This window comes from Schistocerca gregaria, chromosome 1 (assembly GCF_023897955.1).
Source record: "Schistocerca gregaria isolate iqSchGreg1 chromosome 1, iqSchGreg1.2, whole genome shotgun sequence".
In the NCBI taxonomy this organism is placed as follows: domain Eukaryota; kingdom Metazoa; phylum Arthropoda; class Insecta; order Orthoptera; family Acrididae; genus Schistocerca; species Schistocerca gregaria.
In genome coordinates, this window is record NC_064920.1 from 63,415,061 (window position 1) to 63,487,149 (window position 72,089).

The 72,089-nt window shown below is 40.3% G+C and overlaps 1 long non-coding RNA gene across 1 annotated transcript; it reads right to left on the reverse strand.

Moving 5' to 3' along the window:
* Positions 1 to 9,255: 9,255 nt before the first annotated feature.
* On the reverse strand, positions 9,256 to 57,116 carry LOC126284907 (uncharacterized). Its single transcript, XR_007551569.1, has 3 exons — positions 57,076 to 57,116; positions 22,528 to 22,598; positions 9,256 to 9,327 (listed from the first exon to the last, which is right to left on the reverse strand). It is a non-coding gene; the product is annotated as an uncharacterized LOC126284907 (long non-coding RNA).
* Between the last annotated feature and the right edge of the window lie 14,973 nt (positions 57,117 to 72,089).

The following is a 72,089-nucleotide window of genomic DNA, read 5'->3' on the forward strand; positions in this document are numbered from 1 at the left end:
AATATTTTAGTGTATCAGTAAATGACTGCTGTTAACATCCTTTCACAAAGCTGTATTCCCTTTTGGAGTTTTATAGGTTCAATTGTAGTGATTGTAAGTGCATTTTTCTTTATCTTCCAACACTGCAAATGTGTCAAGATTCTTTTTAGTTCCTGTTTAGAGCGGTGGATCATTCATGAATGCTGTGAAGAGGATCAATAGTGTATCAGTATGCTACAAGAGAATTGGTGAGATGTAAATCTGCTGAAAATACTACAGAGAGAATAATGTAGAAGTGTTTGAAAGAATATTCATCAGATATGAAATGAGAAGTGGTGGCGATGTAACATCTGAAATAAACTGTGTCCCAAGGTTATATTTGGAGGATATATAGAGAGTATAACCTCTAATGCTAATGTTAATGTTAAGAACAGACAAAAGACAAAAAGATGGTATTATATTCAAAATATAAACAAAAAAAGCCAGTGCATGTAACTCTATACTATACACATATCGTGTGTTATTCTTGATAAGAAACTGAAGAATTGATCTTTTAAAAGTATGTATTTAAGAAGATTACATGTAAATGTAGGAGTAGGTGTAGGTGTAATGTCAGGTGTGCCCCATGGAAGTATGCTGGGACCCTTTCTGTTCATGTTATATATTAACAACCTATCAGAGGAGTTGCTAGTGTAATGGTACTTTAACTACGCAACTATTATGGCACCTCACCTGAACCTCTCGATACCAGTAATATTCTACTGTATTTCTATTAACTACTTGACATATTTCTGAGACAACATTCAGATTTGATTTCACTTTTGATAAATCAATATGTTTATATTGCAATGATATTATTCTTATGTGTTTTCTTTCTTTTGTCACTATGACCTTTGACATACTTGTAACTCTGAGTTTTGGGCACGTAAGCGATTGTTAGTTAGTTGTTATGTTGTTAGAGTGTTGGATGTTGAAAAGGTCAAGTGCTGGACATCATGTTGGAAAGACGCTTAACATAGTCTGCTTATAAAATATGAACTTTAACAGTGACTGTGAGAAAGATGTTTTGTGTTTACATGATATTACAATTAAAAGGAAGTGTAACTTGAATTCGGAGTGCAGTTTTTCTTTTTTTTATTTATTTATTTTACATCACTATTGTGCTAATTTTGAAAGGTTTAATCTCCAAGAATGGTTTGTGAAGCGCATCTACAAAACTTTTGAATATAGCAGGATAAAACCTAGGCCTCTTTGCATCTGAGCTTGGGATCATAACCACCTAGATTTTCAATGATTGAGCCATGATTTTACATGACACAAGTGTGGGAAACACGAAAAGATGAGTGCTTAGTATTTTTTATTATTATTACATGAAATGACTTTATTAACTATGCTCTAATGACACCTGCCACATAATATGGCTGTTGTTGCCCAAAAATGCAGTATTTACCAGCGTAAAATTGTGACCTTTGTTGTGGTAGGGTTGTGAGACTAGTCTCCTCCTTAGCGTCTCTGTAGGTGGTGAATAGGAGGATGCTCACCAGGTATTGTGGATATCAGGGAAATTAAATACCAGGGGCAGACCAAAACTAGTACCAAGAGCATGATGTTTCCACACACCAGTGGCAGTATCCAACAGCTGCTGTTCTACATGTCAGTGGTGGCGGATTAATATCCTCAGTGGTTGGCAACCTGATCAAGTACACAAAGCTTGCTCCACTCAAGGTTGATAGCCTCTGACAGTCAAATATTAAATGGTCTTCTACAGAAAAATTTCCACTCTCCAATGCAGTAAGGAAGGAGTAGGCAACAGCAAATTCAGTGGACAGCCAACTGGGAGACTCAAATGAATCTGAGCATTTCATGTCACTCATCCCTCATCAAGTGCACAATGCCAAAATACAACAAACACACTAATTGCATTACAACACATTAATGCACTAATGAAAACTGAAAAGCTCAAAAATGTCACAAATGAACTGGCAGACAAAACATCATAATAGCACTATTCCAAGAAATAAGAAGTATAACAAGAGATCGATTTGAACCTTATGGGTATATAATTTACAATGAAAGAAAAGGGAAAAGAGTTATGAAACAGTGTTCACAATCCAAGACAGGGTTTACAGAACATAATACATTCAACAACTGATTTTGAAGCTATTTCTCCATAAATTGCAATTTTAAGTCTGAAAAACACACACACCAATGAGAAACTTTCCAACAAGAACTATGGTAGAAATAGAAAAATTCTGGGGTGTTTATGATCAGGAAATAAATCAAGTCAGTAAAAACAACAAAGATCATAATAGAGGATTTTAATGCCCAACTGGGAAAGCAAAATTAATTGAGAGATATTATCAGAAAATGAGCTCCACATACAAAAACTAAAGAAACTGACAAAGACACAAATTTGCAGAATACATGGGCTCATCTCTAAATCTACACATTTTAAAAGAAAGGTGCCAGCTGAACCATGTCTACATTGTTAAATTCTTTCATAAATAAATTTGAAATGAAATTACTGAGAGGAACCGACAAAGGTTCGGATCATTATTTGGTCAAAAAGCCAAATTCACCCCATTAGGGAAAAAAGGATAGAGAGCAGTAGGAGATAAAGGAAAGTATTACATAATAATTTAATAAAAAATGAGAGCTATAGAAAAACACACAAAATGTAATAGTAATGTATAATATTGAGGGCCTAATACCAACAAAAAAATCATGCTGAAGAATCGGCCACAAAAACCAACATAAAAATTATGCATGGTGGACTGTGGCATGTGTTGAACTTCAAGCTCGGATGAAATTTCAAACTCATATAATAGAAGAAAATTCAGCTGACCTCAAGACATGAGCAAAAACATGGGAAAAAAATTCTCTCAGATTATCAGAAAAATAAAGTGGTTATATGTAAAGGATCTATTGAGCGACTGTGAACAAAACTACTACAAAACCAAATCCCGAGTGCATTTCAAAGCCTTTGGTAAAGAACTGCATAATTACAACCCTCAACAATAATTCCAAGAAATAAAGATTCAAGAATAGCTTGCAAAAACAAGAAAGTCACAGAAGTCTTGGCAAGTGCATTTGAAAAGCTCTCTAACTGTGATGAACCTGGAAAGCTATTAACAATACGTAAAGACACTCCTTTAGAAACAAGACGAGCAATGTAAAACCGACAACAGTACAAGAAACAGAAACTGCACTTGAAGAAGTGAGAAAATACAAAGCATGTAATGAAAATCAAATTTTTGTGGAAATATGCAGGTAAAACAACTTTGACATCTTTAAATATTACATTCTGATAAGAATGGACCAGAGTTGTAATTAACGCACTTCACATCATAGGAGACAAAAGTAATTCAGAAAACTGTAGACAAATCTCAGTGTTTGACCATACCTAAAAGATTTCTCCAGGATTTAACACAATAGAGTCACAGAACAACTGGATAACGAACTAGGGGACTACCAAGGAGGCTTCAGACCTTGGAGAGGTTGTGCCAAAAAAATAATTACTCTGAAATTAATCATGTCATTACTAAAAGTGAAACAAGCCTGTCTCAATTATGTTTGTAGATGTTAAGAAAGCATATGATTCTATCCATAGACCTTCAATGCTAAAAGTTTTGAAAAATTTCAGACTCCACACAAAATTAATTAAACTCATAGAAATCACCATAACAAATTAAGACTTGAAAATTAAGTTCAGATGAGAAGTTTCTGGATCATTTTTGGAAAAAACTGGTTTAAGGCAGGGAGATGCCTTGTCTCCACTCCTTTTTGATTGTGTCCTCAAATACTTAATGAGGGTACCGTTCGCAGACAACTCGAAGAACATTAGTGTTGGAACACAAATAGATGGCAAATTTTAATGGTCTAGGATTTGCTGACAACTTCTCTGCTCACCAACAACATTAAATAAACCAAACAAGAAATAAAATTATTAGAGGAAATAGGACAGAGTATTGGCCTTAAAATATCTTTCGAAACAGCAGAAATAATGCGAACCAGAACCATCACTGGCAAACAAAATTAGAACTGGAGAACATGATGACATAAAAAATTGTTGAAAAGTTTAAATTGGGAGAAACAATAACACACAACATGAATGAGAAACCATCATGACAGAGGAGAATAGACAAATTGATTGAAATGTGTTACCAAGCACACACGTTACAAAAAATACCTCTCAGTAGCCACAGAACTGAAACACTACAAGGAAGTCACACAGCCCCAAGTAACATATGCTACAGAAATGTATTTAAAACAACCAACACAGTAGCAGTCAACAGATTACTCAAAATAGTAAGTAGTATATTCAGAACATGTATAAATAAAAAACACTAAAAAGAGGGAGTCTTGAGAATAGCTTCAAATGAAACAGTTTATAAATAAATAGGACAAATGACAAGTATAATGAAATAGCAACAGATCTGACTTCTGAAATTTTCCCGGCGTATTTGTTCTTCTAATAATTTCCGGGTATGCAGCCGGATCCCGTCGACATTCTGCCACGATATTTCGGCCCAGAGACGTCCGGCCATCATCAGGTGAGTACACAACTACTGAAGAGCCCAGGTGCAGTCGCGGTATTTATACCGATTCTCGCGCACGTGTTGACATGCGCGGCATAGCCGAGTTGTACGTGCTGCCCTCGGTGGTGAAAGTAAAAGATCATCTAGTCATTGAGTATCGAATGACGCTGTCTATTCCGCTGTGAATGTATAACTTTAATAACAGGATTCCAAGTTTTATCCAGTTGAAAGCTGTTGTCACGATTTATAAGATTATCGGCAAGACGTATTTCCACTGATTCCTTGATTACGGAATCCCAAAATCCGGAAACCGGAGCTAAAATTTTTGTTCCATTGTATTCCATTGAATGTCCCAATGAAATACAGTGCTCTGCTACTGCCGATTTTGACGGTTGCCGCAGACGGGTGTATCTTTCATGTTCTGTACACCGTTCATGGACAGTTCTTGTCGTCTGGCCAATATATGCAGAGCCACATTCACAGGGAATTTTGTAGACGCCTGCTTTCTTCAGTTGTAAATCGTCTTTAACGGATCCAACCAGGGCCCGGTTCTTTGCTGGTGGACGGAAGATAACCTTGATTTTATTCTTCTTCAGTAATCGGCCTATTTTCGACGACACATTCCCGGCGTATGGAAGAAACGCAGTTGATTTAAAGTCGTCATCAGCGTCCTCAGTGCGCTGCTTCTTGTTATGACAGTTGTGCATGGCCTTTCTTATTTGGCGTGAAGTGTAGCCATTCTCTTTAAAAACCTTCTCCAAGTGTTCTAATTCTGCGTGGAGGTTTTCATCGTCCGATATTACATGCGCTCGATGTATTAAGGTACTGAGAACGCCGGCTGTTTGTGCTGGGTGGTGGCAGCTTGACGCCTGGAGATACAGATCTGTGTGAGTCGGTTTCCTGTACACAGAATGTCCTAATGACCCATCATTTTTACGGCATACTAGCACGTCTAGAAATGGTAAAGTGCCATCTTTTTCAATCTCCATCGTGAATTTGATGTTCTCATGTAAAGAGTTTAAATGATGAAGGAATTTCTCCAGTTCCTGTCTGCTATGAGGCCATACAACAAAAGTATCATCTACGTACCGCCAGAAGACCGTAGGCTTTAAGAACGGTGTACAGAACATGAAAGATACACCCGTCTGCGGCAACCGTCAAAATCGGCAGTAGCAGAGCACTGTATTTCATTGGGACATTCAATGGAATACAATGGAACAAAAATTTTAGCTCCGGTTTCCGGATTTTGGGATTCCGTAATCAAGGAATCAGTGGAAATACGTCTTGCCGATAATCTTATAAATCGTGACAACGGCTTTCAACTGGATAAAACTTGGAATCCTGTTATTAAAGTTATACATTCACAGCGGAATAGACAGCGTCATTCGATACTCAATGACTAGATGATCTTTTACTTTCACCACCGAGGGCAGCACGTACAACTCGGCTATGCCGCGCATGTCAACACGTGCGCGAGAATCGGTATAAATACCGCGACTGCACCTGGGCTCTTCAGTAGTTGTGTACTCACCTGATGATGGCCGGACGTCTCTGGGCCGAAATATCGTGGCAGAATGTCGACGGGATCCGGCTGCATACCCGGAAATTATTAGAAGAGCAACAGATCTCTTTCCTACGACATCTGATGAGGACAACAAAAAGTAGAATAAGCTGGAGAGTAATTAAGAAGTTATGGAATAGCAAACATTAGGGTGTTTGCAGAAATCAAGGAGAGAATTGTGAAATTACACATTACGATGCAGGATCTAAAGGGCTACACAGACATGCTCAAGATACTTTTCAGGACAAACATATCACACTACAAATAAAAATTAACAAACAGAAAATGGGAGGGTGATTTCAGAAGAGGAGAGTAGGCCAAGATCTGAAAATAATGAACAGGTACTGGGCCAACAAAAAAGAAAAAGCAGAAGTATCTAATCATAATATTGACTGAAATGGTCCAATGTAGGCCATAAAACAAAACGAATAGATGACCGTGCAGACAACATGAATGGTAAAAATCAGCCTTTTTGCAGATGATGCAGTTATCTATCATGAAATACTATCAAAGTAGCTGCATAAATGTTCAGTCTGATCTTGATAAGATTTAAACATGGTGCAGAGACTGTAACTTTTTCTAAATGTCCAGAAATTTAGAATTATACACTTCATCAAAAGAAAAAAAAGTGTAGTATCCTATGACCATAATATCAATAGGTCACTGTTGGAATAAGCAAACTCATACAAATACCTGGGTGTAATGCTTTGTAGTGATATGAAATGGAATGGAATGAAATGATGACATAGGTGCAGTTGTGAGGTAAGCAGGTGGTGGACTTTGCTTATATACTATATACTGGGGAAGTGAAAACAGTCTCTTAAAGAGATTGCTTACAAACAGACCAGTTCTAGAATATTGCTGAAGGGTATGGGGTCCACAACAGATATGACTAACAAGCAATATTTAATGTATAAAGAGAAGGGCTGCACAAATGGTCACAGGTTTGTTTAATCTATGACAGAGTGTCACAAAGATACTAAAGAAACTGAACCAGATGACTAAGATAGGCCTAAACTATCTCTAGACAGTCTATTAATGAAGTCTCAAGAACTGCCTTTAAATGCTGCGGGTATGGGCAGCACACGATGCACGGGTGCTGCTCATTTGGCACCTTGTATAATCCGTGCAACGTACCTCATGAGGGACTCCAATGACAGCTTGCTCCAGATGCTGAGTCTGCCATGCTAGCACTTAGCTGCACAGGATAGGCAGAGGACTATGGAACATATGAGGCATTAAAGTAATGGGAATATTTGCTTTTATTGAAGAATATTTATTTATTGATCGACAACAAATTTGTCCCCTTCAAAGTAATCACCCTCACATGTAGTACATTTGCGCCAGCACTTTTTCCTATCTTGGAAGCACTTTTGTAACTCACTTTCTGTTATGGTGTTCAGCTCCTTCAGCAATTATGTTTTTATCTCATAGTGGCAACACAACATTCTTTCATGGTTCTCTTTACCTTCAGGAAAAGGAAGATGTCACAGGCAGCCACATCTGGACAATATGATGGCTGAGACACTATAACAGTTTTATCTTTTGCCCAAAAATCACGGACAAGCATTGAAGTGCAAGTGGGAACATTATCACGATGCTATTTTCACAAGTAGTTTTGGCGCAATTCTCGTCATTTTCTTCAGATTGCTCTGCAAAAATGGTGCTTAACTGCCAAGTAGTGCCTTACTGACCATATGACCATAAGGCAGGAAATCATTATCAACTAAGATCTAAGAAAACAATGAGGAGAACCTTCACATGAGCTCAAACTTTTAGAATTTTTTCTGTCTTGGGTCTTCAGACAGTTTCCATGGGAACAATTTGTCCTCCGTTTCAATTTCATACCCATATACCCACATTTTGTAACCTGTCACACCCTTCTTTGAATGTGCTGGACAATTGTTGACTTCATTCAGCAGTTCCTGAACAATGTCTATGCAATGTCTTTTTTAGAAAAAGTACCACAATGTTGGAAAAAAATTTGCTGCTGCATGTTTCTTGCCTAACATATAAAAAAAATTGCTTGCCATGAGCCAAAGGATATGCCAGGGTCATCAGCAGCCCCTAAAATTCTCGAAAATCATTTTTTTTCTTCACTTCTTCCACAATGTCTACTGCAATTGGCGTGCTAGGGCATCCACAGTTCTCATTGTCTTCATTACTGCAGTAGAGCACTTGCCCACAAAAGGCATGTGCCGAGTTCAAGTCTCGGTCTGGCACACAATTTTAATCTGCCAGGAAGTTTCATATCAGCGCACACACACACACACACACACACACACACACACACACACACACACACACACACACACACACTGCTGCAGAGTGAAAATCTCATTCTGGAAAGTCGTGAACTCTTTTCACACTCATAGTACATTATTCCATTGTTAAGCAAATTTTAATGCAAATTCCTTGATTCATCTTTCTATCACGTAAAATTTTGTCCAGAACTAAAAAAAGATGTATAACCATCTCAATTGTCAACAAGAAACTAAATATTCAAAGAACTAAAACTAGAAACACATCAGGAACATATATACGTAAGAGATAAAAAATTGGAAATATGATACATAACACATGTGAAAATAAAAAATCCCCATTACTTTTTGATCACCTCTTGTACAGTATGTTGCTGCCTCATGGGATTAATGCCAATTTCTTATCCTAAACTTTTGTCTCATCTCAGGTATTGGTCAGAGTTTCCTCTTCCTTTTTGAACACATTTCCTAGCCTGGAAGCTTTCCACCCCATAATTTCACACTCCAACACAAAGAAATTGATGAGCCTGCCACACAATTGCAACTTAAAATCAGGTTACTCTGATCCTGACCCGCAATCAGGATGCTACTGCTGTGAAGGTGTATTTATTACAGAACATGCAGATACCTGTTTATCGTTCTGCTTATTCAGCATTTCCAAATTTCTCCCCTGTAATTTTTTTAGTTCATCAGAAGTCATTATATGATTGAGGATGCCAATTAACTACAGGCAGAAAAAAGAAAAAATGCAATAAAAACTTAAATACCAGAAAAAAGGAAGGTCCAAATGTAGGAATTTCTAAAAAACACTGTTGACTGATGATATATTTAACCTTTGAAATACTTACGATTATTATCATCCCGCAACTCGCCGAGGAGATGGCAAGTGTTGCCATCGGTGAGCCTGACGTGACTGCAACTCTGGCCCTGGCCAACTCTAGCCTTCACAGCTGCAGTCACATATCTCATTACACTGCCTCGGAAGTACCTAATGACCATAAAAAATGAATTACATCTGTGTATTACTTTACATTAAACTGCATGCAATTTAAAGAAAAAAAAATGATTTAAGAAATTTTCACTAAAACTTAATAGTTACAAAACTCGGTTTGAGGACTGTAGAAATTTCATATCTCCTGCTTTAGGGTACACAAACAGTATAAACATTTACCTCAGACCTATGGGGCAAGTAGCACACCAAGGCCCATACAATGTTTTGAGTACTTTTCATTGGGTTTTCTTCTGAATGATGAAGGACATTCTCTTCAAAGTCAGGAGTGAGACATGTCCATGTAGCACTCATTATCCTCATACATGTAAATGTACCAGTTTCTTGCAGCCAATCCCTTCTTCTAGTCAAGTTGTGCCACAAACTTCTCTTCTCCCCAATCCTATTCAATACCTCCTCATTAGTTATGTGATCTACCCATCTAATCATCAGCATACTTCTGTAGCACTACATTTCAAAAGCTTCCATTCTATTCCTTGTCTAAATTATTTATTGTCCATGGCTACACTCCATACAAATACTTTCAGAAATGACTTCCTGACACTTAAATCTATACTTGATGTTAAATTTTTCTTCTTCAGAAACGCTTTCCTTGCCATTGCTAGCCTACATTTTATATCCTCTCTACTTTGACCATCATCAGTTATTTTGCTCCCCAAATAGCAAAACTCCTTTACTACTTTAAGTGTCTGATTTCCTAATCTAATTCCCTCAGCATCACCTGCCTTCATTCAACTACATTCCATTATCCTCGTTTTGCTTTTGTTGTTGCTCATCTTATATCCTCCTTTCAAGACACTATCCATTCTGTTCAACTGCTCTTCCAAGTCGTTTGCTGTCTCATTTCCTTTACTGCTTGCTCAATATACAGATTGAATAACATCAGTGAGAAGCTACAGCACTGTCTCACTCCCTTCCCAACCACTGCTTCCCTTTCATGTCCCTCAACTCTTGTAACTGCCATTTGGTTTCTGTACAAATTGTAAATAGCCTTCCGCTCCCTATCTCTTACCCCTGCCACCTTCAGAATTTAGAGTTAAGCATTAGGAAGTCTCTAATGCAGGTATTCATCTTGAGTAGTAAAGTATGGCAGAAACATAGACAATAACAGAGTAGAAGCTTTTGAAATGTGGTGCTACTGAAGAATGGTGAAGATTCAGATGGGTAGATTGTGTACATAATGAGGAGGTACTGAACAGAATTGGTTGAAGAAGAAATTTTTGTTACAACTTGAGTAAATAAGAGAGAGGTTGGTAGAGCACATTATGAGGCATCAAGGCGTCACCAGTTTAGGAGCAGAGGGAAGCGGCGGTGGTGGTGGTGGTGAAATTTGACTCTACAGAGAACTATGTGTGCTTGTCTGTCCCTGTTACACATCCTATGAGAAGCTCTTCTAGTGCATCATTCACAATCCATCTTAACTGTAGACCATGGTTAGTATAGCCTTATTGTAGGTTTGCTGTTTGAACATAAATGGATTTACTTAACATCCGTTAAGTACAAATTATTCTCAGAAAATAACAGATCACTGCTCTTCTTAAACCAAACATAAACAAGATTTCCTAGAGGCAGATACATCTTGGAAGTTGAAGCACTCTTAAAATTTACCAACAACTCTAACATTAGTGCTGGAGAACACTAACATTGCCAGGCTACGAATCCTCTTATATGGAACACACATTCCATGCACACAAAGCTGAGAGTGCACTCTCAGTAGGCACTACATGCAGTTGAATAGAGGATAAGGGCTGCCCACATTAGGAAAACAGACATGTCCACATGCAAGCCAAACAGCAGTGGTTAGGGAAAACAGAGTCCAAATCAGTGTTCATGAATAGCTAAATTTTTTAAGCTCACAATAAATATGTCCTCCAGACACTACGTAACACTCTTCAGCGAGTACATACAAGAGGAGCTGACGTTGACTTTTGCTGCCCTTTCATTTGCTGTTGGTTTTTAGCCACTTGGCCTGGTGTTGACACATTTATCACTACATGCCATCCTCTGTTGTGCCTAGTGACCTCACTGGGTGTGTTTATAATCATTCTGATTGATCCATCTTGCTTCCAGTGGAATTATAAGAAATCTCATTTAATAATTGGAGCAAGAGTTGCGTCACAGATATTAGTCCAACCTACAGTCAAAGGCAACACAACTGGTCATTGTGCTGCTAAACCGCAATGAAACACAGACTAGTGAGGCCTGTTGCATGCTACAATCCATTTACGTCATTTTTAAAGCTGTGATTAATTTATTAACTAAAACACACTGTACCTCCTAGTGTAAGAACCTTAACATTCCATTAGAGAATTTGCTCAAGGCATGTTATTCTCTGAAATATGGTTAAGTGTGGCACTTTATTTCATGACCATTACAAATATGGGACTCTACACCTACATTTTTTTTTCTCTCTACTGTGTGTCTCGCACATCTCCAGTGGCTGTTATCAAGCAGCAAGATTCTTTTCTTTCTATTTTCTAATATTTATGACAAACATTAATGATATTCCAATGAGTCTGCTGCATTCCATTTTAACAAATTTGATAGCCACTTATTCCAGGCAACAAGCCAAACTGTTTGTTAACCTGAATTGCTGATGTGAATTCCATATTTTTTCATTTTTCTTTTTACTTCTTACTCTTTCCCAGTTCCCATTAGATTTTCTTTTGTCAACCTTTCAACTGTAGCTACATGATTACTAACTTTGCATGATGTACACTAATACTTGTCCTCTACTCTCTCCTGCCTAACCCACAGCTGTGAGAGAGGATCATCAAGCACTTGATCCCTCCTTGTGACCAAACCACAAAATCGATCCATAATCATTACATGCCTTATTGAAGAGGTGCCTATATTATATCAAACTTCCGCTAAATCACTAGAGGCAAGCACAAGACTGACTTTCTTGAACATCCTCTCTCAGTCCAAGATAGAGTTCCATTAAAAATGACCCAACTGGTGACAGGATATTCAAACTTAGTCGTCTTTCATTCCTTTCTACCTCCCTTACTACTTATCTTAACTGAATACCCACCTCTGACAATATGCCACTACTTATAGCAGTGACTCACTGGTCACTCTTTCACACTTAAGGACTTTTTGGTGTTAAGATGCCTAGATGGTTAAATGAAGGGACTAAATCTTTGCACAATACCTGTCCAGTCTTTATACAATGACACAACCCTAGAAAAATCCAAAACTCATGTCTCACTAAACTCAATAAACCTAGTTCAATAATGGAAGCAGCCAAACCATGATGGAAACTACAGCAGCAACATACAGAAGACACCAGAGGCCTTTTGAGTTCTACAGAAATTTTGTCACAGTGGTGGGTTAAAAAAAACTGCCCATGTGTGGCATGACATCCAGTAAGTACACAAATTCATGTTAAGTTTGAAAAAAAATGTCACTGACAAGGTGTGACACATACCTCAAGTCTCTTTCAGTTAGGATATTTTTACAATCACTGTTAACATGCTGTGCTTCAGCTGTCCAAGGAGATATTACAGAAGGTATACCCCTTTTAATGACTTTACTTCAGAGAAAATTGTTTGTTCTTACTTCTCTTTATCTTCTATCAAATTTTTAAAACTTTTTACTAATTACTAGAAATACTTGAACTAATTAGTATAAACACTCAAATCTGTTTTGAAATATGTCTCAATCTTTCACATCCAATGATAAACAGGCACTGGGCAATATTTAACAAAATACATGTAATACAACTCATTTATAAAAGGATCTACATCTACACCTTCATCTATGTTTATACTCCACAAGCCTCCCAGCAGTGTGTGGCGGAGGGCACTTTACGTGCCAATGTCATTACCTCCTTTTTCTGTTCCAGTTACATATGGTTCGTGGGAAGAACAACTGTCTGAAAGCCTCTGTGAGAGCTCGAATCTCTCTAATTTTACATTTGTGATCTTCTCAGGAGGTAGAAGTAGGGGGAAGCAAGATATTCGATACCTCGTACAAAAACGCTCCCTCTCGGAACCTGGCGAGCAATCTACACCGCGATGCAGAGCGCCTCTCTTGCAGAGTCTGCCACTGGAGTTTGCTAAACATCTCCATAACACTATCACGGTTACCAAATAACCCTGTGACGAAACACGCCGCTCTTCTTTTGATATTCTCTATCTCCTCCATCAACCCAATCCGGTCTGATATTCCGTAGGCTGTTACTTTGTTTATCAGGCGACAGTGCGGAAGTCAAGGAAACTAGCATCTACCTGGGAGCCTGTATCTAATATTTTCTGGGTCTCATGAACAAATAAAGCGAGTTGGGTCTCTCGCGATCGCTGTTTCCAGAATCGATGTTGATTCCGACACAGTAGATTCCGGGTTTCCGAAAACCAGCTGTTAGAATGGGGGCTAGTTCTTTCGCGTACTCTGAGTAGAATTGAACTGGTATCCCATCAGGTTCAGTAGAATTTCCTCTGTTGAGTGATTTCAGTTGCTTTTCTATTCCTTGGACACTTATTTTGTTGTCAGACATTTTTTCATTTGTGCGAGGATTTAGAGAAGGAACTGCAATGCGGTCTTCCTCTGTGAAACAGCTTTAGAAAAAGGTGTTTAGTATTTCAGCTTTACATGTGTCATCCTCTGTTTCAATGCCATCATCATTCTGGAGTGTCTGTATATGCTGTTTTGGGCCACTTACTGATTTAACGTAAGACCAGAACTTCCTAGGTTTTTCTGTCAAGTCGGTACATAAAATTTCACTTTCGAATTCACTGAACGCATCACGCATAACCCTCCTTACACTACCTTTGACATTGTTTAGCTTCTGTTTGTCTGAAAGGTTTTGGCTGCGTTTACATTTGGAGTAAAGCTCTTTGCTTTTGCAGTAGTTTCCTAACTTTGTTGTTGAACCATGGTGGGTTTTTCCCATCCCTCACAGTTTTACTCGGCATGTACCTGTCTAAAACACATTTTACGATTGCCTTGAACTTTTTCCATAAACACTCAACATTGTCAGTGTTGGAACAGAAATTTTCACTTTGACCTGTTAGGTAGTCTGAAATCTGCGTTCTATTACTCTTGCTAAACAGATAAACCTTCATCCCTTTTTTTATATTCCTATTAACTTCCATATTGAGGGATGCTGCAAAGGCCTTATGATCACTGATTCCCTGTTCTGCACTTACAGAGTCGAAAAGTTTGGGTCTGTTTGTTAGCAGTAGGTCCAAGATGTTATCTCCACGAGTCAGTTCTCTGTTTAATTCACATGAAACACACACTATACAGAAGTGCTCAACCTATGGTTTTTATTTTTATCTAAGTCTGATGACCTCAAACAATAGTTTACAATGGTATCCAATGCCACTTAAGTCTTGTGTAGGCTTAGCTACAATTTTAAAATATGTTTGATTTATGAATGCATTAAGGGATGTGTATCCCTGATAATTAATATACCGTATTCAATTATAATTTTGTTGTAAACAACAAAATAGAATATTTTTTGGGAGTGTGTAACTTTATCCACCTAATTCATATGTATAGATTTGTGTGTTGTTCCAAACTTTAAAATTTTTAATATTTTGAATCACATATTTCATCACCTCCTTTGCGATAATTGTGTACGGACTGCAAGGTGACTGTTATGCTACCAGCACAATGGCTTCACGCTGACGGTTTGTCTACCCTCAGCCCACAGATGTCTCTCTCCACTAGTGTGTACTTACGAATACCACAAGGACATCCACATTGTGAACATGATGCAGTATAGAAACAATTTGTTGATACACGAAGAGTTACATGTGCCACCAGGGGGCACTAGCCACATTTCTGCAGAGTGCACTCATCAGGAAACAGAGGGCAGTGCTATCAAGGAAACACATTCCATCTGCACATGATGTGGTAATGTACATTCAATTGTTTACTCAGTTCCACTCCAGGTGTTGGCTAAATCTCATCTAGCCCAGACCAGCACAGATGCTCCATTCTACACCACACTGCCACTGCACTGCATCATGGTATACTAAACAGTGTGCTGCCCCGCCCCCATCCTCTTACCACCCCCCCTCCACCACCATCCCCTTATCACCTTCACACCGTGTGAACACCGCTTGTAATAGTCTCAGGATGAGGCTTCCCTCCAAACTTGTATTATGGCAGTAGACTTTGTTTTTCCTACTCTCAAGTGTCCACAGATGATACATCACTGGCTGTCCAAACAAAACTTCATTGCGAAATTGTGCTGCAATTGAAGTGTTCTTCAACTGAGCATGGAGATTGTCACTCACTATCACATCTATCACACACAACATGTCATAACACTAATAATGACTTTTTTGTGGTTTTTGGGCTCACGACTACAATGGTCATTAGCGCCCTGACTAATTTAGGAATGTGATGCGAGGCACAAGATTAAAATAGCAACTAAAAGGGTCAACACTATAAAAGACGTATTAAGAGGCATAGGATTAAAAAACTACAGCATAATCAAACGTCCTTAGACAGGTGTATCAAGATGATAAAACAAAGAACGCGAGCAGCAGCTCCTGGGTCATCCGCTAAAATGGCATCCAGAGTACATGGCAGGCCAAGATCAAGACGCAGCGTAGTAAAATCTGGACAGGATTTTAAAATTTGGCGGACTGTCAGCAATTGCCCACATGGACAGAACGGCGCCGGCGCTGCCATCAGCAGATGGCGATGGCTGAACTGGCAGTGTCCAATTCGTAGCCGAGCCAAAACGACCTCCTCCCGCCAAGGAGGAGGTGAGGAGGTGAGGAGGACGTCCAAGCTGCGGGAAGAGGTTTCATGGCCCGAAGCTTGTGGTTCGTAAGTGCAGCGCAATCGGCATGCCACAGCGATAAAATGCACTGACAAATGAGCGTTCTACAATCTGATGAAGGGACACAACAAGAAGCCGTCCGAGGCTGGAGGACCGCAGCCTTGGCCGCGGCATCTGCAGCTGCATTCCCAGGGATACCGACATGGCCAAGAACCCACATAAAGCTAACTGCAGACCCGTCATCCACCAGCTGCTGAAGAGAGCGTTGGATCCGGTGCACGAAAGGGTGAACCGGATACGGATGACTGAGGCTCTGGATGGCGCTCAGAGAATCGGAGCAGATGACATAAGCAGAATGTCGGTGGCGGCAGACGTAAAGAACAGCCTGGTAGAGGGCAAAGAGCTCAGCTGTGAAGACCGAACAATGGCCATGTAGCCGGTATTTGAAACTTCGTGACCCGACAATAAAATAACACCCGACCCCGTTGTTGGTCTTAGAGCAATCTGTATAAATGAAAGTCATATTAATGAACTTCGAACGAAGTTCGACAAAACAGTAGTGGTATACTGAACCGGGGGTAACCTCCTTTGGGAGCGAGCGGAGGTCAAGGTTAACGCGAACCTGAGCCTGGAGCCAAGGTGGCGTGTGGCTTCGCCCACTCTAAAGGTTGCAGGGAGTGAAAAATCAAGGTGTTGAAGGAGGTGAGGAAAGCGAACTCCAGGGGGTAGCAGGGCAGAGACATACAACCCGTATTGACGGTCGAAAGAATCGTCAAACAAGGAACGATACGATGGGTGGTCGGGCATTGACAGAAGCCGACAGGGTAACGACAAAGAAGTATATCGCGCCGGTAGGTGAGTGGCAATTCACCGGCTTCAGCATGAAGACTCTCGGCGGGACTAGTATAAAACGCTCCGATCGCAAGCCGTAAATCCCGATGTTGTATGGAGTTGAGGCGGCGTAAGATGGACGGCCGTGCAGAGGAGTATACAAAGCACCCATAATTCAGCTTGGAGCGGACGATCGACCGATATAGGCGAAGTAGGACGGTTCGATCCGCTCCCCACGATGTGCCACTGAGAACACGGAGGATGTTTAGAGAACGGGTACAACGGGCAGCCAAATATGATGCATGTGGAGACCAACTAAGTTTCCTGTCAAATGTAAGACCTAAAAATTTTGTTGTCTCCATGAATGGGAGAGCAACGGGGCCGAGTCATAAGGACGCTGGGAGACACACTTTGTAGCGCCAGAAGTTAATACAGACTGTTTTCTCGGAAGAAAAACAGAAGCCATGGCGACATTCCAGGAATAAAGACGGTCAAGAGAACGCTGAAGACAGCGCTCCAGGAAACATGTACGCTGCGGGCTGCAATAGATGGCAAAATCGTCCACGAACAGGGAGCCTGATACATCATCTGCGAGGCAATCCATTATTGGATTGATCGCTATGGCGAAGAGAGCGACGTTCAAAACTGAGCCCTGTGGCACCCCATTCTCCTGGAGAAAGGTGTCTGACCGGACAGAACCTACACGTACCCTGAACTGTCGATCCATTAAAAAGGAACGAATAAAAAGCGAGAGGCGACCGTGAAAGCCCCATGTATGCATGGTGCGGAGAATGCCCGCCCTCCAACAGGTGTCGTAAGCCTTCTCCATATCAAAGAACACAGCCGCGGACGGGCGCTTCCGCAAGAAGTTATTCATAATGAAGGTCGACAAGGTAACCAGATGGTCAACAGCAGAGCGGCGCCTACGAAATCCACGTTGTATATTGGTAAGTAGGCGTCGAGATTCGAACAGCCAAACCAAAGGAGAGTTAACCATTCGCTCCATCACCTTACAGACACAGCTGGTAAGCGAGATGGGTCGATAACTGGAAGGCAAGTGCTTGTCCCTCCCCGGCTTAGGAATCGGTACAACAATAGACTCGCGCCAGCATGTGGGAAAATGTCCCTCAATCCAGATGCGATTGTAAGTACGAAGAATGAAACCTTTACCCGCAGGAGAAAGGTTCTTCAGCATCTGAATATGAATAGAATCAGGCCCCGGAGCGGAGGACCGTGACTGGGCAAGTGCATTTTCGAGTTCCCCCGCATGGTGAATGGGGCATTGTAGTTTTCACAATTCGAGGAGTGGAAATTAGGTGGCCGAGCCTCCTCTGCCTGTTTTCGTGGGAGAAAGGCAGGGGGGTAATGAGTGGAGCTCGAAACCTCTGCGAAAAAGCGGCCGAAGGCATTGGAGACACCCTCAAAGGCCACAAGGACGTCATTGAAGTCCTTCAGAGACTGGTGAGTAGACCTTAGTGGCAGATATCCGGTCCAGGCTACCCCAGACAACAGAAGAAGTAAAACTGTTTAAGGAGCTTGTGAAAGCAGCCCAGCTGGCTTTCTTGCTTTCTTTAATAACCAGACGACACTGCGCACATAATAGTTTGTAATTGATACATTCGCCACTGTAGGGTGGCATTTAAAGGTGCGTAAAAGCACACCGACGAGCACGTTAAGTGTCTCTACATGCTGCAGTCCACCAGGGGACTGTTACGCGACTTGGAGTAGAAGTAGTGTGAGGGATGGAATATTCAGCAGCAGTGAGAATGACTCCCGTGAGGTGTGCGGCCTGACTATCACAGCTTGTGAAGGTTTGATCCTGAAAGGTCGCCCTGGAAGAGAAGAGCCCCCAGTCTGCTTTGGAGTTGTTCCAACTAGTTGACCACGGAGAGGGGGGTATGATGCAGGAGATGGATAACACACGGGAAGTGGTCACTCGAATATGTATCAAAAAGTGCATACCACTCACTCAAACCGGCGTGCAAGTTGGGTAGTGCATACAGAGAGGTCTAAATGGGGATAGGTGTGAAAGGTGTCTGAAAGGAAAGTAGGGGCGCCAGTATTGAGGCAGATATAATTGAGCTGGCTGAAAACGTCTGCTAACAGGGAGCCCCTCGGACAGGATGCTGAAGAGCCCCAAACAGGATGGTGAGCACTGAAGTCTCCAGTTAACAAAAATGGTGCAGGGAGCTGAGCACTAATTTGCAGCATGTCTGCCCTGATAACGGCAGACAACGATGGAGTGTAAACGGTACAAATGGAAAATGTAAAAGTGGGGAAAGTAATGCGGACGGCAACTGCCTGCAGGCCGGTGTGCAATGTGATGGGATCATAGTACATATCATCCCGTACCAGCAACATAACCCCTCGATGAGCCGGAATACCTGCCACAGTGGTAAGTCAAAACACACAGAGGTGTAGTAAGCCAAGGCAATTTCATCGCATGGGCATAGCTTAATTTCCTGGAGGGCTACGACGAGTGGACGGTGCAAGCGGACCAACAATTTCAAGTCCTCTTGGTTGGAGCGAATGCTGCGAATATTCTGGTGAACAAGTGGCATCGTGAGAGGAAGAAGATGCAAGAAGGGGTCATTTCGAAGGCCACTGGGAGCCCGGCTTCGAGCGAGCACTGCCGCCGCTAGCAGGAGGCGGACAGTCATCGTCCATTTGTTCTATAGGTTCATCGGCCATCTTGTGAAGATGGCCGGGAGGGGGAGCTTCCTCCGCTGGTGAACGGCCAGATGTTCGGCTACCAGCGGTGCGGCCAGGCGAAATGGATGACAGCCTGGGGCGGCAACCGCTGGGGGGTGCAGGAGGAGAAATGCACCATGGCAGGGAAGGAGAACTGTGCTTCCTATGAGCCTTCTTGGAAGGTCGTTGTGTGGAAGGATTGGTCGATGGCTGAGGGCTTGAGGTATGTAGAAGGTCTGCACGAGACGGTTATTTCTTGAAGGCCCGTGCTTCTGACTTCTGTGTCTTCGTCCTGGCAGAAGCTGATAAAGGTGCTTGTGTCGCAGGGGCGACGGGAGGAAGAGGAGACGTCGACCGGGCGATCTTAGCACTGGCCGAACGGACGACCGTAGTGCTGAAGGTCAGATCACATGTCTGCATCGCTACCTCCCTAGTAGTCTGAGGAGAGGCGAGGACAGTACTGTATATCCCCGCTGGGAGCAACGTGGGTTTCCTACTAGCGAATAGCTTGCGAGCAGCCGAGGTGGAGACTTTCTCTTTGACCCGAATTTCTTGGATACAGCATTCTTCCTTGTAGATGGGACAGTCGCGGGAGGACGCTGCATGGTCACCGCGACAGTTCACACAACGAGGAGACAGAGGTAGACAGTCACCCTCATGGGCATCCCTGCTGCAAGTCACACGTGTAGCCGCATTGGAACAAGAATGGCGAGTGTGATTAAAACGCTGACACTGGTAGCAGCACGTAGGTGTCGGGACATAGGGGCGAACAGAAATAACATCGTAGCACGCTTTGATGCGCGACGGCAGCTATACGCTATCAAAGGTCAAGGAAAGTATCCGGGTCAGTACAAGGTCATTGTTAACCTTTTTCATGACCCTATGCACAGCTGTCACGCTATGCTCAGCGAGGAATGACAATCTCCTCGTCAGTCAATCCGTCGAGTGGTCTAGTGTAGACCACACCAGGAGACTAATTCAAAGAGTGGTGAGCCTCCACCCAGACAAGAGTGTGGCCCGAAGCAGTTTTTGTGCCTGAAAGGCGCTCTCAGTTTCTAGTAACAATGTACCATTACGCAACCTGGTACAAGACTTGACAGATCCGGCTATGGCATCTACGCACTTCTGGATAACGAAAGGGTTGACAGAGGAAAAATCCTTTCCGTCCTCAGATGGAGAAACTACGAGGAACTGTGGGGCAGGCGGTAGTACTTTTGTCACTGGTGGCTGGTCAAGTTTCCGTTTCTGGGCAGAAGTCAAGAGAGAAGAAGAAGAGAAATCCATTACAGAGGAATCCCCCATGATTGCCAGCATTTCCGATGGCACGCTCCTTCCTTGTGGGGACCCTCTCAGAGGGCACTCCTCCCAGGTCACGCCTCCTAAGAAACGGACGGAGGGACCAATCGGCATGGTCAGAAGGTGTCAGCTCAGGCAATCAGCCCTCCATGGGACTGGCCTTTACCAGGGGGTACGTGCGTGCCTTACTTGGCTACCCAGGGCGGGGAATTACGCGTTACCCCGTCACCGGCTACACATGTGAATGCATGGATTGGCCTTCAGGCATGCACAGGGAGGAATGAAGAAGAGGAGAAAGAAAGGAGAGAGGGAAAGATATGACAGACTGTCTCAAACGCTGAAGCGGAGACCAGAGAAGGTGAAGAAGGCAAGGAGAAGAGTAAGTAAGACAGTGAGATGGAGAAGACCAAAGGCAGGAAGCAACCAAAGGCAGGAAGCAACCAAAGGCAGGAAGCAACCAAAGGCAGGAAGCAACCAAAGGAAGGAAGAAACCAAAGGAAGGAAGAAACCAAAGGAAGGAAGAAACCAAAGGAAGGAAGAAACCAAAGGAAGGAAGAAACCAGAAGAAGTGAAAAACCAAAATGAACGCAAATATAGGTCGTGAAACCGTCCGTCTCCATACGCAGGCGCTAACTAGCCCCTTGAGGGGGAGGGACTCCTTTTAGTTGCCTCTTACGACAGGCAGGAATACCTCGGGCCTATTCTAACCCCCGGAACTGCAGGGTGGAGGTTTGTACTGAATTAATACCGAGCGTGCGTGTGTGTGTGTGTGTGTGTGTGTGTGTGTGTGTGTGTGTGTGTGTGTGTTTTTCAAAAAACGCTGGTCAAAAAAAAAATACATTTTGTTCAGTAATGGAGTGACTACTTTGTTAGCCTCCAAAATGGAAACAGTGACATATCTAAGCATTGTATTAATAGGCAATGGTATTGCACACAAAAAATGTAGATTTGGAAAATTCCACATGCAAGAGGACCAATGTCTAATTCAGCACTTGAATCATCATCATATCATCATATCATCATCATATCATCATAATATCATCATCATCATCATCATCATCATCATCATCATCATCATGTGTTCTGTTTCAGTGATGAACTAATGATTGTTCACCATTGAAGTCGAGTGGTGTCAGATACTGTAAAATCTCAAATATTACCAAATCAGTAAAATCAGACCTGTACTTTTATTATTAGTTTAAATACAAACAGGTTAATGGGTTCAGTGGAGTTCCAGAACAGAATCTTGCCCTCTATGTAAAGAAGTTTTCGAAAAAGCCACAATGCTGAGGAAAATTAGAAATATTTTTACTTTTTCCTGGCAAATCTGTAACTAATTTTCCTAATATTTTCATTCTGATACCCAAATTATTATTTTAATTAGTGGCATCTGAATTCATCATACAACCCTAGCATCCTGTTAGGCTCCTTTTGAAGAGAGATTAAGACTGTGATCAAGTCAATTGTACTTTGGTCTACACAGAATCACAGTGACTTGTGATGATCTTGAACAGTGGAACTAATAAGGAAAATGGACTGGAGTGGAGAAAAACAGCAAGCATTTGTAAAGGCACATCTGTATGTAAGGGGAAAAATTAAATTTAAAAAATGATAAATACCTCAATCCCTCAAAGTGGAGATTGCCCGCCTCCAGTATAGGGCACCAATCAACCAGCTGTATTTCCTGTTCCTGAAATAAATTGTTTGTGTGTAAGGTCTAGAACAACAAACAAGCAAATCTACAAAAATTAAATAAGATTATACTATGTCACATTTAAAGCAATTTGCCAATCATTGCATCGGTTTGAAAACCTATCGACACGTGACTATTTTTATACAATACATCACTACAGATAAATGTCATCTCTGCAAAGACTGAATGTCTATTAATATTGCTTGTCTTGTCATCACTATACAATGTAATGAGGATCATAACATGATTTCCTTGCTGGAAGCTACAACTAATATCCGTATCCATACCTACCTTATTTTTTGCGTTAGGTCATAAGTGCCCATTCTATCAGAATATCTAAAATCATTGGGGGAAGTGACAACAAAACAATAATTCACATTGGTGTGTAGAATGTATGAGTCTAGCAATATACCATCTGACATTCAGAAGAATATCGTCAGCTGTTGTTAAGAGTAGGCTGACATTCAAGAGATTGGTCATGAAGACTCGATACACAAAGAAGTGCAGTTGATCAATAAAAGAAGGAAGTACAGAACTGTTCAGGGAAATTAAGGAATACAAAAATAAGTCACTGAGGGATGAAATAAATAGGAACAGGGAAGCTAAGATGAAATAACTGCATGAAAAATGTGAAGAAATCGTAAAAGAAATTATGGTCAGAAGGACTAAATCGGTATGTAGAAAAGTCAAAACAATGTTTGCTGAAATTAAAAGTGAGAGTGGTAACATTAAGAATGCAATACAAATTCAACTGATAAATTCAGGGAAGTGAGTAAATAGGTGGAAAAGTACTTTGAAGGCCTCTGTGAATGGATAGATTTGCCAGCTGTGGTAGAAGAAGAAACAGGAGTCCATCCGGTATTATGTTTCCATCCAAGAACAAATTCAGAATTTCTATTTCTGTCTTTTTTATATGAGTTTGCTTTTTTGGTCTAGGCAAATGCATAATAAAATTACAACATCTGCTTCTAACACTGGTAGGATATTTATTTTTCCTCCGTTTAGTTATTCCATCTTTCCCTAAAAAAATGTATCCTCTTGACTTCCTTCTTCCTTTGATTCAGTCTCTGAGTCAGTGCCATCACTATTAGCATCTTCATCACTCAGCTCATTGAACCATTCCACCCATACGTTAGGATCCCTACTGAACTCTGTCTGAGATTTTTTGCCTTTGACATTTCTTCCACAATTTAAAAATAAAGATTATACTAGGCAACATGGAAGGCAACTGCAATGAGTTTCAATACATCTAAGTTTACACCTATGAAAGATTGACAGAATCTAGGGAGGCAATAAAGTAATACAGACCTGATTTGTTTCAGACTGTGGCAGCACAGCTGTCCTCCAGACTATAATAATGTTTCATAAACAATGATTGGAGCTAACTGCCAGAGAGTTAACAGAGAGGTACTGAAAATGGTGTGAACTGAATCCAGCCCTGTCAGAGAAAACTGAGCAAGAAAAATGGTGTGGATGACGAGTGCCATCCATGCAAGCAATGAAGGGTTACATGTCCTTTGAAAAATTGCTGTCACTTCTAAAACAGCCTGCATGTTGTATGCTAAAATGGCCAATAATTCATGCAGCAAACATATAGTGAAACATAAGCAGTTCAGAAAAAGATATTGGCTAAAGAAGTAGCAAACCACAAATTCATTATTATGACAAGCACAAATTGGTGAAGGATCGCTGCTTATCAAATGGTAATGGTCAAATAGACAGTGCCCAATAAAAGGCCTAGCTAAAACAATCATCTTGTGATGAAAGGGCCAAGAGGTGGCCAGCCAAACCATTGGGAGAGGTTCAGTTCCCTGGAGCTTGTTCCTGTGAAGAGAAGACCAGCACTTATTCCCAAGTGGTACAATCTACCAACAGACAGCAACAAGGAGATCATCCGAAGCAACCAAAGAGCTAGCAGGTCAAGGTAGGAATGCAGCTTCGGCAGCAGCCTCATTTCTCATCAGACCAACATGACAAGGAAATCGTGGTGGCTCCCTCAATAGCAAGCAAGTGTAAGCTTTCTTGGACTTGTTGCACTAAGCACAATGAGGCCCTGAATGCTCTTGAGAGAATTGGAGCATACGGCACAGTTAAAAAGTATATGTTGTTGGGTGTACTAGGTGGTTTGACAGAGGAAATAGCTTTGCTGTAAAAATCTAGCAGTTTACAGGAAGCTCATAACAAAAATGGTCAGTGCCAGTCACCAAGGCACATCTGACGCCACGGGCTGTCTGAGTCAACAGTCTACATTAAGATGCTTCCACTAATTTGTGTGCAAAGGTTGACGAATCCAAACAGAAGAATGGTGTGGCCCATACAGGCAATTGAGGGAGGCATCAAAATACAGGGAATAGGATGTGTGGCTGGGCACACACAACGAATGGCATTCATATCCGCCAAGGAGAAGATCATGCCAGGAGTGCAGTTGTAGTTAGGCAGCTTCTGCATAGAGGCTCTCAATGGGACTATGTAAAGGTTGCCAGTGGCCTAACATATTCCACTCTGGTGGATTGGGTTACATCCATGTACAGTGGATGGATGTGTAGATTAATAAATCAAACAGATGTAGTCTAGTTTCAAATGGACAAGGGATCAGTAAAAATGGAGGAGGGTGATCTGATTTAAGCCCCAGGAAATACCGCTTTGGACATGTAGGACACTGATAGACTGGATACAGTGTGTGGCCAAATAAGACATGTGGGAGGGACAAAAACGTTTCCTAACAAGCACAACTCCCATGAATTTTGTAGTTGCAGTGAAACAAAGAACAATGGGTCCAAGATGTAATGATGGTGGAACCCATTGCACCACTAGAAATTTGTACAAACTGGTTTTTTTTCCCAATGGAAAAGCAAAAGCCATTTTTGATGCTGCACAAGGAAAGAGAATCGAGACACCACCAAAGATGTTGGTCAAGGAGATGAGTCCATGGAGAACTGCAGTAGATTGATAAGTCATCAACTAAAAAGGAAGTCAGAGATGCCTGGGGGGAAACGCTTTAGCAGGGTTAATGGCGCTTAGGACAGAGCCTCGAGGCACTCTGTGCTTTTGGATAAAGGTATAAAATAAGGGTGAACCGACATGTACCTTGGAAATTTGGTCTTTTAATGATTTGTACACAATATGTGGCAGGCAGCATGGGAAGCCCCACATGTATATAGTACAAAGGGTTCCAGTTCTCCAACTGGTATCACAGGCTTTCTCTAAATCAAAAAGCCTGTTCACAGTCCACAGTTAGTAGATTGTGAGACTCCAGGCTCCACACCAGCTGGCCATGAATCATACATTCCATCATCCTGCAAACATGACTGGTGAGGGTAATGGAGTGGCAGTTAGAAGACACGTATTTTGTCCTTACCAGGCATATGGATTGGTACAAGAGTGGCTTCTGGTAGTGTTGGGAAAACATGACATCTGCCCAAAAGAGTGTCTTACTACGGAGGAGACAGTGATTCCATTCTCTGGTGGGCAAACAGTGTCTGGCTCTGGGGTGGAGGATTGGGATGAGGTGACAGCACATAAAGGCTACATTGTGGTATTCATAATTCTGAGAGGAGAAGTATATCATCCAAGCTGCCTCCACTCATTTCAAAAGGAGTAAGTTGGGGTGACAGTGAGTGTAGCTATAATTCTACAAAAAATAGTGGCCCACACTGTTGGACACAGGTGTAGGTTCTACAATGACATCTGCTACAGTCAGACTGGTCATCTGTCAACAGACCTCCGTCACAGAGAGACGTTGCAGGGTGCACCCTGTGACAGAAGATGGGGGTGGAACTGTTGAAAGAATTAGTAAAAAAAATTCATTTAGATTTCTTGCTACCCCAAAGAATGAAATGGCACTGAACATGCAACAGTTTATAATCAATAGATTTTGCCATCATGGGATGACCGTTAATAAAGGGGAGAGCACTTCTCTGCATGTAAATTGCATCACAGCATGCCTCAGACCACCAGCTGACCATGACACAGTGTGGTAAAGAACTGTGTGGTATGCAACATTCTGCAGCAGTAAAGACAATGTTCATAAGGTACTGTATCTGGTCATCTTAACTGGGCAGATGATGTCCGTTGAAGGTAGTCAGGGGCAACAAAGCCTCCAGTCAGCCTTGGGAAGGTGCTAATTTGGTTTACACATAGATGGAGGTATGAGTCGGCAAGTGGATAGTGCCCAGTAAATGGTTGCTCGGGTTTGTGTCAGAGAGAAATGACCACTGAAGATGATGGGCAAGCTCGGCAGTGCAGAACAAGACATCCATAGGTGTGTATCTTGTCTGAAAGGAACTTGGGTGCTGCAGTGTTAAGGTAGATGACATTGAGTCAGTTGAGAAGGTCAGTCAAGATGGAACCTATCTGACAGGTTTTCAAACAGCCGCAAACAGGATGGTGGACATTAAAGTCATTGAGCAGGAAAAAAGGGGTGAGGGAGCTGACCATTAAGCTGCAATTGTGACAGGTAATGATGGAGGGACAGACCCTGAGAAAAGGTTAAATAAAGAAGGAAAATGTGGACTGCAACAGCTTGCACCTGTGTATTCAATAAGATTGTTTGGTACAGTCAAACCAAAGGAGCAGCATGATGAGTGATTTCACTGTAATTTTTCCCATAACTTGGTAAAATCCTGTGTAGACCTGACCATACTGATATTGGTTTCCAGGAACTAATTAAGCTTGTTTTCAGATTACATAACAATTTGTGGAACTTTAGTCAATATTGTCAGTAGCTGTGGAAGTCATGGATAAAATATTGTAAGTAACAAAACAAATTGTTTCCATCCCATCGAACTCAATATCAGGACCCACAGGCAACTGGGACAATGCAATGGCAACATCATACCTGGTGTTGGGACAAAAGTGGCTATCATCAAAATAATTGTTGAGAAATATTCCTCAATGGTGTAGTGTGAGCCATCTTTTCAGGAAGTCTGGCCTTATGTTTAAACAATGGTACTTACTGTTTATGATCCACGACCAACTGAGATTTGGAGCCATACAGGGAAACTTAAAGCTTTTTTAACACCACCTCTGTCAGAGAGTAATTCATTTTGGTGTGTGGAAGGGTCTTAGGCCCAAAGATAATTCTCTGCTGTGATGCATCAGTAGCCAATATTAAGGTTTTCTTGGGATCAAAAGTTGTAAGGCAATGATCATCAACAATGTTTTAACCACAAAAGGAGATTCTGACAAGTGTGTGACCAAACAAATTTTGCATCTTTCTTAAGGAGCTGATTGAGAGAGTGAGAGACCACAGATGCTTTTGGTTTGGATTTGTTATAATAGTTCCCCTTGGCAAGGGAAAACAACATCCAGCTCCTTCAAGTTCTGATGTACAGGCAGCTAATCAACTGGTAGAAAGCAGTCATTTAAGGCATGGCGTTAATACTCGACACGGGGTGCAAAAATGTACAATTTCCCAACCTACAATGCAGACCACTGTTCTCCATACCCGAACCACCACCTGTAAGTACTGAAAATACTGGCAGCACCTCTGAAAAGTAGATCATCCAGATAAGATGCACACTTCACGTTATGGTGAGCTCTCTGCTTTATGACATTCTCCAACTGTTAGAACACCAAAAGGAAATCTGGTAAACTTATAGAAGCCAAATGTCATATTAGTAATTGGCAACTGCAGTTACATGTATCTCTAATCAGTGTTTGAAAAATAATGTCCACCAGCCACCCTCATTAGTATCTCCTTGGTGCCAGTGACCAGGTCAAGTTCCACCTCACACTGTTTTTTAATTGTGGCTTTAAAACTGCCACATGATCCAATTACTGCACTGGGTTTTTTTAATCAACATTAACTGTATTGCCTACTGACTCAATGCTGCAGGCAAAATAACCCTTAATTCCTATAGTTTGGCTAATTCAGTGGCAACTGCAAAACTCATAGCAAATGGCAAAGTGCAAGCACAGGAAACATTTGGGTTCAGAGGTCACTCTAGCTAAATTTGGGCTAGCAAATCCCTTGCTTTACCCAGCATTTGCTCAAAACACTGTTTATGCAACTGCAAAAGTGAGTCAAGGTCACAGAAGAAAATGACTGATGACACTAAATTAATGCAGTCAACAACTTTGAAATCAAAATGCTGTGAAAGCAACTAATTGAAAAAAATGTTGTCAAAGAGGGATCAACCACCAAGAATGCTATTCGATTCTCCAAATTCTCATACTCTGCAGGCCACAACCAGTCGACCTCTTAATGGAGCTATTTGGCAACTATAGGAGACACTTTCTTTGCTAAATGCTACACAGCTCGTGATACGTATGGCACATTTACCAACAAGGCCACAGTGCCAATATCAAGCTGAAACACAACCGGCCATCTCAAAATATACAAGTGCATTATGAGATTGTGAGCTGTTTACCTGATTTGTGAGCTAGGCATGGAAAATGTGTTAATTGACAACTAGTCCGCATTGTAAACACTACACTCCACAGCATAGACATCAGTGATGTGGCTACTGTGGTTTCACCCGACAACACCTTTGTTTATATGCAGACATTTCCAGCACTTATGTTGAGTGTAGCAACTGAGGCATGCCCTACAAACTAAGAAGCTTACCAGTGCCAAGGAGGTGGCCAGTATCTTCTCTTATACTGGACAACAAATTGTGATACCACTGCACCTTTCATATGAAGACATGTCCACTAACGGGGAAAGCCTATCCCTACTGTCTGTCTTATTAAGTTGCTTAACAGAGCTGTAGCAAGACTGCTTTTTGACAACTAATGGTTGCAGGTGCAGATAAGTCCCAAGGAATGAGACCCTATTGTGTCATCTGACAATGTACTATAGGAACAGCTACGATCTTCTTACGCTATATGGCACTCGTCAACAAATGCTTCCCAGGTCTGTGCAGACAGCTTGTATGACCATACCAACTGTGCTATGTCATATACAGATACATCAGTCAACTGAAGACTTCACTTTCAACAACTGATTAAAAAGTAAGCTCATAATTATATCACAGATAATGGCATCTACATAAGATATGCCACACTGATGACATTCAAACTTACAATTTCTAGACATATCCTGTAATTCTGCTATCCACTCTGCATCCAATTTTTTAGCACACATCAATCACCAATTTACCTTACGCTACATTGCCACAACTTGCAATTTACATTCAACATTTGCAGTTATTGCTTTACACTAACCATCAAATTTCAGTAAGTTGGGTTCACACCAAATTATAAAGAAAGGAACTAGAATGAATGAAGTCCGCACTCACAACCAGTTCAGGTAATTTTTCCACTTCATACATGCATACATAATAACGTCTAGAAATTTGGATGGGTTAGGGGAAACGGGAAGGATGCCTGGTGTCAGTGATATGTGTTTCTATAGTTTCTCTCAAAATGACAACACTTGAAGAAGGTGAACTATCCAGCATGTTGTTACTATAGTGCTCCTGCTGATGCCGTTGCCACTGCCATAGTTCTGTAAAGTGACTGCATGAGATGATGCAGTTGTATCGATGGATGCATGAGCCACAATTGTCACCACTTTTACAACTCACTCAAAGGGTTCAGGTTCAGATATGCTAGGTCACAAATGGGGGTGGGGGGTGATGACATCACACCCTATCCAGCCTATACCAAATTGTGAACAGCAATAATTCGAACTTTCGAAGAACTGAACCAATTCAACACTAGACAGAAAGGGGAGCATAATACATCAAGAGAGGAAACAGGCCACGTCTATGACTGGTAGAATATCAGCAGGCCTGACTTTTAAGCAACCACCCTACGAAAAGCATCAAGTCAGTGGTTACCTTCCGTTCCCTTTAGGCCTCATAAACCAGAGGCTTTTCCAACATACATGATTAAGTCAAGCCCTGTCAGCAGACACTGTAACTGCACCCCATTTGCTGGCTGCTAACATTGTTGTTTCTGATCTGAGAAGGGGCTAGGCAAGTGAAGGAAAATGACTAATGAACGAAGGTTGAGGCCAGGAGGGGTACAGAAATGTTGGGTACATTCTAGGGAGAGTTCACTACTGTGAAGTTCAGATACGCTGATGTTGGTAGGAAGAATGCAGAAGGCACAGGCTGTGAAGTAATCTTTCAAGGGAAGAACATGTCAGACAGCATGCCCACCAACTGGATGGTCTAGCTGTCTCTCAGCAACCTTATGTCAGTGGCCATTCGTATGGAAATAGAGCTTGCCGTTTGCTGTCCTCACGTAGAATGCAGCACAGTGATTGCAGCTTAGCTTGTACATCATGTGACTTGTTGCATAGGTGGCCCTGCCTCTTGATGAGGTAGGTGATTTTGTGACTGGACTGGAGTAGATGGTAGTGGTGGGAGGAAGTACGGTCCAGACCTTGCATCAAGGTCTATTACAGGGTTATGGGCCAGACAGACAAGAGATTGGGAGCAGGGGTTGTGTATGGATGGGTGAAGATATTGTGTAGGTTTGGTGGGCAGCAGCATACCACAGTTTGAGAACTGGGAAGGATAGTGGGTAGGACATTCTTCATTTCAGGCCACAATGAGTGGCAGTTTAAACCCTAGGAGAGTATGTGATTCAGTTGCTCCAGTCCTGGATCATGATGAGTCATGAGGGTAATACTCCTCTGCAGCTGGACAGTGGGACTTTGGAAGATGGTGGGTGACTGGAGACATCACAGGCCTCCTCTCTCCAGTCATTCAATCACCCCCAGTAAGCCCCACCATCCGGCCACAAAGGAGCCTTCTCCTCGTGACTCAGTACCACCCAGCAGCGGAGTAACTGAATCACATTCCCTACTAGGATCTATTGCCATGGCCTGAAATGACCAATGTCCTTCCTACTAACCCTCCCACCCATCCCATAGTGGTATTCTGCCACTCACTAAAACTACACAGTAACTTCCTCCATCGTTACACAACCCCTATTCCCAAACCCTTGCCAGACCAAGGTTTCCCACACACCACCACCACCACCTGCTACAGTCCCATCAGAAGCAATTACTATCACATAAAATGCCAGGCTATTTGTGAAACAAGTCACGTGATGTACAAGCTAAGCTGCAACCACTGTGCAGCATTCTACTCAGGCAAAACAACAGATAAGCTGTCTGTGTGTATGAATGGCCATGAACAAAGTATCTTGAAGAAACAACTGGACCACCCAGTTGAGAACACTGTCCAACACTGTGTTGTAATGAATGCATCCACCAATGGGCTACCTGCCAACTGCAACTTTTTAATATTATACAGATAAGATATATGTTGTTGTTGTTATTGTTGTTGTTGTTGTCTTCAGTCCAGAGACTGCTTTGATGCAGCTCTCGATGCTACTCTATCCTGTGCAAGCTGCTTCATCTCCAGTACCTACAGCAACCTACGTCCTTCTGAATCTGCTTAGTGTATTCACCTCTTGGTCTCCCTCTACAATTTTTACCCTCCACGCTTCCCTCCAATGCTAAATTTGTGATCCCTTGATGCCTCAAAACATGTCCTACCAACCGATCCCTTCTTCTAGTTAAGTTGTGCCACAAACTTCTCTTCTCCCCAATCCTATTCAATACCTCCTCATTAGTTACGTGATCTACCCATCTAATCTGCAGCATTCCTCTGTAGCACCACATTTCGAAAGCTTCTATTCTCTTCTTGTCCAAACTAGTTATTGTCCATGTTTCACTTCCATACATGGCTACACTCCAAACCAATATTTTCAGAAATGACTTCCTGATACATAAATCTATATTCGATGTTAACAAATTTCTCTTCTTCAGAAACGCTTTCCCTGCCATTGCCAGTCTACATTTTATATCCTCTCTACTTCGACCATCATCAGTTATTTTACATCCTAAATAGCAAAACTCCTTTACAACTTTAAGTGTCTCATTTCCTAATCTAATTCCCTCAGCATCACCCGATTTAATTTGACTACATTCCATTATCCTCGTTTTGCTTTTGTTGATGTTCACCTCATATCCTCTTTTCAAGACACTGTCCATTCCATTCAACTGCTCTTCCAAGTCCTTTGCCGTCTCTGACAGAATTACAATGTCATCGGTGAACCTCAAAATTTTTACTTATTCTGCATGAATTTTAATACCTACTCCAAATTTTTCTTTTGTTTCCTTTACTGCTTGCTCAATATACAGATTGAATAACATCGGGGAGAGGCTACAACCCTGTCTCACTCCTTTCCCAACCACTGCTTCCCTTTCATGTCCCTCGACTAATAACTGCCATCTGGTTTCTGTACAAATTGTAAATAGCCTTTTGCTCCCTGTATTTTACCCCTGCCACCTTCAGAATGTGAAAGAGTATTCCAGTCAACATTGTCAAAAGCTTTCTCTAAGTCTACAAATGCTACAAATGTAGGTTTGCCTTTTCTTAATCTTTCTTCTAAGATAAGTCGTAAGGTCAGTATTGCCTCACGTGTTCCAACATTTCTACGGAATGCAAACTGATCCTCCCCCAGGTCTGCATCTACCAGTTTTTCCATTCGTCTGTGAAGAATTCGCGTTAGTATTTTGCAGCTGTGACTTATTAAACTGATAGTTTGGTAATTTTCACATCAGTCAACACCTGCTTTCTTTGGTATTGGAATTACTATATTCTTCTTGAAGTCTGCGGGTATTTCACCTGTCTCATACATCTTGCTCACCAGCTGGTAGAGTTTTGTCATGACTGGCTCTCCCAGAGCCATCAGTAGTTCTAATGGAATGTTGTCTACTCCGGGGGCCTTGTTTTGACTGAGGTCTTCCAGTGCTCTGTCAAACTCTTCACATAGTGTCTTACCTCCCATTTCGTCTTCATCTACATCCTCTTCCATTCTCATAATACTGTTCTGAAGCACATTGCCCTTGAATAAACCTTCTATATACTCCTTCCACCTTTCTGCCTTCCCTTCTTTGCTTAGAACTGGGTTGCCATCTGAGCTCTTGATATTCACACACGTGGTTCACTTATATCCAAAGGTCTCTCTAATTTTCCTGTAGGCAGTATCTATCTTACCCCTAGTGAGATAAGCTTCTACATCCTTACATTTGTCCTCTAACCATCCCTGCTTAGCCATTTTGCACTTCCTGTCAATCTCATTTTTGAGACGTTTGTATTCCTTTTTGCCTGCTTCATTTACTGCATTGATAAGATATATAGCAGCGTGAATTCCCCTGTTCCCTTAAACCTACTGGTCTGTACTTCAACTACTTAACTGCTTGCCTGTTCCCTGTCCAGGATCTCACAACCTTTTATTCCACAAGAGCATTCATAGTCTTTTTTCCTTCCCTCATTCCCCAGTTCCCCTCCAACACACCATGTGAACTCCCCAATGCATCTCGCTGTCCTACCCTCTCCTCACCATATCCCTGCATAAAACTTGAAACAACATGGGCTGGACTAGACGCACTGAAATCTTGAGGGTGGCAGGGATGAAATACAGCGAGCAAAATATTATTTCCAACTTCAGAAACCAGCTGTAATTGTAAGAGAAAAAAAAACAGATAAATGTGGGCATTGCAGTTGAGGAGAGAGGGAGACAAGATTATAGCCTATCCCAAATGTTATTAAGTACACATTTACACCTACAGTTATACTCTCTGCAAACTGCAGTGTACTGCATGGTAGAAGGTACTTCCTACGGTACCATTGTTTGGGCTTCTTTCATATTCCATTCATGTATAGATCTTTGAGAGAATAACTGCTGAATTCATCTTCCTCAGTATCTATAAATGATATAAATATGGGTTTACCCTTCTTCAAGCTATTTTGATAGGCAAATTCTAAAGACAGTATTGACATTTCTGCAGTACAAAATCTAAACTTCCTAGAGATAATGTTCTATCTGTTTATTGACAGCATGTGATTTTGCAGTTCTAATCAACACTTCATAATAAATTTTTGTCAGCAGTCACATCTCCCCCAGGAAATGTCTGTTTAAAATGTGGTGTCAAAATATCTATCTCACCATTAGATCAATTAGAAACCTTCCAGTGATCCCAGATATTTCCCAAATATACAACCATTTTTTATTGTAGCTTGCATTTCATCATCATCTTCTTCTTCTTCTTCTTCTCCTCCTCCTCCACCTCCTCCTCCTCATTCATTGTTAAACCTATTCCATGATTACTGCTACTTAACTTTATGTTGACAGCCCTGAAATGCCCTGACCAGATATCCTATTCTTTCTTCCACAGTATTTTACTAGTTCTCACTACATATATCTTTTCATTACAAAGGAAGATACAGAAGAATTGGTTCAGTTTCCTTTTTACACCACTGCAAAGATGACTGATGTAGATATTAGTCTCACTGGAATTCAGAAACAGCTAAAATCACTGACATTGAACAAGAATTAAGGGCCAGAAGAAATTCTTGTCGTGACCTATATACAATTTCCAGCTGAGGTAGCTCCCGTTTTCACTCTAATACATTACACCATAAATACCTCGAGCTAACAATCTGTGCCCAGTGATTGGAAGGAAGGACAGGACATACCTATCTACAAAAAGGGTATTAGAAGTGTTCGACAGAACTAACATACTATTTCATTGACATTCATGAATTGCAGAACCTCATAACATATTTTGAAATCAATATTTGAACAGAATTACATACTAGATGCAAACCACCAAAGATTGCATGCTGTGCGAAATGTTGGGTGAAGGATGTAGGGACAGTAGGTTACAATAGGTTACCATAGGTTGAGGCCAGGATGATTTCTGGAGCAGTGAATGTGTTGTAAGGATAGCTCGCAGCTCGCAGCTTCACAGCTTGGAAAAGCTTGTGGTGGTGGAGACAAACCAGATGGCCTGGGCTGTGAAGCAGCAACTGTAATTTGAAAGGTTATGTTCATCTGCATGTTGTGCACTGTGCTCCACTTTGCTCTTGACCACTTGTCATGTTTACAATGAGCATCAGTCTGTCCTTTACAGAACTGCTTTTTTGTCGTCAGTTATCTGACTGGTTTGATGTGGCTCACTATGAATTCTTCTCGTGTTCCAACCTCTTAATTTCAGAGTAGCACTCGCAACCGATGTTTCAATTATTTACAGGATGTATTCTAACTTCCTCTACAATTGATTCTATCTACAGCTCTCTCTAGTAACACAGAAGTCATTCCCTGATGTCTTGACCCATGTCCTATCAACCTGTCCCTCATCCGTATCAATGTTTTCCACATATTCCTTTAATCTTCAATTCCGGGCAAATCTTCCTCATTCCTTAGCTTATCAGCACCTATAATTTTAAATATTCACCTAGAGCACATACTCTCAAATGTTTTGATTCTCTTTTCTTCTGGTTTTTCTGCTGTCCATGTTTCACTATCACACAAGGCTGTGTTCCAAACATACATTCTCAGAAATTTCTTCCTCAAATTAAGGACTATGTTTGATACCAGTTGACTACTACTGGCCAGGAACACTGTTTTGCCATATCTAGTATCCTTTTGATGTCCTCCTTGCCCATCTATCGTTGGTTGTTTTGCTGCCTAGGTAGTACTGTTCCTTGATATCATCAACCTCATCACCATCATTTCCAATGTTACGTTTCTCATTCTTTTCATTTCTGCTACTTTTCATTACTTTCATCTTTCTTTTAATTTACTCTCAATTGAAATTCTGTACTCATTAGATTGTTCGCTCCATTCAGAAGATCACTTGATTCTTCTGCACTCTATATCTGTAGTACAGTTCACTGATTACATTGCTACTCTCACCTTCAATTTTAATCTCATTACTGATTTTTCATCATTGCTCCTACACTGTACAGATTAAACAGTGGGGGGCAAAAGATTACATCCCTGTGTTACACCATTTTAAAACCAAGCAATTTTTTCTTGGTCATTCACTTATTTATCCATCTTAGCTATTTTTAATATTGTATATTACCCATCTATTCCTATAGCTTACCCCTATTTTCCTCAGAATTTCAAATATCTTGCACCATTTTACACTGTTGAACACTTTTTCCAGGTCAACATATCATACAAACATGTGTGTATTTTTCTTTAATCTTGCTTCCATTATGAACTAAAACCTCAGAAATGTCTCTCTCATGCATTTACCTTTCCTAAAGACTAACTGATCATCATGCAATACATCCTCAATTTTCTTTATGATTCTTATTCTTGTCAGTAACTTGGATGCATGACCTGTTAAGCTGATTGTGTGATAATTCTCACATTTGTCAGCTTGCAGTCTTTGGACGATATTCTTCTGAATGTCAGATGGTATATTGCCAGACTCATACATTCTACACACCAATGTGAATTATTGTTTTGTTGCCACTTCCCCCAATGATTTTAGATATTCTGATAGAATGCTATCTACGCACTGTGCCCTATTTTATCTCAAGGGTTCCAAAGCTCTTGAATTGTGATTCTGATACTGGATACCCTATCTTTACCGGATGGACTCCTGTTTCTTCTTCTACCACAGCTGGCAAATCTATCCCTTCGCAGAGGCCTTTAAAGTACTTTTCCACCTATTTACTCACTTCCCTGAATTTATCAGTTGAATTCGTATTGCATTCTTAATGTTACCACTCTCACATTTAATTTCAGCAAACATTGTTTTGACTTTTCTACATACTGATTTAGTCCTTTTGACCATAATTTCTTTTACGATTTCTTCACATTTTTCATGCAGTTATTTCATCTTAGCTTCCCTGTTCCTATTTATTTCATCCCTCAGTGACTTATTTTTGTATTCCTTATTTCCCTGAACAGTTCTGTACTTCCTTCTTTTATTGATCAACTGCACTTCTTTGTGTATCGAGTCTTCATGATTCAATCTCTTGAATGTCAGCCTACTCTTCACAACAGCTGACACTATGAATTAAGTAACTGAAAGCCCAGTAGAATCTGAATCTTTAGTTTAGATATTCAAGGAAATGCTTCTATGATACTAGACAGTCAATTTATTTCTCTGTATTGGGGAAGAAATGTAAATTATGAACTTCATAGTTTTTCTGGTGTAAATTACAAAGAGTTACTCATCACGTTGCCTTTATTAAATCTAATACAAATTTGAGTTAGCATTTACAGACACAAATAATGAAAGAAGAAAGATAAATGAAAATTTCCAAGTGGCATTGAAATGTTCGACTGTCATTTTACAGATAATCCACATGACCAGGATAAATAAAGGTTCTTTATCTTCAGAACATAATAAATCTTGAAATTTGATGCTGCTCTCTCCTGGGTACCATTATGTCCTGATTGGTTTTCTAAGCAGGTTACCCCATTAGGCTGTGATGTTCTGTTTCTTTGCTAGGCAAATATTTTTGGTTTTGTTGTGAACCATAACATTTTGTTGGTGTTCCTTTTCTGCTAGCAAAAAATTCAAAATAACATTTGATCTGAGTATTTTGAGACCTGCAATGAGATGGTGGTTCTTTTTGCTATAGTTGTGGAGTAGATATAATAACATGAAATGCTGTAGCATATGTGTTAGATACTGTTGCCATTTATCTGTCATTCTTTGGCAGTGTTCTGTGAATGTTCTGGATGAATTCTCTCTAAATTAGAGTTATAACTTGGGGAGAACTGTTCACTGCTGAATGGCTAGATAATAAGTTAAAGTCATCTCAGGTGAAATTTGACGCTCTGTAAAAACTGAACATGCAAGTCTAGACTTGGGAATAACTTGAGGATTTGAAGGAAAGACTCCTGGTTCTTTGAAACAGTGAGCTCACCTGGTGCCATTTCTTTCAGCCAGGCACTTCCAACAACAACACATGTGACTGGTTTATCTCTTCCAATTGTCCAGTACTTAGGTCAGCAACATCCCAAAATATTCAAATGGTTTGAAAATACCCTTGTCAAGTAGGGAATGTTCACATTTCTAATTTCTTTAGAAGCAATAAAGTATGTATTGTTTCCTTAAGCAGCAGCAACAATAATTGTCATCATGACATGATTTACCTCCATTAACAATGAGGAAGATTTTGTGAGGATACTGGCTATCACTGAGCCTTTTCTATACTTCATACAAGTGTTACCAGATTAATTAATGTGCCTTTCATCTTTATACATCCTTCCTCTAAACAAAATCATGGGAGGAATACTTTTAAGTACAGCATTTACATGTTCAACTACTGTTACATTCTGAGCTTGTTCATGAACAATAATCTAAAGTCCTCTTATTACAACAAATGTATGAAGCAAGTGCCACCAAGGTTTTATTAGAGACCTACTTTTCCTCATTCAGCTACTCACTAGCTCCATACCACAAATAAATTTGCAAATTTAATAACTATTTCCTAGTAACAGAGAAATGAGCGTTTGAGGCATATATAATGACAGTTTTCCTACAAATTACTTTGGATATCTGAAGTCACATTATTTGAAGCTGGTCTAATGTAGCACTCTAAACCAATTTTTTAAGTGGTGAGGGGGACGGTGGGGAGGGGGGGGGGGGAATGATATCATAGCTTAAATACATTACTAGTGACTTAAGCATATACAAGCAGAAGATTCAGTGCAAGCTGCAATCTTCCACATATCACTCACACTTTCAGAACTGTGAGCTGTGCATTTCATTTGAAACTGGAAACTTACTTCTTCATGCTCCATTCGCTCATAATAAATTATTCACAGTAATCAAGTTAAAATAATAGGATCTAAAACAGTTTCCACAGTGAAACTTTGTCTCGAAACCTGGCAGAAAATCCAAAGAGATTCTTGCCACATGTGAAGTATGTTAGCAGCAAGAAACAATTAATGCCTTCTCTACATGATTGCAATGGAGATACTACTGAAGACAGTGCTACTAAAGCAGAGTTACTAAACGCAGCCTTCCAGAATGCCTTCACAAAAGATGGAGTAAATATTCCAGAACTCAAATTGTGAAGAGCTGCCAAAATGAGTAACATAGAAGTAAATATCCTTGGAGTAATGAAGCAACTTAAATCATTTAATAAAAGCTAGTCTTCTGAACCAGACTGTATACCAATTAGGTTCCTTTTGGAGTATGCTGATGCATTAGCTCCATACTTCATCGTCATATACAACTGTTCGCTCAATGAAATATCTTTACCCAAAGACTAGAAAGTTGCACAGGTCAGGAACAGTACTAGGAGTAACCCACTAAATTACAGGCCCATATCATTAACATCGATATGCAGCAGGATTTTAGAACATATATTGTGTTCAAACATTATGAATTACCTCAAAGGAAACAGTCTATTGATGCACAGTCAACATGGGTTCAGAAATCATCGTTCATGTCATAAAAGAGCTAGTTGTGTTTCACAGGAAGTGTTGAGTGCTATTGACAAGGGATTTCTAAAAGGCTTTTGACACTATCAAACAAGTGACTGGTACTGAAATTGCGTGCTTATGGAATATTGTCCCAGTTATATGACTGAATTTGGATTTCCTGCCAGAGAGGTCACAGTTTGTAATAAATGATGGAAAGTCATCAAGTAAAACAGAAGTGGTTTCTGGCATTCCCCAAGGAAGTGTTTTAAGCCCTTTGCTTTCCATATCTATACAAATCATTTTCGAGACAATCTGAGCAGCCATCTGAGTCGTTTATCGACTAATAAAGTCATCAGAAGAATAAAACAAAGTGCAAAATGGGTTAGAAAAGATATCTGAATGGTGCAATTGACCATAAATAATGAAAAGTGTGAAGTCGTCAACATGAATGCTGAAAGGAACTCGTTTAGCCTAATCTAAAAGCCACAAATTCAACTAAGTACCTAGGTATTACAATAACAAAAAACTTGAACTGGAAGGAACACACAGAAAATGTTGTGCGGAATGATAACCAAAGACTTAAATTTTTTGGCAGTTCAGTTAGAAAATGTAACAGACCTACTATTGAGACTGCCTACACTACACTTGTTCATCCTCTTTTAGAATACTACTGTGCAGTGTGGAATCCTTACCAGATAGGATTGACAGAGTACATCAAAAAGTTCAAAGAAAGGCACCACATTTTGTCTTATTGAGAAATATGGGAGAGATCGCGAAAGAAATGATGCAGGATTTGGGTTTGAAATCATTAAAAGAAGGCCGTTTTTCATTGCGACGGAATCTTCTCATAAATTTTCAATCACCATCTTTCTCCACTGAATGCGAAAATATTTTGTTGACACTGACCTACATAGGTAGGAACAATAAAATAAGGGAAATCAGAGCTCATATGGAAATATGTATGTGTTTTTTATATAAATAGCAAAACTCCTTTACTACTTTAATTGTCCCATTTCCTAATCAAATTCTGTCAGCATCATCCAACTTAATTCAACTACATTCCATTATCCTCGTTTTGCTTTTGTTGATGTCCATCTTACACCATCCTTTCAGGACACTGTCAATTCTTTTCGACTGTTCTTCGAAGTCCTTTGCTGTCTCTGACACAATTAAAATTTCATCGGCGAACCTCAAAGTTTTTATTTCTTCTCCATGGATTTCAATACTTACTCCAAATTTTTCCTTTACTTCCTTTACTGCTTGCTCAATATACAGATTGAATAACACCGGGGAGAAGCTACAACCCTGTCTCACACCTTTCGCAACCACTGCTTCCCTTTCATGCCCATCGACTCTTATTACTGCCATCTGGTTCCTGTACAAATTGTAAATAGCCTTACACTCCCTGTATTTGCCCCCTGCAACCTTTAGAATTTGAAAGAGAGTATTCCAATCAACAATGTCAAAAGCTTTCTGTAATTCTACCAATGGTAGAAACATGTGTTTGCCTTTCCTTAATCTTTCTTCTAAGATAAGTCATAAGGTCAGTATTGCCTCACAAGTTCCAGTATTTCTATGGAATCCAAACTGATCTTCCCTAAGGTCAGCATCTACCAGTTTTTCCATTCATCTGTAAAGAATTCATATTAGTATTTTTGCAGCTGTGACTTATTAAACCGATAGTTCAGTAATTTTCACATCTATCAACACCTGCTTTCTTTGGTACTGGAATTATTATATTCTTCTTGAAATCTGAGGGTATTTCACCCATCTCATAGATCTTGCTCATCAGATGGTAGAGTTTTGTCAGGACTGGCTCCCCCAATGCTCTCAGTAGGAAAAGGGAGTGAAGGAAACCTAGTAGGTGAACATGTATTGGAATGTTGTGTATTCTCGGGGCCTTGTTTCAACTTAGGTCTTTCAGTGCTCTGTCAAACTCTTCACATATCATTTTCATCTACCTCCTCTTAAACTTTCCTAATGTTGTCCTCAAGTACATAGCCTTTGTGTAGATGCTCTATATACTCCTTCCACCTTTCTGCTTTCCCTTCTTTGCTTAGAATTAGGCTTCCATCTGAGCTATTGATATTCATACAAATGGTTCTCTTTTCTCCAAAGGTCACTTTAATATTCCTGTAGGCAGTATGTATTTTACCCCTAGTGAGATAATCCTCTACATCCTTACATTTGTCCTCCAGACATCCCTGCTTAGCCATTTTGGGACGTTTGTATTCCTTTTTGCGTGCTTACTTTAATACATTTAGGATGTTCTTCTTCTTCCATCAATTACATTCAGTATTTCTTCTGATACCCAAGGATTTCTATTAGCCCTCGTATTTTTACCTACTTGATCCTCTTGCCTTCATTTCTTCATCCCTCAGAGCTACCCATTCTTCTTCTACTACATTTCTTTCCCCCATCGCTGTCACTTGTTCTTTTATGCTCTCCCTGAAACTTTGTACAACTGCTGGTTTATTCAGTTTATCCAGGTCCCATCTCCTTAAATTCCCACCTTTTGCAGTTTCTTCAGTTTTAATCTACAGTTCATAACCAATAGAATGTGGTCGGAGTCCACATCTGCCCCTGGAAATGTCTTACAATTTAAAACCTGGTTCCTAAATCTCTGTCTTACCATTATGTAATCTGTCTGATACCTTCTAGTATCTCCAGGATTCTTCCAAGTATACAACCTTCTTTTATGATTTTTGAACCAAGTGTTGGCTATGATTAAGTTATGCTCTGTGCAATATTCTACCAGGCGGCTTCCTCTTTCATTTCTTACCCCCAATCCATACTCACCTACTAGGTTTCCTTCTCTCCCTTTTCCTATTATCAAATTCCAGTCACCATCACTATTAAATTTTTGTCACCCTTCACTACCTGAATAATTTGTTTTATCTCGCCAAACATTTCATCAATTTCTTCATTTGCAGAGGTAGTTGGCATATAATCACACACTACTGTCAAGGGCATGGGCTTCGTGCATATCTTGGCCACATTAATGTGTTCATTATGTTGACTGGAGTTGCTTACCTGAACTCATATTTTTTTATTCATTATTAAACCTACTCCTGCATTACCTCTAGTTGATTTTGTATTTATAACCCTGTATTCACCTGAGCCAAAGTCTTCTTCCTCCTGCCACTGAACGTCACTGATACCCACTATATCTAACTTTAACATATCCATTTCCCTTTTTCAAATTTTCTATCCTACCTGCCTAAATAAGAGATCTGACATTCTACACTTTGACCCATAGAACACAACTTTTCTTTCTTCTGATGACTATGTCCTCTTGAGTAGTCCCCACCCGGAGATCGGAATGGGGGACTATTTTACCTCTGGAATATTTTACCCAAGAGGACACCATCATCATTTAACCATACAGTAAAGCTGCACACCCTGGAGAAAAATTATGGTTGTAGTTTCCCCGTGCATTCAGCCATTTGCAGTACCAGCACAGCAAGGCCGTTTTGGTTAGTGTTACAGATCAGTCTATCATCCAGGCTGTTGCCCCTGCAACTACTGAAAAAGCTGCCCGCCCCTCTTCAGGAACCACACGTTTCTCTGGCCTCTCAACAGATACCCCTCCATTGTGCTTGCACCTATGGTATGGCCATCTGTATCACTGAGGCACGCAAGCTTCCCCACCAACGGCAAGGTCCATGTTTCATGTGGGGGATTTATCTTCAAAAATAGATTAAGGGAAGGCAAGCCTATGTTTCTAGCATTTGTAGACTCAGAGAAAGCTTTTGACAATGTTGACTGAAATACTCTCTTTCAAATTCTGAAGATTGCAGGGGTAACACACAGGGAGCAAAAGGCTATTTAGAATTTGTACAGAAACAATATGGGAGTTATAATAGTCAAGGGTCATGAAAGGGAAGCAATGGTAGGAGAAGCGAGTGAGACATGGTTTTAGCCTATTTCCAATGTTATTCAATTTGTATATTTAGCAACAAGTAAAGAAAAAGAAAGAAAAATTAGGAGTAGGAATTAAAATCCATGGAGAAGAAATTAAAACTTAGAGGTTTGCTGATAAAATTTTAATTGTCTCAGAGACAGCAAAGTATTTGGAAGACCAGTTGAATGGAATGGACAATGTCTTGAAAGGAGGATATAAGATGAATATGAACAAAGCAAAATGAGGCCAATGGAATGTGGTCAAGTTAACTCAGGTGATGCTGAGGGAATTAGCTTAGGAAATGAGACACTTAAAGAAGTAAAGGAGTTTTGCTGTTTGAGGAGCAAAGAAACTGATGATGGTTGAAGTAGAGAGGATATAAAATGTAGACTGGCAATGGCAAAAAATGCGTTTCTGAATAAAGAGAAAATTGTAAAGTTTGTGTATAGATTTAAGTGTCAGGAAGTCGTTTCTGAAAGTATTTGTATAGAGTGTAGCTATGTATGGAAGTAAAACGTGGATGTTAAATAGTTCAGGCTAAAAGAGAATAGAAGCTTTCAAAATGTGGTGCTACGGAAGAATTCTGAAGATTAGATGGGTACATTACATAACTAATGAGGAGGTATTGAATAGAATTGGGGAGAAGAGGAGATTGTGGCACAACTTGACTAGAAGAAGGGGTCGGTTGGTAGGACATGTTCTGAGCCATCAAGGGATCACCAATCTAGTATTGGAGGGCAGCACAGAGGGAAGAAGTGATAGAGGGAGACCAAAAGATGATTACACGAAACAGATTCAGAAGGATGTATGTCAGTAGATACTAGGAGTTGATGAAGCTTGCACTGGATAGAGTAGCATGGAGAGTTGCATTAAACCAGTCTCTGGATTGAAGACAACAACAACAACATATGAGATGTGAATAATAGAAAATTGTGAAGGTGGTTCTATGAACCATCTTCCAGGGACTTGAATGTGATTTGCAGAGTGTGCATGTACATATAGGTGCAGATGTAGATGTAGTGACACTCAATGGAGTGTCTCGTACTTTACATGACCCTCAGCTTAAGACAGTTGATCCAGAGGTGAACCATTGATATCCAACAACTTTACACATACATTTTATGTCCCATACAGAGGAGACAGCTCTCAGTAATATAACAGCAGTCTCTCTACAGTTTAAGTAGTAGTTTTTATGTACAACTGAACAAAGTGAAAGAAGTAGATGCATAATCCATAAACACAACCAGAATGATGAGAGACCAAACTGAAAGCCAAATGGAGGATTGAGGATGAGGGATGGGCAAAAATTTGCGAGCATAAATTCAAGTGAAAGAGGAGGCATTTCATTTCAGCTTATGTAACACTGGCTGAAAAATTTAAGAATGATGAAGTTACGCATTTCATTGGTTACAGTACTCCAATGACATTTTCCAGAAACATAGTTTTACAGAATCTCAATTTGCTACAGTATCACAACGCAAACAGACGAACAATTATTGTAAACAGCAAGACATGTCAGTACATTCATACATAAATATTTGAACAATAAAGACTCTGCATGTACTGGTAGAATAGAAGACTGTGTAGTGGTGCATTTGGAGGACAAGGACTAATAAAGTTTGATGCTGGTAAAAGGGCGGGGGGGGGGGGGGGGGGGGGTGAGAAGAGATGAAGTGTGGTCTCCAGGAACATATGACATATTGCAATGGGGAGGGGGCCATTCGCACCTATGCAGTTCACAGAAGCTAGGTTGGGAAAGAAGGGTACAGATGGTACATGCTGTGAAGCAGTCATTAAAGGGCAGGACGCTCTGTCGGGCAGGATGCTCTGTCGGGCAGGACGCTCTGTCGGGCAGGATGTTCAACAACTGGGTAGTCCAGCTATCTCTCTGTAAGAGTTTGTGACCATTCACGTGAACCTACAGCTTGTTGGTTGTCTCATCCAATAGGACATGGCACAGTGATCACAGCTTAGCTTTTAGATTACATGACTGCTTTTACAGGTAGCCTTGTCTTTGATGGGATACGTGATGCTTGCGAGTGGACAGTAGTAGGTGGTTGTTCAGTTGCTACACTTGACCGAGCCAATGGAGTACACTGCCCTCTCTCAAGCCATTTCTATCTGAGGGACAATGGCCAAGATGACACCACTCCTAGTGTGGCTAACAGGACACTTGCCACAGCAAGAGGGGGAACAGTTGTGAAAGAGTACTTAATCTGGCATCTGTCACAGGTCACTGCATATGGTCCTCTTACACTAAAGGGTGAATGTGTGCGTTTTCTTTTATGTGTGTTAAGTGTTAATTATAAGTGATTCTTTACACACACCCTCATTCACTGCCATCTGAATGGATCTGAACCATTATACGTCCTTTAAATTCCTGGTCCTCAGATAAAATTGATGATTTAAATTCCTGTCTGTGGACACTAACATTTTGGTCCATGTGGGCTGGACTGTTATGGATTCGATGAAATAGCAAGTGGGGCAGACACCTGCGGGTGAAAATGCAGTGAGCTTCAATGGAGCAGCATGGGGATGAAGGCAGTGACAGACACGGCACATTATAAACTAAGTACATGGTCTGGTTGTTCTGCTTCCTGTAAATTTCCCACTCATTCTGAATGCTGCGTCTGCTTATACATGCTTTGCTAACCTTCCATGATGGATGAATTTTTAAGAAAGGAACTAGTTATTACAACCTCAGTGGTGAAAGCATGGCTCACATGTTTGCCAAAGTTTGCAAATGAATTTGGCATAAAGGGGATTTTGAACACTTTGGGTACTACTGTCAGGCTGGAACAGCTCCCAAAGATAGTGGATAAATATGAAGATGCACAGCCACAGACTGAATTGTTTAAGACATAGACAGACAGATGTGCTGATAACATGGAAAACTTCAGAAACATGCTATTTGAGGTTTCAAAATAACAGAACATGCCAATGCAGGTGACAAGATTTCATTACATGACGGAACTGACTTGACCAATTGATTCATTGAGAGGGGTTATAGGACCAAACAGCGAGGTCATCAGTCCCACAATTCCAATGTTAGACACAGATGAAAGAGAGTCCACTGAAAGTATATGGACCCAGTCAGAGGTGTCAAATAATAAAATAATGAAGATTAAAGAGACGCAGCAAATGGCATAAAAGGTTAGACCAAATCTAAAAACTGGAAAAAGAAAGGAAAAATCAGAAAAAGTGGAGTGGTCTTTCCATGGGGGAGTGTTCATGGGGTCCCACACCGAAAAGACTGTAAAAGAGGTCCCAAGCCCTGCTCTAAGATTACTGAAGTAGAAAATTATATCTGGAAATAAAAACCACTTTCACAAAGGAAAGTTCAGTAATATTTATTGGTTTTTCTTTTATAAACAGATGCTTATTTGTGTCTAAAATTTTGCACTTTTTCTTCTTTAACTCTTGTTATATACATTATTTTTTTTTACAATTTGTTATAAATTGAAGGCAAAGAAGTAACCAATATTCTGTATAAATTTCATTGATATACTGTTAGCAGTTTTTGAGAAAATGTTCCTCAAAGATAAAAATTTTAAAGTTACGGGAAATGGCTTCCGAAGTTTTTTAGTACATTCCTGCCCCATATGATGGATTATCAGCATCCTCTTCTTTTTGCACTGTTAGTTTCCTTTTCACTGATATTTTCTTCCCTTTTGCTGCATGTTGTAGACTTTTGTCTCTTCTTCCTGCACCTCTTAGTCTTTCTCCATCAATTAGGCACTGTGTGGAAATTGTGGTGTGTCCTGGTTGTAAACCTGAACATTTAAGCACATCATATTTGACAATGTTTCCTTCATTGTATGTTTCCACTGCATCATACACTCCAAAATGCAATGATTTTATCTGTACTAACACACTTTTGGGAATCCTAATCCAAATTAAATTATTTACACCTTCATTTGGTTTTTGAGTTTTCCCATGTAAACACTTTTCCAATAAATTTGGCTGTGATAAATCTCTAAATATGGGCTTAATTAAATCAATTACAGCATTTGGGAAACACTTTTTATGGGCATATTCCTTTCCTGATAGGTACTTACACCATGAGTCATCACCTGTGGGGCACAGTGCATGTTGTCGAAGTTCATTTGTTGATGCAGTATGAAAAAATAATGCCCATATCGCTCTCCTCATATGTACAATGCTTCTTGTATTTTGCATAATTGCACACCCATAATACCTCTGTAATCTATCAATTGCTTCGTCTGTCAATCTTCCTCTTCCTCCTAGCGTCTTACCATCACCAAACTTCTGCGATCCTAATGCCTGCTTTAGTTTGCACAAGTGAGCCCCCATGTGTTTCTGCACATGTCCAATGCACTCCTGTTTTTTAATGTGAATTTCATTATCATAAGGTTTGAGTTCCTCTACAGCTTTATATCCCTTAGAATCGCCATCTCCTAGATAGTGTATTGTACATCATACCATTCCTGTGATCTGAAAAATATTGCTTTCACTTGCTTTACTTCAATCGCTCCACTCACGCCATGAAAATTTGCTTCACAACTTCCAATATGGTCGTCCTTGGTATTGCCCTTACATCTACAATGTTTTATGAGAACAACAACATCAATTACTTGGCAACTGTCTCCACTTGTAGCTGTCACAACTCCGTTTAGAGATTTATGACCTCTACATTGCCTTGATCTATGTAAAGCAATGGTTAAATCTCTAAAATTCCCATTATCTGTTACAGATTCTTAAACTGCTTTCTTCTGTGTTGCTTGAGCAATATCTTCAGCAGAAGATCACACCAATTCATTGTAAAATTCAAACTTTGTTGGTGGTTTTGGCAAGTTCATAATTCCACATAACATTTCCCTGCAGCACTGCCCTTGCCAATGCAACGCAAACCATACATTAGCCTAACAATTGTATCATACACTTTCATTCCACTATTACCACTATGAGGAATAATGTTAGAAAATTAAACTTCTGCAGCACATTGACACTTCAATAACATGCCAAACCAATGTTTGAAGTTATTTTCAATTCCAGTCCTCTTTCTTTGCAAACTTGGCATAATGTGTTATGTTTCAAAATATTAGAGAGCAAGGAAAGGTTAGTTATTTCATTCACATCATTACTGTCACTTTCATAATTTTCAAATTTTTCTTTCCTGTCACAAAGGTTCTTGCTGGAAAAAGTTTTATCACATTCATTTGGACTAGTCGGTGAAGCAGTCGGAGCAGCATCTACCTTTGAAACAAAACAAAACAAAACAAAAAGATTTCTTCTTCCTTTCATTGTGCCTTTTCTTAAACACTCAATTGTTGAAGCAGGGCATATTGATATCCACAAACCAAATATGTAAAACAGGTATGAACAAAATTCATCAAATACGCAAAATTGAACAGCTAAACAACACAAAGCAAACTCCACAAGTCAACACATATGGCAAAGCATTTATGTTTACAGATATGAACAGTCACTTGTCACACAGATAGCCAATGTCTTGTTTTCAGATGTTGTATGGCTAATTCCGCAAAGATACCCTGCTTGCAGTCAGCGAGCACTGCCATCAGAGGTTACACACCAAGTTGCTACAACCATGTATGCGGTGCATCTACTTTGCAGCAATAAAAAAAACACACTTAGAATTCCATGAGAAGTGTGAAACTTGATTTGTTTTATTCAGAAAATCCAAATAATTTTATACTGAAAAAAAGAAACATTTACAGGATACCATCAGTCTGGCTCAACAACCACATTGAGTGAGGGGGGGGGGGGGGAGGGGGGGGGGAGGGGGGGGCATTACATAGATTACTTAGGAGGAAACAATGGGTGAGCCTGGTGGGACCAGTGCATTGATGGCCTAAAACATTGGACTCCCTCTGAGAGGAGTAGACTACTTGATTGTGGGGAGTTTATTACTATGAGCAGTAGCACACGAGCTGTCATTCCATTTTTGGGCAAAGAGGGATATGACATAGATCCGCATATCGACACCTGGAATCATGGAAGGAAATGGCAGTAAGTACCTGCTTCTCTAGTCAAATGGTTAGCCAGTTCATTCCCAGGGATGCCCACATGACTTGGGACCCAGAGAAAGACAACTGAACAGGCAGCACACTCAAGGGCAGAGAGAAGGGCATGGATAGCAGAAACCTAGGATGATGAGATTAGCATTGGTCGATAGCATGCATGCTGCTCATTGAGTCTGAAGTATTGGAGTATTGGAACACTTGGAGGGAGGCCTGAGAAACAAAAGTGGAGGGCTCTGAATTGCTAGAATCTATGCTGTGAACACACTAAATGATCCCAGCACTAAATTTTTTGCTAAGACAGTATGAGACATGAAAGTGTATTCCACCTTACTGCCTGTCTTATAATGATCAGTGTACAACATACTCTTCAAGGATGGCATGCACAAATTGGTGGAGAACGAAAGGGGCAACACACAGATCTTCGGACCATGGAATAGATCAGTCCTAAACCATGGTCTAGTTACAATCGAGAGGGGGGGGGGGGGTTATGGAAGGAAAGACACGAGGTGCATTACAGTGAGTGGAGATGGGGATCCTAACACAGGGAAGTGTGACGCATGCCAACTGTCAGTCCCACACAAGAGCGGGTCTCAGGAGCAAGACATCCCTTATTGGTGAACAGCACAGGGTACATCGGATGGTCAGGGAACAGGCAAATGATGACTGCATAAGAAAGTGGTAGTTTGCTCTGTTGTATCTGTGGCGGGGGATGCCCCACTTCTGTGAGGGACTATCGATAAGACTAGTGTGAAAGGCTGCTGAGCCATAAACCTGACCACCACAATCTAGTTTGGACAAGGCCAGATCACAGTAAAGATGGAAAAGAGTGATACAGTTTGCACGCCAAGAGACATGGGCCAACAGGCAGAGAGCATTCAGCTCCCACATACAGTCCATAGGTGGCAAATGTAGGGCAGCCATGTCAGCTTGTTACCAAAGATAAGGCCCAAGAAACAGGACTGTGGTACAACATCGAGGAACTGGACACCTAAATAAAGATCTGAATTGGCGTATACTGTGAGTCGATGGTAAAAATGCATAACCCACATTTTGGAGAGAGAGTACTGGAAGGCATAGGAGGTGGCTCATGCAGAGCTCCATGGGATGGCATCTTGGAGCCGGCGCTCACCAGATGCTATTTAATTGGAGCTACATCACATGCAAAAATCATCAAAGTACAATGCCAGAGTAACCAGAGGCTCAACAGAGGTTGATTGCAAAGAGGAAGAGTGGGACACTTACCACAGACCCCTGTGGGATACCATTCTCTAGAATGCCAGGGTGCTGAGTGAAGTGCCAGCTTGAACCTGAAAGAGCCGCTGAGAGAAAATTTCGTGGATAAAATTCTGAAGGGGACCACTGAAGCCTCAGTCATGGAGGGTAACTAAAATGTGATGGCATCAACCCATGTCATGTGCCTTAGGTAAAAAGAAGACCACAATAAGATGTGGGCAGTGAGTAAAAACCTGTCGGTGGCTGTTTCCAATCCAAGTAAATGGTCAGTTGAAGATTGTCTCGCTTGATATGGGGACAAAAGGCAAAGAGATTTGCGTACCCAACGTAATCTGAAGCTAACCATCCCCTCAAGCAGTTTACACAATACGTTCGTCAGCTTAATTTGGTGGTAGCTGTCGGGAGCTGTTGGGTTCTTCCTGGCCTTAAGGAAAGGAATAACTATACTGTCTGGTCATTGTGACCATAAATCAGATGTGAACCAAATGCAGTTTGAGATCCAAGACAATCTGGTTGTGGATGTAATCTTGGCCAGGTGCCATGTCCCGTGAAGAGGTAAGAACCTGCAACAATTTCCATTCAGTGAGGGGTTCATTATAGGGCTCCATGTGGTGTGGGATGAAACAAACAGGTGTCTAGTCAACACCGCACTTCTGCTGGAGAAAGTTAGTAGGAAAGAAAGATGATGTCAATGCCATCACAAAGTGTGTAGCAAGGTGTTCTGTGAGGACCAATGGATCAGTGCACAGATCACATTCAAGGTTAAGGCCCCGGACAGCTGATAGTCACTGGCAGCCCAGAACGCTGCGGAGCGTGGACCAAATCTGCGATGAAGATGAAGATGAATATGTCCCCAGAGAGAACACACAGTGCTCCCAGCATTCCTTTTTATGCTTCTTAATAAGATAATGAGCCTTATCATGGACACAGTTAAATGCGAAGAGGTTGGTCTCTGAAAGGTATCACTTAAATTGCTGCAATGCCCATCAGTGGTTATGGACAGCGACTGTGATGCCCTTGGCCCACCACAGTATCAGTTGACAATGGAGGACCTGTGGATGGGGGGCACAGCAGTGCCAGCAGCGTGAAGAAGAGTGGCATATATACCTTGACTCACCATATCAATGGAATTAAACACGGAGGTGTACAAATGCGTAGCAGATATATATAAAGGAAAATTGGCCCTGCATAATGCATAACTTGGGGACCTGTTTGCCTGGCAGCAGCAGGTAAACAATAGAATCACTGGAAAGTGGTCACTATCACAAAGAGCCATCATGTGATGACAAATGTAGGGAAACCACAAAGGCAGGGGAGGAGATCATGAGATCAATACCAGTAAAGGTGTCATGATTAGCACTGAACTGGGTAGAGGAACAATAATTGAGGAGACACAAATTCAGGTCTGTAATAAGCTAGATATTTAAGAGACAACTACCCATTGAAGATATACTCTCCCATAGTGAGTTGCAGGCATTCAGGTCCCAAAGGAGGAGAAACGGGGGTAGAAAATGCTGGATTAAGGTACAGTGCAACATAAGGAGTTATCTTACCTGGAGAAAAGTGGACACTGCAAATGGTGATTCCCAGAGGTTGCTTCCAGGTTGATACATAGGGGGATCAGGTCACTAATGACATTGGAGTGAATTAAAGGGAAGATCCTACCAGATGCTGCCTGGGGCCAGTACAGTTCTGACAGAAGGTTGCATTTCGGGTAAGTGATTATAGTATCCATGGCAATTCCTCTGGATGATTGTGTGGCCAAAATCCAGATGAAAAAACCACCTCGCTGTTAATAGTCGTCACCGACAAGGATGAGGTGATATACCTAAATAAGATGACAGATGCGAGGGAGGAACACTTTGTCTTGGGATTTATGTTTCCATTATTATTATTATTATTATTATTATTATTATTATTATTATTATTATTATTTCTTTCTTATCTCAGACATTATGTCTGGTCTAAAGTAGAAACTGACGCGAACCTTGATCAAGCGTGATTTTCTTTTAACTGTACGGTACATGTTATATTGCATTTAGGAACTTTCGGGTAATTGAACATGTATCAATAATTACGGATATCTGTAGTTGTATATATAAGTTTGGATGTAGCTGTATTGCATTGTTGTACTGGTGGATATTGTGTGGTATGAGTCCCGCAGTTGATAGAATAATTGGTATAATGTCAACTTTATCCTGATGATACATATCCTTGACTTCCTCAGCAGGTTGGATGTATTTTTCAATTTTTTTCTCCCGTTTTCTTTTGTATATTTGTTGTATTGGGTATGGATATTTCGATTAGTTGTGTTAATTTCTTCTTTTTATTGATGAGTATGGTGTCAGGTTTGTCATGTGGTGTTGTTTTATCTGTTATGATGGTTCTGTTCCAGTATAATTTGTATTCATCATTCTCCAGTACATTTTGCGGTGCATACTTGTATGTGGGAACATGTTGTTGTATAAGTTTATGTTGTAGGGCAAGCTGTTGATGTATTGTATTATTTTTGCTACATTGTCATGTCTCCTGGGGTATTCTGTATTTTCTAGTATTGCACATCCACTTGTTATGTGTTCTACTGTTTCTATTTGTTGTTTGCAAAGTCAGAATTTATCTGTTGTGATATTGGGATCTTTAATAATATGCTTGGTGTAATATCTGGTGTTTATTGTTTGATCCTGTATTGCAATCATGAATCCTTCCATCTCACTGTATATATTGCCTTTTCTTAGCCATGCGTTGGATGAGTCTTGATCGATGTGTGGCTGTGTTAGATGATACAGGTGATTGCCATGTAGTGTTTTCTTTTTCCAATTTATTTCTTTGTATCTGTTGATGTTATCTGATCTAAAGGGTTGTAGAAGTGGTTATGAAATTGCAGTGGTGTAGCCGATGCATTTATATGAGTGACTGCTTTGTGTATTTTGCTAGTTTATGCTCTTTCTAGAAAGAATTTTCTTAAATTGTCTACCTGTCCATAATGTAGGTTTTTTATGTCAATAAATCCCCTTCCTCCTTCCTTTCTGCTTAATGTGAATCTTTCTGTTGCTGAATGTATGTGACGTATTCTATATCTGTGGCATTGTGATTGTGTAAGTGTAATGAGTGCTTCCAGGTCTGTATTACTTCATATCACTACTCCAACTGAGTAGGTCAATATTGGTATAGCACAATTATTTATAGCTTTTGTTTTGTTTCGTGCTGTCAATTCTGTTTTCAGTATTTTTGTTAGTCTTTGTCTATATTTTTGTCTGTATCCTAGATATTTATAGGCATCTGTTTTTTCCATCGCTTTATGCAGTCACTGTGGTTATCCAATATGTAATCTTCTTGTTTAGTGTTTTCCCTTGACTATGCTATTTTTCTTATATTTGACTGTTCCAAAAGCCATATTTATATCATTGCTGAATGCTTACCTTATCTTTAGTTATTGGTTGAGTTGTTGATTTGTTGCTGCCAATAGTTTTAGATCATCCATGTATAGCAAATGTGTGATTTTGTGTGAGTATGTCTCAGTAATATTGTATCCATAATTTGTATTATTTAGCATGTTGGATAGTGGGTTCATAGCAAGGCAGAACCAGAAAGGACTTAATGAGTCTCCTTTGTATATTCCACGCTGAATCTGTATTGGCTGTGATGTGATGTTATTTGAATATGTTAGGATATTACGTGTGGTTTTCCAATTTTTCATTACTATGTTTAGCAACTGTATCAATTTAGGATCTACTTTGTATATTTCCAATATTTGTAGTAACCATGAGTGGGGGTACACTATCAAAAGCTTTTCGGTATTCAATGTGTGCATAGTGTAGCGACCTTTGTTTAGTTTTAGCTTGATATGTTACCTCTGCATCTATTATCATTTGCTCTTTACATCCTCGTGCTCCACTACAACAGCCTTTTTGTTATTCATTTATAATTTTGTTCTGTGTTGTACGTGTCATTAATTTCTGTGTAATGACTGAAGTTAATATTTTCTATATTGTTGGTAGGCATATTATGGGGTGATATTTAGCTGGGTTTGCTGTGTCTGCTTGATCTTTAGGTTTCATATAATTTATTCCATGTGTAAGTGTATCAGGGAATCTGTATTGATCTGCAATGTAACTGTTAAATAATTTAGTTCGATGTGAATGTGTTGAGGTTAAATTATTTAGCCAGAAATTTGCTATTTTATCTTGTCCAATTGTGAGTAGAATTAATTGCTTGGGTGACTTCATGTTGCAAAATTATCACTTCAGGCATTTGTGGTATAATCTTGTATATGCCTGTTTCTGCTTGAATCCACCATGCATGCCTGTTACACTGTACCAGGTTTGACCACATGTTGGTCCAGAAGTGTTCCATGTCTGTTATGTTTGGTGGATTGTCTATTTCAATGTGTGTGTTATCTATTGTCTGGTAAAATTTCTTTTGGTTTGTGTTCAATGTTTGGTTTTGTTTCCTTCTATTTCCACATTTTCGTATCTTCTAAGTCGTTTGGCCAATGCTTGTAATTTCTGCTTCTTTTCATCTAATTGCTCTATCGCTTGTTGTTGTGAGATTTTACCTAATCTTTTTCGTTTTTTTCTGACATTTGATGTCTTATAAATTGTGTTAGCTGTCCAATGTCTTTGATCAGTTTTTCTATTCTGATCTGTAGCCTGTGTGGCCATGCTGGGTTGTGCATTTCTTCTGTGTTTTGGTTCGTTCTGATCTCTGCCTAGTGTGTATATTTAGTGTAGTGAGTGCTCCTATATAAACCAGTAGTTTTAACTCTTCCATAGTTGTGTTTTCATTTATTTTTTTGTATATGATTGTGTTGATAGTTTTTATTGTTGTTTCGACTTGTGGGTTATTTGGCAGTCTATGCAAGAATTGTCTAATGTCTGTATTTGTGTCTTTGTATTCTATATATGTCAGCTGAAATTTTTCTTCTATATCTAACATGTGTGTCTCTTCGTGTTCTATTTGTACTTGTTCTGGTGGCAGTCTTAAGATTTTGTTTTCCTCTGATAGTTTAATTGATACATGTTGTTCTTTGTTTGTTTGCTCTGGGACCGGTGAGGGAAGGGAGAGACCGGCGAGGGAAGGGAGAGACCGGGGCTGCGCAAGAAAGACGTTAAAGGAGCAAATGAAGTAACAGACAAGAACAGAGAAGAAAGTTGAAGATACTAACAGTGGATGAAGTGTCTCATACTTACGGCCATCCTGAGCAAAATACAGGTGATACAGACACATGTATACTTTGATCTTCTCTCTTGTACACTGGGCAAATCTGGAGAGTGGGTGGTGTGTCTTTCAGCTCATTTATCACACACAGGTTTTATGACAGAGGGGCTTTCATCATGAACTCTGTGTTCACAGTCACTATGGGGTCTGCTGTACAGTGGAATGACATTCTCAAAATGCAACCATGGAAAGAAGCACATAGGGGGAGGGATGAATGGCTAACGTCACATCTGTAGCACGAAACCTTAACCCCTCTGGGAGGGTATCCCCTTCAAAAGCTAGAATGAAGGCACCAGTATCGGATGGTTGTCTTTCTGGCCCTTCCTAACACATCAAACAAAAAGAATGCCACAAAAATCCAAATTAACCTAAAGTTCCTCATCAGTTTGCAGGATGAGATCCCTATGAAAAATCACTCTCTGCACCATATTAAGAGATTGGTACGGGTAATAGACACTGGAACATTGCCAAGATGATCAAAGGTGCAAGCAGCTGCAGAATAGGTGGCAGAAGACTTTATCAACAAATTTATGCTCAATGTATTCCACAAAAAACAATGCCTTTCTCACAAAGCATGTGTCCCATATCTGTCGTCCCACAGATGAGGTAATGGAGTAAGAGTTTCTTATAATGGACTTAAGATAAAATTTCGGTCGCCAGTGTAGACCAAGTTGCAAAAGTTGTGGGGCCAGGAAGGAGTGTGGTGCAAAAAACCATGAGAAAGAAAGTGGAAATGAATAGGATACATAGGAAGGAGTTGACTAATTAAAATGAGATTGTGAAGGGCTGTGCGCAAAAGGGATGAAAACCCTGAGCTGTTGAAATTTATGAGCACCCGGGAAAAAGGCCAGGAAACACTGCGGGGTTCATTAAATGCCACAAAACCTTACTTGTTTTGCTACTGGTGGGACTCACCTGTGCTCGGCCAGTCTCACAGGTGCTATCCTCTACTCTCACTCACCTGAGCAATAGGAGGTGGGACTTGCTCCTCAACAGGGCCTGATTGACAAGAAAAGAAATTGCATGTTAATATAAGAACTACTTTATCTGCAAAGGTAACACAAACAGGTGATTAAGTAAGAATGTTACAATATGAAAAGATACATAAAAGAATTATTTCAATCTTTTAGAGTGCCTACTGATCATTGAACAACTGAGCATCTGATCTACTCAGTTATGTACAGCAGTGAACATTACTAACCCATTTACAGAAAGCCAGAAATTTACTCCAGTTGGAGGCTGCTAACTGAAGACTGACAGGGACAAACTAAATTTTTACTGTCAACATTTCACATAATGTAACAGGATTATCTCACTGTTTCAAGTGGGACAGTTAGGAACTGTGTCTGTGACTGTTTATGCAGCTTCATTCACTGGAGGCATATGCAAACATTATATTCATTATGTATTTGACAATGAGAGCACTTAATGACTTGCAGGGAACTTCACCCCCAATTTCAAATTATCATGAATTTTTTCTCAGGGATACCCCAAATCACAAACTCTACATCAACTATAACTTCGGATTGCCATGACTATGTTAATAAGAATGTAGCCTTCAATATTGGCATCACCAGTGCAAAATACACATTAGGTGCCTTCAGCAGTGCTTCTCAGTTGTTACAGAGAGAGTGCTGAAATGGAGATTCAAGGAATAGTTCTCATAGTAGCAAATATCTTTCAGTGGATCAGGGCATTCTCTATCTTACCTTCACTAGAGTTCTTTTTTATTAGCTGCATTTTGTTACACACAATCTGTGGTGGTGGTTAGAGTTTAACGTCCCGTCGACAACGAGGTCATTAGAGACGGAGTGCAAGCTCGGGTTAGGGAAGGATTGGGAAGGAAATCGGCCGTGCCCTTTCAAAGGAACCATCCCGGCATTTGCCTGAAACGATTTAGGGAAATCACGGAAAACCTAAATCAGGATGGCCGGAGACAGGATTGAACCGTCGTCCTCCCGAATGCGAGTCCAGTGTGCTAACCACTCACACAATCTGTGCTGCAATGAAGCTCTATTCCACTTGGCTACTCAGGAACATCTCTCTTTTTGTGCTGTTTTCATTACTTCTTTGTCTCTGGAAAATTATACCTCTGCCTTGTGTTCCATTTCATAGCCTTGATCACTGTGTCATTCCACCTCACCATCCTCCTTCAATAATCATGCGGCCCGATTCCTATATTATTCTTACAGGTCTATGCCTCCTATATGCCACTGCCATTGCCATTGCCTCCATGAGGGTGACAGTGGATATATTTTTTGCTGCTGCATAGAAAACTTTTCCTCTGAGCACAACAACAACATTGGAATCTGGGATATCACCAGTGACACTTTGCAGTGTTCACCTAACACTTCAAAGAATGATTCTCATTAGTGACAAGCTTAGTGCATATATGAAATATTCTTATGTTGCTTGCACTAGGAAGCTGCTTCACTTGCACAACATTATCATGTGCCTTATGTGTCACAACAAAGTTCTAACGTTATGGCTATCTGAGCAATATTTCTCTCCTTGTGCATATGACCACGAGTATGGGTGGTAGATAGCAGTTCCGTGCTGGACTCCCAGTACAGAGGTGAGGCATGAATACAAACAGATTGGTCTGGGAACAGACTGTAGCAAATATCTAAATGGGAAATATTTTGCCAACAAAGGGACAGAGAAACTGTACATACATTATCTTTGGATACTTATTATCAGTCATTCTCTCCACGTGTGTGAAAACATTTCTTCTATGGAGACGTGGAAAGGTCAGAATGGGTGAGGAAACTGACTACGCAAGGTTGAGGCCGGGAGAGTTATGGGAACAAAGGATATACTGCAGGCAGGATTCCCACTTGTGCAGTTCAGAAGAATCCATAATGGCACAGGCTGTCAAGCAATCATTGAAGTGAATGATGTGATGTTGGCAGCTTGCTCTGCAACAGGGTGGTCCACTTGTTTACTGCCCGCAGTTTGTAAGTGGCCTTTCCTGCAGACAGACAGCTTGTTGCTTGTCAGTCCCATGCAGATAGCAGCACAGTGGGTGCAGTTTAGCTTGTGAATCACATGACTGGTTTCACAGGAAACCTTGCCTTTGGTGGGTATGTGATATTTGTGACCTGACGGGAGTAGGTGACAGTGGAAGGATGTATGGGACAGGTCTTGCATTTAGTTCTGTTACAGGGATATGAGCCATGATGTAATGGGTTGGGAGCAGGGTGTGTGTTAAGATGGCCAATTATATTTTCTAAGTTTGGTGGACAGAGCAATACCACTGTGGGAAGGGTGGGAAGGATGGTAGGCATGGCATTTCAAATTTCAGAACACAATGACGGGTATTCAAAACTTTGGTGGAGAATGTAATTCAATTGTTCCAGTTGTGGTTGGTACATAGTTATGAGGGGAATGCTCCTCTGTGGCCAGACAGAGAGACTTGTGGGGAGACTGCAAATATAAGGCACAGGAGATTTGTTACAGTACACTTTATTGAGACCACCAGTACATTTCGACGAGGAATGTTCATCACTGTAGATGTGACAACTGTTGGTGGATAGGCTGTATGGAAGGAAATTCTAGGTACTGAATGGTTGGCAGTTGTCAAAATGGAGGCATCACTTGTGTTTAGTATGTTGGATATGGACAGAAGCAGTGATGTAGCCGTCTTTGAAGGATGTCAATTTCTATGAAGGTTGAATGTTGCCTTAAGAAACTCCAGGTGAAGCAAAGGGGCAGAAGCTGCCTTTACTCTTGATCCAGATCACAAATATGTCTTCAGTAAATCTGAACAAGAGGAGGGGTTTAGGATTCTTAGTGTTTAAAAAGGATTTTCAAACCATTACCTCATCACTCATATCCATGTTACAGTCCTAGATGTAAGACCTGTCCATTCACCACCACCACCACCACCACCACCACCACCACCACCACCACCTACTGCTCCTGTGCAGTCACAATCATGACCTATCCCATCAAAATCAGGGCTACCTGTGTAACCAGTCATGTGATATATAAAACTTTGATGCACCCATTGTACAGTACTGTATTAGAGCATGACAATGAATGAGCTGTCTGTCCACAGAAATGGCCAGCTATGAACAGGGCAAGAAACAATTTTATACCCTGTTCCTGGGCAGGCTGTGCAACAAAACATCCTTCAGTTCAATGACTGCTTCACACCCTGAGCCATACAGATCATACCCACTAACACCAGCTTTTCTGAAATGTGAAGGTGGGAACCTTCCCTGCATGGAATTGCACTGGGTGAGAGGACTGGAGATGGGTCTGTAGAATGCAGTACACATGTTGTGGTGCTACCAACAAGTCAGGCGCCATATACCCTGTAGCATGTTGTCATTTGGTAGTCAAATAGCCTCTTGGCAGGTGATGGTGAACTGTGGCACTCAGATGTGTCAGGCTATTTCACACATCAGACAGGTGGCAAAATACTGCTTTGGGAAAGAAGAAGGATTACAAGGACAGTAGTCTTCATTTCAAGAGATGATGATGAGGTTTCAAATCACTGGCCGTGTATGTGGTTAACTTGTTCCAGTCCCCAATAACTTTGTCAACTTTCCTCTTTAAGAAGCTCAACTATGCTGAGCAATAATTGTATACCTAAAAATATTTCTCTCAAGAGGATGATTTTAGTATGAGCCATGACTACAGAATAAAGGGACTGTGATCTAAACATTACTACTTGTAGTAGTGTGCCAATTAGTAATATCAGCTTACCTTTACAATGACTTATTTTTTAAATGTCAATTTCCTACTTAAATATTTGTCTTCTTCCTCTTTGATCACGTTTTCCTCACAATCTACCACAGTACACATTTGAAACACAACTGCACATTTGTGACCAATCACTTGTAGTTACAAAGGCACTGCCAATTTTCAATATGAATTATGTACTAGGTAATTAATATCCAGTGTCAGGTTCTAGCATAAAATTCTGAACAACTGTTTCACTGATATGCTTTAGTACACAAACAATGAAGAATAAATGTCAAAGAAAATTATGAAAAAATGTGCCACACAAGATAACATTAAAGTGATTACTTTAACATGTAATTAAGCTACTGAAGAAAGTGAAAATCTCACCTGCTACTACCTCCTCTGCTTGCACCTCTCGTGGCTCCTGCAAGAAGAAAAAAAAACTGAATAACTTTACATCAACTTAAGTGTAAATCAAACACCTTAAATGTTCCAGTGTTATGTCATCTCACTGCACATGCCCATCTAATTGTTAATGAGTTGGCAAATTAAATATTGATAGTGATTAGGAATCAGGTGCAGTGACAAGTATATGGATATGAAATTCTATTAATGTGAGACTGATAAAGCTGCATAATGATCCAAGTTAAGAATCACAAAATATTTGTGTTTTAATTGAGCTTAACGGTCTGAATTCCAGCTGCTACATACAGCCATTGTCACAGAGTAGGACAAGGTGCCCTCAAAACGCAAGTCAACAGGTTGGGAAAGGAAACCATAGTTGCTAGATGTTTGAAGGCAGGTGTAAGGATACTGCCAGTGACCAAAATAGAAGTACAGCATAGTTTGCTGGATCAAACACCCCTCACAATGACCTGGTGTAGTAGTCAAAATGATAGTGGAAGGGGAAATGTATAACAGACCATTATAAAATCACATATCATAGAGATAGTGATAGGGGCCATCATGACTACATCTGCTGCTATTCGGACAGGAATTTGTGAGTGGATCTTGGTCCCAGAGAGCCATTTGAGTTTCACACACACAAGATGGAGTGAAATTGTTAAAAGAACTATTACATTATATAAAGCAAGCTTTTTGCTATCCTGAAGAGTGCGACGAAACAGAGTGTGCAACTGTTTGTAATGAATGCAATTTACCATCATAGAATGATGGTTAAAAACATGGAGAGCACATCTCTGCATGTGAGATGAGTCACTACATGGCTCAGTTAGTTGAGTGACTGTGACATGGCACAGTAAAGATGAAGTGCAAGAATGGAACATTGTGTCGCAGTAATGATTACATTTGTAAGATATTCTACCTGGGCATCACAGCTGGGGAAATAATGTTTCTCGAAGGGTGCCAGGGACCATTGAATTTCTTGTCATCCTTAGAAAGCTGCCTTGTGGGTGTACTCAAAGGTGGCGTAGGAATCAGAAAATGGATGTTGTTGTTGTTGTTGTCGTCGTATTCAGTCCTCCGACTGGTTTCATGCAGCTCTCCATCCTATTCTATCCTGTGCAATCTTCTTCATCTCCCAGTACTTACTGCAACCTACATCCTTCTGAATTTGCTTCGTGTATTCATCTCTTGGTCTCCCTCTATTATTTTTACCCTCAACACTGCCTTCCAATACTAAATTGGTGATCCCTTGATGCCTCAGAACATGCCTACCAACCGATCCCATCTTCTAGTCAAGTTGTGCCACAATCTCCTCTTCTCCCCAGTTCTATTCAATACCTCTTAATTAGTTATGTGATCTACCCATCTAATCTTCAGCATCCTTCTTAGCACCACAATTGGAAAGATTCTATTCTCTTGTCTGAACTATTTATCACCCACGTTTCACTTCATTACATGGCTAAACTCCATACAAATACTTTCAGAAACAACTTCCTGACACCTCAATCTACACTCTATGTTAGCAAATTTCTCTTGTTCAGAAACACTTTACTTGCCATTGCCAGTATACATTTTATATCCTATCTACTTCGACCATCATCAGTTATTTTGCGCCCTAAATAGCAAAACTCCTTTACTACCTTAAGTATTTCATTTCCTAATCTAACTCACTCAACGTCACCTGACTTAATTTGTCTACATTCCATTATCCTCGTTTTGCTTTTGTTGATGGTCATCTTATATCCTTCTTTCAACACACTGTCCATTCCGTTCAACTAGTTTTCCTACTCCTTTGCTGTCTCTGAACAAACTACAATGTCATCAACAAACCTCAAAGTTTTCATTTCTTCTCCATCGATTTTAATACCGACTCCAAACCTTTCTTTTGTTTTCTTTACTGCTAGCTCAAAATACATGTTGAGTAACATTGCAGAGAGGCTAACATCCCTGACCCTGTCTCACTCCCTTCCCAATCACTGCTTCCCTTTCACGTCCCATAACTATCGTAACTGCCATATGTTTTCTGTACAAACTGTAAATAGCCTTTTACTCCCTGTATTTTACCCCTGCCACCTTTAGAATTTGAAAGAGAGTATTCCAGTCAACATTGTCAAAAGCTTCATCTGAGTCTACAAATGCTAGAAACATAGGTTTGGCTTTCCTTAATCTAGCTTCTAAGGTAAGCCATACGAGCAGTATTACCTCATGTGTTCCAATATTTGTACGGAATCGAAACTGATCTTCCCTGAGGTCTGTTTCTACCAGATTTTCCATTTGTCTGTAAAGAATTCGCATTAGTATTTTACAGCATGATTTATTTAACTGATAGTTCAGTAATTTTTCACATCTGTCATCACCTGTCTGATGATAGCAAATGACAAATGGTCACTTGATTTCTTACCATAGATACTTGGACTACTTCAAGCAATGTTCATGTGCTGATGGCATTACAACTAAATTAATCTTTGCAAGACATAACTATATCTCAGCTATTTGTAGAAAATGTTGACCAGTCTGTGAGAACAGAATTTAAATTACATCGGAGTTCAAAAGCTTTCTGACATTAGGAGAGAGGTAGGTTTTTCTGTAAAATAAATGCAAATCTGAAATCAAGAAGGATACAGACCTACATGGCACAGCGCATATGGGAAAAAACAGCAGACCACCTGCAACACCAAGCACTTTGTGCATTTGAGATTGATCTAGTCCCTGCTAGTGCTGCATTTGTCATGTGCCACTTGCCTCATGCTTTGCAGAAGTGCAGAAAATTCAGGCTAGCCACATGCAGTGAACACAAACCTATTCTGATGCCCAACAAATTGTTTGCATAATTGCTTGAAGCATGTTTGTAGGGCTTCTAGTTGCACATCTGTATGCTGTCACACTTGTCAAAAATCACACCACACAGAAATAAAACACACAAAATGGAAAAAGGTAGGGACTGTCCTAGTGACACAAAATACAAACACAATGGTATACATCCATCAACTGCATTGTGTTATTGCTCACCTAAATCATCCCTGGCAAACAAGTATTGCTTACAACAATGATAATATGGTTAAAAGATAGCAGTGGCACATGAAAAACTTATGCTCTCTCAGTTTCTGACTTGCAGACACGATTTATATCTCAACCATGTGCACAGTGCCTCTGAATTCACAAATGGCAAAGTAGAGCACACATTCAAGGAACAGATGGAATCAAACCAGAAACAAAACCGTGCATCTTCGTTCATATTGACTCCTGTATAAAAGTTTTCATTTTACCTTCTGTCTGTTTAATGTTGCTGAAGATAACTGACATCTCATCTCAATCACATTGTGTTGGATTTGATGAGTATAAAACTTTTTGATCCAGAATTTTGGACACCTTGCAAGATCAACACGGTGTTGGGAGCAGAAGTTTGTCTGTACATTCAGAAGGCAAGGACTCTCCATAGGAACTGATGATCATGTGCTTCAAAAGACAGAACTGTGTTGGGTTATGTATGTCAAATCAGTATCAATTGGTAGAACAAAAAATTTTGTCAAGGTAGCCATTTGCGTTATGCTCTGTGAAGACTTACACTGACTTTCTTGAAGAAACTGAAGGACAGAAGGACCAAATCAAGTCTGAGCAACAGTATCTCTAATCATGGTGGCACAGTATTCCACTGGCATCACTAACTACTTAGGTTGCTGATATTGATTAGATTGCAAGTTGCAAGCTAATATCTTTGATCAAAGCACACGTGCGATTGTGCATGTGTGTCCGTTTGGTGGGGCCTGGAGAACAGTTGGCTGGAGTGCATATGGCTGGCAATTTGTTACTTTTGAAGGACTCCCACTATCCAGTGCAGGACCCAAGATGCCACTGAAGGTCGAGTCAGTGAGAGAAAAATGGACCAGATCACATGAGGACCAACAGCGTTGACATGCGAGAAGAAATGCGGACATTGCACACAACCTGCTTGGCAAGTTACTGGCTTATTCTACAAGCTTAAATTTTATCGCTCCTTGATGATCACAAGTGGGGGTAGGATGCAATATTTCCCTGGCTGGAATCCTGCATAGGCACTGCTCCTTCACAACTGAGTCGAGTTTTGAGTTGTTTTGTTATATTTGAGTAAGGTCATGTCTGTGTTATCTAGAATTGCATCTGTAATAATTATGCACCTATGAGTGATTCAGTGCATGATCATCAGTCAATGTTATTAATTGCAATTTGTGTTCTGGGTCATGCATCATGCAAGTGTAAAAGTATTCCGTGTTTTAAGTCTCATGATGGGAATCTACTCCAACACAATCTGTGTCGGAGGCAAAGCAACCTTGGTACATGTGTACACTTGAGCTAATGTATCAGAACGTGCTTAAATTTTTGCTTCTGAATGATACAAATTTTAAGGAGTGTTAATTTATATCTCTAGTCAGTTGTGCCAAGCATTCACATTTTCTACTTCCTGGCCCTTATTGTGTGAAGCTTTATTTGTGCAGACCACTGTTCCCATTGATGTGTGTCAGTGGGAAATGACATGTTGCTATTCCCTGAGCACAGAGCAGAGGTATGTTTGCATTTGGCCATGGCAGCACTTCCATCATCACATGGCACCCAGATTGACTGGCAGTATGCTGCCCCCTACCAGTCACACTGTGGGGCCTCGAAGGAAGTGAAGTTGCTCATTTGACGTGTGCCATGGTGGAGTTTCACCTCTGGGCAGAAACCAGTAATCTGCTCTTATTTTATTGATTTATTGAAATCAGGAGATTAAGGCATATTTCCTAAGCCTGAGGTTCCTCCTCATTATGCCTTTAATTACTTGCTTAAACCTTGCATTCTTAGTCCTAATTCTCAACACGTTTAGTTTAAACCCTGTTAGCTATCAGTATAAACTGTCAATTGTTACCTCAGTGAATAGTCATTAATTAACTCCACTTGGGGAATTTGGCTGTTTGTTCCTTGTTGACTGTGGTAGCTCTCTGCTTTAGTTCTCAGCTTACTCTGAATTTTGGACGAATGTATATTTATTAAAGGCAATTTTTCATGTTTGTTTGCAATGTACAGGTTACTGCTTAAGCGTTATTCTTTCTTTTTGTTGTGTGTTAAACATTGCTAAGGGGCCATCCAACAGCAACAATCAGTGATGTGACTTGCAAATCTTCCTGTGTTTGTACGAATGTTATTCAGTTGTGTAACAGTTACAAAAGCAGCAAGTTATTAGCACATTTAATGTCTGTCATTGTAAATCATTTAACTCATAATATTTTTGTTTAACCTGCCCAACTGCTGCGACGTTTCCTTGTTTTGTAACCTGTGTACTTCAAATTTCATGCCCTGTTTGCAATGGTACAATTGACAAAATATGGCTTCTAATTAATTAAGCCTGTTCAAGTTTCAACTGTGAATATCGTGACTTTAAGTAAGTTATTAATTTGTAATAATAATAATAATAATAATAATAATAATAATAATAATAATAATAATAATAATAATAATGTTGCTAAGTAAAAAAGTGTATTACATAAAGTAACAAGTTACACAATATGCGAGTCCACATTCCATTTCTTTTCCTTAAAGCTGTTCCAACCCTAGTTGTGAGGTATCAATGTCTTAATGATGTAAGAAGAGCAGCAATGTGACTCACCCATCCTGGAACACACAACTGAAGATTCAACAGACAGATTCATTGTTCATCTTCCATTTCAGGAAGAGCTGAGTTTGTTATTCAATTCTTTCCACAATACAGCAAGATTACTCTCTTAAACTGAACAGAAACTTGCAAGACATTCAAAGTTTGTGGAAAGCTACACAGAGTTTATAAGGAAGTATAAAGATTTAAGACATATGCTAACAGTAGTTATGACAGACACCATTTAATATTGCATGCCGATGAATATTGTGGAGGAGTGATAGATTTGCAACACTTCAGGAATACCAACGAAAGACAATCACATAAAAAATGACTTGTGCCCCCTTCCTTGCAGCACTGTGTCTGTTACAATTAGCTCACGAAGAGAGTGAGCAGAGTGAGGCAGCAAACATTCTCACTAATCACTTCAGTATGGACCACTGTGCCTCAGTTTGTGATACAATAAGGGCTGAAATTGAGCTCCAACAAGATCTCATGATGATATTGATCAGAAGTGGATCTTCACTATGGAAATGGTACAACAACAGTGCCAAACTATTCAAAAATATCCCCTCAGTGGAGCAAGAAACACAACAACTTTTACTGCTTGGTAATGATGAGGATATTAGAGCACCTGGTTTATTCTAGCATCCAGCTAATGATCATTTTAAAATTGTAAACAATCTCAAACCAGCACCTAATATCTACAGCTTCACAAAACACACATTACTGTGCAACACGCAAATATCTTGGGTCCTTTTTGATGAATTAGTTCAACTGTGATCACACTTAAAACATTTTTGCCATGTCTATGGCAGCGTAAGTTAATGTGGAATGAGCTCTTGCCCTCGGACTTGCATTCCTTGTGGCAGACACTATACAGTCAAATTCATATGACAGACAGCATGCACGTTGATCGTATAGTCATTGCAAGAGGGACACCTACCAGCGTACAGAAGTCAGTACAAGATTTGGAAGACTATCCAAAGATTTATCATTTGATTCTATTTCATGTATCAGAGACCTATCTTAATATTACTAGAAGCAAATCCCAAAAAGCAAAAGCAGCTACACACTTACTTTTACTTCACTCAGCACAATCTGTGATACATGAGCTACCAAACATGAAGTTAGTTTTATTGAATTACTAAGCTACATGTGTTAAAATCTTCACACAAAGAGACAAGATGACCTCTCTATGAAAAGCACGAGATATCTATTAAATAGCAACAAAAATATCCAAAGAAGATTTTTTAAAGTTTGTCTGGCTATGATAATAGCAAGAAGAGTGACTATGCTATCAGTGTAGGAAGGTACTTCTTGTGTAGTTGCAATAACTAAATATTTTAGACACATTACTTATCGTATATACTGCTGTGTAATCTAAAACTTGGGTAAAGTTACATATTTTACAATGTCTATAGGACCGATGAACAATGGCTGCAGCAATAAAGTCATATTTTAGTTCAAACAGTTGATTTAAACTTTTATTGACTTCAGGAATTTTTTTCTCTTTTGGATGAACTCTGTTGCAAATTTATGAAGAATTTCTACAGAGTGGGAAAACGATAGTTGCACTATTAGGCTTCACCATACCTGCTGATTTTTGGTTTATTCCTTGCTACCCCATTCTTGTTCAGTGATGTGCCTAGCCCATAGATCTGTAAGCATACTGGCAACTGTCATTGTATCAGGAGAAAAACATGAAGGTGAGCTGTCATTAGCCAGTATGAAAGTATTGTTTGAGAAAGTTTTTCGATTCTTCAATATACAATTTTATTGTGACAATTTATTTGAGATAACATTTTGGTAACCAGTGTAAACGGAGTTCCATATGTTGTAGGGGCCAGAAAGGAGTGGAGTGCAAAAAAACAATGAGAATGAAGTGGAGATGAATAGGATACATAGAAAGGAGCTGATTAATTAAAATGAGGTTGTGAAGGGCAGCACACACAAGAGATGAAAACCCTTGGCTGATGAAATTAGTGAGCACCCTAGGAGGAGGCCAGGAAACTGTGTGGTGTTCATTACATGCCACAAAACCAAACTTGTTTCGCTACTGGTGAAACTCACCCATGCTCTGCCAGTCTCGCAGGTGCTACCATCTAGTATCACTCACCTGAGCAACAGGAGGTGGGCCTTGTTCCTCGACAGGGCCTGATTGAGAGAAAAGAAATTGCGTGTTAATATAAAAACTACTTTATCTGCAAAGGTAAAACAAACAGGTGATTAACTAACAATGATACAATATGACATGATAAAGAACAGAATTATTTCAGTCTTTTAACATGCCTACTGATCAGTGAATAACTGACCTTTGATCCACTCAATTATGTACAACAATGAACATTACTAAACGATTCCAAGAAAGCCAAAACTTTATTCCATTTGGTGGGTGCTATCTGAAGACTGCACAAGGGCAAATAAATGTTTAGTCAACATTTCACATAATTAAGGACCAAATTTTACAATCCTGTAGTAACGTGCTTATTGAAACATACCACTTTATTTAACAGGATTAACTCACTGTGGCAAGTGTAACAGGTAGGAACAGTGTGTATGACTGTATATGCAGCCTCACTCATTGCAGGCATTGCCAACATTATATTCATCAAGAAGTTGACAATAAGAGCACTTAGTGACTTGCAGGAAACTTCACCCCCAATTTCAAATTATCATGAATTTTTCTCAAGGATACACCACACAAAGTAATAGCAAACATTTTGATCACTTGCCACATTTTTGATGTTTGTGCAGTCATACTGCCACATCAAACAAATGTAATGCAACCCTTCTTTCTTTATTTACAGATGGGTACATACAGCCACAAGAAGGCATGGAAGATGATGTGGGGTACTTCTCAGGTGCTTTCTTCATAGGGGTGAGGTGGGAAGAGCTTTGATGGGTATGGCAACAGGATGGAGCAGGAGACATAACAGGAATGAGGTGGACGTGGGCGGTGTACCATCTGGATGGTTCCTTACAATTCTGTCTTGTGAAATTCAGCAGAGGGCTCTCTGTTGCTGGCATGTTAAGAGGCGTGAAACGAACTCAGTATAGCTCATCTTGCCCATGACAGACACTGCATAGTTTCTGTGCAGAGGCCCATAACACTGGACAATTTTCCAGTACTCCTGCAATGCACAGCCTTCATAGATCACTGCACAAGAGCTTACCAACCAACCCAGGTCACAAACTCTACATCAACTATAACTTCAGACTGCCATGACTATACTAATAAGAATGCAGCCCTCAATATTGACATCGCCAGTGTAACCTACACTTTAGGTGTCTACAACAGTGCTTCTCAGTTTTTACAGAGTGCTAAAATGGAGAGTCAAGGAATAGTTCTCATAGTAGCAAATATCTTTCAGTGGATCAGGGCATTCTCTACCTTACCCTCACTAGAAACCTGTTTCATGCTGATACACACAAAATGTGTTGCAATGAAGCTCTATTCCCCTTCCGTACTAAGGAACATCTCTCTTCTTGTGCTATTTACATTACTTCTTTGTTTCTGGAAACTTATTACCAGGGTCTTGTGTTCCCGTGGGTAGCCATCTCTGTGTCATTCCACCTCACTATCCTCCTTCAATGATGATGTTGCCTGATTCTGGCATTATTCTTCCAGTTCTGTGCCCCCTGGATGGCACTCCATGAGGATGTCGGTTGTCACATTTTTGGTGCTGTTATAGACAAATTTTCCTCTGAGCACAACAACAACATTAGAATCTAGGACACCACTAGTGCAACTTGCAGTGCTCACCTAACACCTTGAAGAATGATTCCCATATTAGTGATAACCTCAGAGCAAATCAGAACTATTTTTGTGTTGCTTGCACTGGGAAGCTGCTTTACTTGCGCAACATTATCATGTGCCTTCTTTTTTGCAACGAAGTTACAACGGTATGGCTACCTGAGCAAACTAGTTGGGACATGGGACCATGAGTGTGGGTGGCACATGGCAGTTCCCTGCTGGATTCCCTGTAGAGAGTTGAAGCAGGAATACAAATAGATTGGCTTAGGAACAGACTGTAGGGAAAATCTTAATGGGAAATATTTTATAAACAAAGGAAGAGTGATACTGTACATACATTATCATTGGATACTTATTATCAGCCATTCTCTCCACATATGTGAAAATATTTCTCCTATTGAGACAGGAAAGGGTCTGAATGGGTGAGAAACTGACAAATCAAGGTGAAAGTGGGAACCCTCCTTGCATCATATTCTATGTTTCTGTGACCCTCCTGGACTCCAACTTAGTTAGTGATGTTTCTCAATCATCCATATCTTCCTATTCCAGCACTGCAGCACTGCAGCACTGCTCAGCACTTATTCTGCCATTGCACGGAGTCTTCAATATTCTCCTTAACTGCTACCACACCCCCACTCCCCACCACACAACACATACTCACACACACCCAGGTTACCATCATGCTACTGCAGGGCAGCATAGGAGTAGCGACTACCAGCTTGAATGAGTTTTGTGGAAGTTAAGGATGAGTTAAGAGCAAATAACATATGTTCAAATTAAGAAAGCTGGTATGGGCGTGCAGTGGGTGAGAGGACTGGAGATGTCCTCGAGAATGCTGTACACATGTTGTGGTGCTACCAACATATCAGGGACCTCATACTCTGTAGCATGCTGTCATCCGGTAGTCAATTAGCCTCTTTGCAGGTGATGGGTAACTGTGGCACTCAGATGTGTCAGGCTATTTCACACATCAGATAGGTAGCAAAATACTGCTTTGGGAAAGGAGGAGGATTACAAGGACAGTAGTCTTCATATCAAGACATGATGATGAGGTTTCAAATCACTGGTCGTGTATGTGGTTAACTTGTTCCAGTCCCCAATAACTTTTTCAACTTTCCTCTTTAAGAAGCTCAACTATGCTGAGCAATAATTTTATACTTAAAAATAATTTTTCCCAAGGTGATGATTTTAGTATGAGCCATGACTACAGAATAAAGGGACTGTGATCTAAACATTACTACTTGTAGTAGTGTGCCAATTAGTAATGTGAGCTTACCTTTACAATGACTTATTTTTTAAATGTCAATTTCCTACTTAAATAATTGTCTTCTTCCTCTTTGATCACGTTTTCGTCACAATCTACCACAGTACACATTTGAAACACAACTGCACATTTGTGACCAATCACTTGTAGTTACAAAGGCACTGCCAATTTTCAATATGAATTATGTACTAGGTAATTAATATCCAGTGTCAGGTTCTAGCATAAAATTCTGAACAACTGTTTCACTGATAT